Source organism: Cannabis sativa, chromosome 8 (genome assembly GCF_029168945.1).
Source record: "Cannabis sativa cultivar Pink pepper isolate KNU-18-1 chromosome 8, ASM2916894v1, whole genome shotgun sequence".
Taxonomy (NCBI): Eukaryota; Viridiplantae; Streptophyta; class Magnoliopsida; order Rosales; family Cannabaceae; genus Cannabis; species Cannabis sativa.
Window position 1 is genome coordinate 10,259,543 of NC_083608.1, and position 72,089 is coordinate 10,331,631.

Here is a 72,089-nt window from a genome sequence, read left to right on the forward strand (position 1 = left end):
ATAATTATTTATGCTGTTATTTTAGAATTCTGAATGCATTTTATGTCATATAGTGAAATTTCATAATTTTGCATTTTTGGTGCCTGGCAACATGGAACTCGGTGTTTGGCTCGGTAGAATCACAACTTAGCATGTTAGTATAGCGGGGCAATTTATAGACATTGGGAATGTCGGGATTGGTCGGGAATTTAGAATTTCCCAAAATACCCTTAGAATTCTTTAAATTAGTTTTGTGAGGGCAAGGGCATTTTGGTCTTTTTGCCTTCTAGTATTTTGTCTTTATGTGGATTGATTAATTGAATTATATTGATCTTTTAATTCATGGTTTTGGCTGAAATGAGGATTTGAATGTATTTTTTATCATTTTTACAAATTGGAAAAAAATCAAGAAAAACAAAACTCTCTCTCTCTCTCTCTCTCTCTCTCTCTCTCTCTCTCTATTTCGGCCCTTCTTTGAGCAGCAAGAATCTTGGTGATTCTTTGGTTTTTCAAGCAGATTTTGTGTGCAATTCAAGCTCTAGGTATAGCTCTTACTCTTTTCCTCTTTAGTTTCTTGAAAAATCAAGTAAGAATTGGTTGTATTCTTAGTTTTGTTGTTGTACTTGCTGCTGTATGTTGTTGTTGATTTATGAAGTTAGAACATGATTTAAAATGTTGATTCAAGGAAGATTGTGTTGGTGATTAGTTAGTTTTATCAATATATGGAATTTTAACTCAAAACTATAGTTTTCAAAGAAAAATGAAGAATCTTGTTGCTGTGATTGTTGTTGCTATGTAAATGTATTTTCTGGTGTTAAATTATGTTGAAATAGGTTGAGATATGCATGATTTAGTGGTTGTTTGGAGGGTTAGTCAAGTTTTGAGTTTTTGAACTCAATCTTGAACCTCCAATGGTGAAATGTGTTTCTGTGATTGAAGCTTGGTTCTATTGCTTGGGTTTTGTTATTTGGGGTATATAGAACATGTCTGGAAGGTTTGAAAGAGTTTGGGTTTGTTTTGAGTAAGAAACGAATTTTTGAAGTTTCCTGCTCAGTATCGGAATTTTGGTTCAGCAACCGGAATTCCGGATGGTGTTCCAGGATTCTCAGAACCAGAATTCCGGTTGCAGAACCGGTCTGCCGGTTGGGGGATTTTTGGGAACCCTAGTTTTTCCCATTTTTATGTTGTTTAGGGTATTGCCATGCTTTTTATCGATAGGGAAACTTCTAGTTTCTAGTTTAAGTCCTCGGGAAGTGATTTAGCGTATCACTTATCTAGTGTTGTGATTGTTATGGTTTAGGAGCCTGTAAGTCGTCGTGCAGTTCGTTCCACTCAGGTTAACCGGCACACCTGAATTTGAAATCGAGGTAAGATTAGTATAACAGTATGCATATGTATTACATGTTTAGCGTGCATGTTAGGAAGCCTGTTAGATTACATTAGATATGTATGTTGGCTTCGTACCATCCGACTGTATCACATCGGTTAGGCTAGAGTATGACTAGCAGCTGGAGTATGACCAGTGTACCGAGTATAGGGTGATACTGTATCACATCGGTTAGGCTAGAGTATGACTAGCAACTGGAGTATGACCAGTGTACCGAGTATAGGCTGATACTAGGGTTGGTGGTACTATACTGTTTGACCGTATCACATCGGTTAGGCTAGAGTATGACTAGCAGCTGGAGTATGACCAGTGAACCGAGTATAGGCTGACACTGTAACACATCGGTAAGGCTAGAGTATGACTAGCAGCTGGAGTATGACCAGTGTACCGAGTATAGGTTGTTACTTTGTCAAAAGTACCGTCGTACGAACGTTCGGGACTCAGTATCGTGTGGGACATGGCAGTTAGGGTTATGGTCAGGGGTATGGGCGTCTGATCATAACCCGGGATTTATGTATGTTTTATGATTTATGCTTTTCTTACTGAGTCTGTCGACTCACAGTGCTTTGTTTATGTGTAGGTAAGGGCAAGGCCAAAGCTGAGGAACCGTGAGGACGAGCCGATGAAGATTGTACATGTCGGGGCGGTTAGGCCTGGAGCGTACGATCCTCGAGTTAACAGTGCTTTTGTAATTAGTCGCTAGGCGACAAGTATTTTGTATTAGACAGTAAACTTTTGTAAAGTATTTTGTATAAAATATTATATAAGTTTAATTAAAAAGCAAAAATTTTAATTAATCACTATTTTCCATAAACCTCGTTGATTAGCAACGAGCTGCACAGTACGTTTAAAAATCACGTAATACGCCTATGCTAGTTAGGGTGTTACACCAGAAAACCCAAAAAAAATCCAAAACCTAAAAAATCAATTCCAATCCTTAGCAAACCTTCCAGACCTGCATATTATTCCCCAATAAACATATTCCAAGCAACAAAGTAACTACCTAAGCTCAGAATCAAAAATTACCATTAAAGAGCTAAGCTTGAGTTCTAAAACTCAAAGCTTGCTCAAACCTAATAACAGCCCACAAAACAAGTTTAATTCAACACAATACATCATAGCTTAACTACAGAAAACAAAATCAAACAACAACAACCACTATAGAGCACAAAACTCCAATTCATGCAAAAAACCATTTTCTTAAAATTCCACAAAATAAGAGTAGGAGTTTAAAAGACTTTACCTTGGCTTAAGATCACTAACAACTAGCTGAGAATTAGAAGAACTACTGAAGAAAACACCAACCCTAACAGCCCTAGGAATTTCAAGAGAGAGAGAGAGAGAGAGAGAGAGAGAGAGAGAGAGAGAGAGAGAGAGAGTTGAAAGAGAGAGAATGTTCTTGCTTTTTCATGTATTTTCTATTTTTTTTTTTATAAATGAATAGGTTTTGTTTAATAAAATATCAGCTTAAAATATAATTAAAAATCTGATTAATCATTTAATCTAAGTTCACTAAAAGACAAGATAACTTAGGCAAAAAGACCATTTTGCCCTTCCCATTACTAAAAGTCATAATAGGTCACTTAGGGGAATTTTGTCACTTCTTAATTTTTAACTATTCCCGACATTTCCAAGGTCTAACTATACTGCCCTGCTATACTAAAAATACTAGAATGTGATTCTAATAGCCAAACACCTCGTTCCAATGTTGTCAAGCACAAAACATGCAAAATTATAAAACTCTATATATGACATATAAAATGTATTTTGAATTCAAATAAATCATCGTAAATTAATAGTTCACAACTAATATGTAAGTTTCATAATTAAACCCTAATTATCTGCTAATTTCCAAATCAAAGCTAAGCGGTCTTTACATGGGGCCACCCTAGGGTTGAGTCCTCCTGGAACGGGTGGTCCGTCTGGACCGCGGGTTGGTAGACCTTCTGGAGCCCATGGGCTCTTTCCCAGAACGATGATTAGTTTCCTCATGTGGGGTGTTAACATTTTCTAGATTTTAGCCATGAAGGAGGTGGTTTTTCTTCAAAAGAAGGGAGGGTTTTTCTGAGTTTTTTCACAGAGGCTCTCAATGAAAGCACCAAACTGTTAACGTAGATTTTTGTTAGCCAAATCTGAGCCTCACAGTAATGATTTCACACAGAAAAAATAAAAGCTATAAAAGTAAAAGTATGAACACATGGTTTTTTTACGTGGTTTTGCAGTTAAAATTTTGCATAGTCCACGAGTCAATCTTATTCAGATTTCTGATTGTTTTTCAGGGCCTCTTTTGTATGAGTTTTTTCGTCCCTTTTTTGATCTTTTTTCCACTATTTATAATTACATAGTAAGCAGTTAATTACAAAGTTGATCGTAATCTGTTTACAACGATCATTCCGTGAAATCACGGGGTTTGATTACATATCACGTATTGTAAATGCAGTTATGATTTGAAAATCATATAGTTGTGATTTTACCGCTTTTACTAGGTCAAAATGATCGTGTATTAAACACGTCTTTAATTGTTGTATCTGGAGATGTCTCGATAAAAGCTTGGTTCCAGTGGTCTCAATAGCGAGCTGGGGCTATTTTTCCTTCCGAGGTCGATGATGCATGTCTTATGACGATCGCAGTTCTCATTTACAAAGAGTTCTTCAAAGCTCATTTGAATGTTAGCTTCTGACTCGCCAGGGTTGTAAGCCTCACTGACGTTAACTGGATGAAGTTACAAGAAGCCTTCCCATAGCGAGACGGGCACCTCACTTACTTAGTCTCGAGTCAATCCGACTTTTACACTTAGTTTGTACATTATACACTAAGGGCTTTCGCAATTGATATGTGTCGCTTTCGTCTTCCTATGTGTACTGTCCTTGATGCCTCGCTATTCGCATTTAGCGATATATGGTTATCCGCTAATATACTAAGCACTATTTTGTATATTGATTCCTCGCCTAAGACCTTATAGTCAACAGCTTACAAATATATCTGATACTTACGTAATTAATGAGTCATTCCATAAAAAGCGATTGCATCGATCCATATTCCCTTTATCTTGACACGTGTCCTCCACTGAGATGGCAGCCGAATTTCGGGTGTAACACCTATATATAGATTCTTTATGACACATACTCTAAAATCATTTTATTCAATAATTGGTAATTATTTTTTGGGATAATTACATAAGACACCATTTTTTGTAAAAAAAAATTATATTTTTACGTTTAAAGATTTTTTTTTTTTTTTACATTTTTACAGTTTTCTATAAGATTAACATGAAAACAACAAGAAAATTACATAAAAGTAACATGAAAATAATATCTTGATAACATCAAAACAACAACAAAAAATAACATACAGATAACAAAAAATCAAGAATAATTAACAAGAGTATAACATAAACAGACTGTATTTTCTGTAAATAAAATCAAAAAAAATTGTAAAAAATATTTAAAATTCCTTGAAACCGTAATTTTGTAATTTTTTTTTTTGATGTTTTTGTGTATTTGTGAAATAATTCCTAATTATTTGGTATATTTCCTTTATGTGGTGATGACATCTATTTTGAATATAGTGATGACTACAAATTAATAAGATACGATGATGACAACAGTTTTTTTTTTTAAAAAAAATTATATTCAATCATCTTTTTTTATATCTCTATTTTTTTGTGATTATTTATCAATTTTTAATTTTTTTTTTACTATAATATTTGTATAAAAGTGAATTGTATTTAACCAATAATTTAATTAATTTATTTTATATATGTAGAGTAAACTTATCAAAAATGATAGTGACAATACTACGAGTAAGATACAATAATAATATTAAAAATGATAGTGACGATTATAAGTAACATACAGTAATAAAACTTTGACTGTAGTGGCAGCTACATCAAATTTGGTGATAACAATATAGTTTTAAATTTTTTATAAAATTACTAGCTGTTATAATTTACATACTTTTTGAATTTTCATTTAATTTATTCAAACGATATATATTTTTAAAAACTAACTAATATAATAATAGTAAATTAATTAATTAAATATTATAATTTATTAGGTTTAAAATAATTTGTAAAATATATATTTTTTTTATTATTAAGATTAAAAAAATAAAAGTTTACTATATTATTACTTATATTGTAAAAATATTAAATTTTAAAACTTAATATATTTTTATGTTTTAATTATCATCAAATAAAATATAACTGGACATCACTTGTTTATTAATTTAATATAAGAGTGATGTAATTTGATTAATTACTCATGATATTAGGAGGCGTTTGGTTGGGAGGAATGAAAATATAGGAATGGGAATGGGATTGGGAATGAGAATGGGAATGGAATGGAATAAAATTTAAAATGCATAAAAAAAATTGATAAAAAAATCATTAAATTTTTTTTCTTGTTATATTGGAATGGTCATTCATTTCTTTTTAAAATGGAATAGCCATTCCACCAAAATGGTGGAAAAAGCATTCCATTAGAATGCTATTCCAATACTTTAAAATGCAACCAAATAAAGGAATGGAATAAAAATTATTTCCTTTCCATTCTATTCCATTTCATTACCTCTAGCTCCAACCAAACGCCACCTTATATCTTTAATACGTAATGAATTCAACCATCTGGACCGATATCTATATTTATAGTTTTATACATATCCTATATATATATATTAGTACGTAGGAAACCAACTATGCAGACCATTATCAGAAAAACCCAATTAGGGTTAAACAAATTACACATTAAATAATATTTTATTTAAGACATTCCGGTGGAGGAGAATTAGAAAAGACTAAAGTTAGCTTTGAATATTTTCATGTTCTAGTGTACTTTATAATGAGAGAAGTCCGTGGTCGTACCACTAGCAAAGTGTAGACGGTGACTCTCTCTCTCTCTCTCTCTCCATAGTTCTACTAGTAGTGGAGGGTAGGAGAGAATAGGATGGTGGGTATGTTCTTAAAAAGCTCCCATTTGACTCACTTTCAAATTCTATCCTACAAATTAAACCATTCCTTTAATGTTTTTCTATGACATATTAATTAATGTTTGTATAATATAAAAAAAAAAAAAATCTCTTTCCTTTAACATTGATCCCAAATCTCACATAGCTCCACTCTACCTCATGCAATTTGGATTCTCCCGGCAATTTCTTGGAGCCATCACACCAATCAAACGGCCCACAAATTTCCAATATCTTATTAAAAAATTATTAGATATTTATACATAATTATAATTTAATTAAATAAATAGTCTTATCTATCTTCTTCCTCCACCCAGATCATGACTTCAACCCCTGGCCATTTGATAGGTCATGCTCCCAGCTCCGATGGATCTTGTTGCTACACGTGTACAGTAAAAGATTAAAGAATAAGTTCTCTCCTATTATTAATTCAAAACAGAATATTGTATGTTTGTGTAACAGTGAATATTTTCATTTTTTAATTGTAACTTTCACTATAAATATTAAAAGCTTAAAAAAATAAGAGTTACATATCTTAGCAAGTATTAGAAAGCATTGGCAATGTGATGAGAAAGCCTGCTATGCCATAATTAGGAAAGCCAAGGCATCTACATCTTTGCATTTAATATAAAGGTTTCGTTGGTCAAACAAGGCAAAGCATACCGTATATAGTTTTTCTATATTTATATATATATTAATTTACTCTGATTGTTTGCCAACATATATAAAGATCACAAATTATTCATCAGAAATAAATAAATATAAAATTTAATAATTAGATATCTCTAAATATTATATTTGGTGCGATTTTCTAACAAAAAAAATGATGATATAGCCAGCCTTCTATGTCTTTTCCCTCTGATCTGATCTTACACATATAGGTTTTCTTTTTGACAGTTTATATCCTTCCCTTTATTAAACAAACAAATTAAATTCTAAAAATCTATTTGAAAGTTTTATCCAAAATAATAAAGGCATCCTTGTGGAAATTTTATCCCAAAATAAAAATCTTATGTGAAACTCATGACCCAAAAAAAATCTATGTGAAACTAAAGAACCTTACTTTTACATCCTTTTTTTCTCCCTAATCTCTTTGTTATAATTGGGATTCTTCACAATTCATATAAAAGGGATCAATACATATTCTGAGTAGTAAACTTTGTACAGATTTTATGAAAAGGGATCAAAGTCGTTTTCGAAAGTGTCTAGACCATTTTCTCCCTTCACATATGGAGTACTATATATAATACTACTCTACTCCTGTAGTCCTCTGCCACTTTCATTTTTATATTATTTATTTATTTAATTATTTATTTCAATTTTCTCTCTCATCCCAACTCTTTAAATCTCCTACCACCAGTCACAACTCTTGTTCCTCTAATCAAAAGTCGCCCCTCTCTTCTAACTGCTGTGCAGGGATCAAAACCAATTAACCAAAAGTTGAAGTTGAACCAAAGAAGAGAGAGAGAGAAGAGATAGCAAAATGGTGGGTTCTTCTTCATCCTGTTCTTTTCTTTATACCGAGCTGTATAGCTTTTTCTTTCTTTCTTCTACTTTTTGTTCCTTTCTCTCTCAATCATGACTTACTTTTTTTTTTTCCCTTCTTCTTATGTATAATTATACATATATATTCCTAAAATTCTTTCTGGGGTTTTGATATTGTAGGAGTTAGAAGAAAACCAGCAGGAAACAAGATGGGAAGACTATGTAGATTGGAGGAACAGGCCTGCTGTGAAGGGCCGCCATGGGGGCATGTTGGCAGCCTCCTTCGTTTTGGGTCAGTGAAATTTTAATCGCTTCTTAATTATATATATAGATATATGGTTATAATTAAGAAATTTATATCATATAATTATATTGTATTGATCTCAACTGTTTTGAATATATAATCTCAACAGTGACCATTTGGTATATATATATATATAATAATTTCATGCAGTGGTGGAGATCATGGAAAACTTGGCATATCTAGCAAATGCAAGCAATTTGGTGCTTTACTTAAGGGACTATATGCACTTATCTCCATCCAAATCGGCAAACAATGTCACAAATTTCATGGGAACAGCTTTCCTTCTCGCCCTCCTTGGAGGTTTCTTATCGGATGCCCTTTTCACCGCTTATCACATCTACCTGATAAGTGCAGTTGTTGAATTTCTCGTAAGTACCCTCTTCTTGTATATAGATATATAAATCAATTCTCCCTCCCTCTACTTCTCTTCTTCTTTATTCTTAGTTTTCTGATTTGATCTACTCTTTCTACACAGCCATAGATATTGCATATATAGACTGCTAATTTCCATAGACAGATCATCATAGTACTCAACAAATGTTTAGCTATGTATAACGGTTTAAAACCTAAATTTTTTGTTTCAATTTTTGTAAATTTTAGCTATAATTAATTGGATAAAAATGAATAGAAATGTATAAAATAAATGTTTTTTTTTAATTTTATTTCATTATTGATATCTTCAAAGACACGTGGCTTGGAACATGTACATGACCATGATTTGCAGTCTACTTACTTTCAGATAGTCTGCTGAAATCTGGGGTTGCAACTTGCAACTTGCAACAAATTATATAAATGATAAGTAAAGTACCATTCAATTCACCGAAATATAAGTAATTGTCACAGTTTTTTCCTTTTTGGTTTTATTTTAGAGTGTTTTGTACCCCTTTAAGTACTGCATTATTGCAATTGTTATTAGTATAATAATACTATTTTCTCTCACCCTTATCAAGACAATAAATAATGGCCTTGGTCCCTGAGGAAGCATACAAAATTTAAGACGTTAGGAAGCAATCCTAATTAACTTTTGTATGTAGTAAAGCTAACGGACTATATCACTTTATCTAGATTAAAGTTAAATCTAACCTGGCTCTCCTGTCGAGACAAAAACCCCCAATAAATTTTTATTGCGGTCTGTTTGTAGCCCATTGAATATTAATATTAATATATATTTTATATAAATATAATGTTTTTGTGTGTTTTTGTATTTATGTATAGTATGAGTTATGAAAATTCATACACCAGTCTTTACTAGAGTCACACCATTTTTATTTTGTTTTAATGGAGTCATTTTGGACACACAGTTTTTGGCTTTGTCTTTAAGTCAAGTACTCCCATGGCATGCTCATTAACATGTGTACGTTTAATCGAGAAAACGACAACATTTTGTAGTTAATACAAAAAATAATAGAGAAAGTGTGTGTGTCACACGGGTGAGAAAAGTCATAAAAAATAGGGCGATAAACAAAGAACCATTTCCCCACCTTTTTTTTCCTAAATTAAACAAGAAAAAAAAAAGAAAATAGAGAGAGAAAAAAAAAAACAAAGCAATAAATCATTCTCAAATCATGTTCCACACACTGAATTAGGTATATTGGCCATTCGGGTCCATCCACATTGACATTACTCATGCAACGTAGACAGTCTCAAGAGTAAGGGTGCCCTTAGGACCCCATAAATAATGTATATTTTGTTTCTATACATGTTTGGAGAAAGCGAAGCTTCCATAAATCAGTTTCAACTAGCTAGAGGGGTTGAAGAAAATACAAAACATGGTCATCTACATTTGTCTTTTTTCATCAACCTCTACAATCTTGTCTCTGCTTAAAATATGATAAGACCTCAAAAATTGGGCCAATGGTATTCCTCCACGATCCCACTCTGAATTCAATTCTCTTAAATGAACCAAAATTGGTGATGTGGTATACTTATTGTGACATATTGTCTACAGAATAGTCTGTAATGTGGTTTGTGATTAGTCTATTTAGTATTCATTTAGTCTCTCTTTTATCGAAAACTAAATCCAGCTTCCTTTTTTCCTTTTCCGTTTTTGTAGCATATTTGACTTTTGATGTTTATGTATTCTTTTTCTTCTGGAAGAATATTAACCTTATAAGGCAAAAGGTCCATTCATTTTATCATCACTGCTTTTTTTTTTCCAGTATGGTTCACTGTATAGCAGCATATTTAGGTTAATGAACCACGTGTGTGGTTATTATTGTGATAAACCAAATAAATCCTAAAAGGACTATGAAATTAGAAGCATATGCATGTTTATTTCTATTAGTAAATACCAGAAAACAAGGCGTACCTTTCTATATAGTGACAGTTCATAAGGACAAACGACACTATATGAAGTCCCAATCTAGTGCAAAATAGTCCTGGAACTTAAGTGGGTTCGGCACGTGTATTCAGGACCCACCATTTTTCTCTCTTTATCTCCCTCTCTCTCTTTTCTTTCTTTTTTTTTTCTGGGGGGTAGTGCCTTAACCTGATAAGCTTCACCTGTTACCTTTGCTAAATGCCATAATCATAATAGATTGGTCTTTTCTTATATTGTTACATCTGTAGCTATTTGTTGCTTTTATTTACTCACCCCAAAAAGGAAGAAATTATTATGTGATGCGTTCTCTCATTGACAATTCCTCCATTTTTGGATACAGACAAAGGTTACACAATATGTGGGTCCCTTTGAGACTTTCATTAGAAATCTAGCCCCTCCTAATCATATAATAATAGTACATAGTCATAGATACATATTAATATGCAATCTTGTACTTGTGTATCGCATTGAGGTGGAACTAAGACCATATGAGATCATCAATTAATGAATCACCACCACTACCACCACCACCAAGTTAGCTTTTCCTCCCTACCACTTTTTTTTTTTTTTCTGAAAAAAATAATAGAAAACGGAAATTGTGGAACTTAACACTTGCGCACTAACTCTAACAGCAATTAGGTGTATAGGTCATACTTGTTGGTATAACTTACTAACTAGGAATATTAATTATCCAAAATTTTCTCGACCCACTTTCAACATTATAGATATATAATAATATTGGCATAATTACTTACTCACAATGTAAACTTTGTGACAATAGGGTCTAATCATACTCACAGTACAAGCCCGTTCATCATCTCTTAAACCACCACCGTGCACAAAAACTGGTTTGGACATATGTGAAGAAGTTCATGGGGGCAAGGCTGCAATGCTATTTCTGGGCCTATATCTGGTTGCACTTGGTGTTGGGGGCATAAAAGGATCGCTACCGTCACATGGCGCCGAGCAATTCGACGAGAGCACCCCTCAAGGAAGAAAGCAGAGATCAACCTTCTTCAACTACTTTGTGTTTTGTCTCTCATGTGGTGCCCTGATAGCAGTGACATTAGTTGTGTGGATTGAGGACAACAAAGGGTGGGAATGGGGTTTTGGAATCTCAACTCTCAGCATATTGTTATCAATCCCAGTCTTCCTATCAGGATCAGCTCTTTACAGGAACAAAATCCCTTCTGGGAGTCCACTTACGACTATTGTCAAGGTGAAGCAAGAGAATATGTTCTATATAAATAATTACATCCCCTGTTTTCCTTCTGTTCTATTCATTCTCCTCCCTCCCCTGAATATAACATAGTCATAACACTGATCTTATATATCTATGAATGGAATAAGCAGGTTTTGGTTGCGGCTTTTGTAAATACTTGCATGAAGAAGAAGACGCCAAGCAATGCAATTGCAAACATGGGAACATCATCCTCTCCTCCCACCACAACCAACAAGGAAGTAGAAAAAGATACCAAACAAAAGGAGTCCACTGAAACAACCTCAAATAGCTTCAAATTCCTTAACAGTGCAGCTGAGGGTGATCCAATTCATGTGGCTTTACAATGCAGTGTGCAGCAAGTGGAAGATGTCAAAGTTGTGTTGAAAATCCTCCGAATCTTTGCTTGCACAATTATGCTCAATTGCTGCTTGGCTCAGCTATCCACATTTTCTGTCCAACAAGCTGCAACAATGAATACAAAGCTTGGTTCGTTGAAAGTTCCACCAGCTTCCCTCCCCATTTTCCCAGTCGTTTTTATCATGATCTTAGCTCCAATATACGACCATTTCATTGTCCCATTTGCAAGAAAAGTAACCAAATCCGAAATGGGCATAACTCACCTGCAGAGAATTGGAATTGGTTTACTTCTTTCCATCTTAGCAATGGGTGTGGCTGCACTTGTTGAGATTAAGAGAAAGAGAGTTGCAACCAGCTCAGGCCTACTTGACTCAACCGAGCCATTGCCCATAACTTTCTTTTGGATTGCATTGCAGTACTTGTTCCTTGGTTCAGCAGATCTTTTCACCTTGGCAGGGTTGTTAGAATTTTTCTTTACAGAAGCACCTCTAAGCATGAGATCTTTGGCGACATCTCTTTCCTGGGTTTCTTTGGCTATGGGATACTACCTAAGCACAGTGATTGTGTCCATAGTCAATAATGTCACAGGAATCTCCAAACACAAGCCATGGCTGTCTGGAAGTAACATAAATCATCATCACTTAGAACGCTTCTACTGGCTTATGTGTGTGCTCAGTGCACTGAATTTCTTGCACTACCTTTTCTGGGCCTGCAAGTATAAATACAGATCAAACAAATCGCGCCCTTGAAGAAAAAAAGGAAAGAAAGAAAAGTTAACAACAAAAAAAAAAGCAAAGAAATAACAACACAAAAGAAGTTACACATGCAGTGGCATTTGTCAAATTGACATGATAATTTTGATTGCACATCGAATACTCAATTGAGGCATGTTGAAACTGTCTCGGCTGTATACACTTGGGGTTGGGCCAAATTCAAATTTGGATGCAAGGAGATCAAACCAGGAATTGTATCTGCAATACCATATTTGATAACAACTCCCATTGTTATAGTAGCTAGTTGTTATTGGTTTATATTTTCAGAAAAATCAAGCTTCTTTTTTTGTCTAATCAATTAATTAGTTAAGCAATGTCAATTTTTCTTTTTTTTTTCTTTATTATTATTTAAAAATAAACACTCAACGTAAAGTACACATTTTTCAGGCTGTATCAGCTATCTAGCTTAAACATTTTTTAGCAAATACACTAAGTTTAATGTAACGCTCTAATGCTAAGGGACGCTACAGTGTTGTTTCAATTACAGTGCAAACTTTGCTAATCCAAGTATTTTCTTAAAAAACGTGTCAAATTAAAACTTTTATATTAAATACTAAACTTTATATAATATTAAAATATTTACAAGTGCCGGGATCCCGTTTTTAAACTTTTAAACTTGATATTCCAAAATACATATAAACCAGGTCGCACATCGACTACAGAATATAATCCCAGATGTCCCGAGACCGAACACTCCAGATCACGCTGCTTCGACATGTACAACTTCATCCGAGCTCAGGTTCACTCCTGTTCAGCTTTTGCCTTTCCTTTACCTACACATGGAAGCAGAACTGTGAATCCACATACTTAGTAAGAAAAACATATAACATATCATATAATTTCTGACATGTAACTAGGCGCCCATACACCTATTTACAAGGCTTAACAGATGAGTAAGAACGTTCCATACCAGGGTATAGCCACTATACCACATACACTACGTACCTCTCTGTACGAGTGTTGGTAGGGTTTGTTTCATACCCTGAGTACCTTTGAGTGATGTACCACACATACTCAGTACCTCTCCGTACTTATGCTGGTATCACGGTACTCTCAGACAACAATCACTATACCAATACACTCTATACCTTAACCGTATCAGTGTTGGTAGTGCAACTAACAAATCAAGCATGCATATACACGTAACATATACATACACTCAGATATTGATATCACACATTATATTCAGTTCTTACCTTCTTTCCGAATTCAAGTGTGCTGGTCGACCGATCTGAACGGAAAGTCTCGTGCTAGATGGATGCCCTACACACATTATGAAATCGGGTAAGTTACATGAACAAAACCCTAATCTCGAGAATCCCAAAACCATAACCCTAGGTTCCGTTATACTTTCTAGGGATTAATCTAACTCTGGAAATAGGGAAACACCCAACCATGGCACGGAAAGGACGAAAATTGCGAAAACGAAAGCCCTTACACGTACGTGTAAAACTGGTTACCCAGTTTGCACCAGTTCACCCAAGAAATTTCATTTCTTGCTCAATCCTCCACCAAATGCAACCAAACTTTCCAGAGTACCTAATTAGGGTATACACAACATATTCCAGCAAATAAACTGAAGAAAAACTCACTGAATCAAAACATGCCATTAGAGATCAAAGTTAAGGTTTCTATGCTCAAACTTGCACAAAACCTAAATCAAACATCAAAACCAGCTGCTAAGACCTAAAACCAACTCAAACTAAGCCTAGAATTCGAATTGCATCAACTCCTAACCCTAACAGCCCCCAATTCACAATTTCACAGCATAAAACTAAAGTAAAAGCTTAAAAACACACAACCAAAGGTTCTAGGTTTACCTTAGCTCCAAGAATACTTGAATCCTTAGCTTAATTTCTAAAAATTAAGGAGAAAAAGCTGGCCCTTCCCTTGGTTTGCTTCAGCCGAAAGAGAGAAAGAGAGAAAGTTCTCTTGAATTTTTGGTATTTCCTCTTTTGTCTTTTCTTAATTTCTTTTCTTCAAAATACTAAGATTAATCTAGTAATCTTGGCTGAAAATGGCAGCTAGGTGTCACCACCTAAAATAGCCACCCAAAATGAACTTCGGTTAAAACTTAAGTAATTCTAAAGCTAGGGGTAAAATGGTCAAATTTCATAATCCCGCTTAATCCCGATATTTTATTTTCTTTAAAATATTTCTCACTAAAAAATAAAACTTACCCATGTGATCAAACTAGCCATCCATCGCATTTTCCGTTGTCGCCGAGCAAAAATTACAAAAATAACATATTTCACATATAAGTCAAATAATACCCTTACAGTTTAATAAAATCACCGGAATTGAGAAATTATAACTATAATATTCATTCCTAAATATTGGGGTCCACAAATAAATAATTATAAAATTAACAGAAATTAGTGCTAATTGCCTTTACTAATCCAAATTACTAAAGCGGCCATTACAATTATCCCCCCGTTAAAAGGATTTCGTCCTCGAAATCTAACCTGAATAGCTCTGGATGTTGAGTCCTCATATCAGACTCCAACTCCCAGGTGGCTTCTTCCACCTTACTATTCCTCCAGAGCACCTTTACTAGAGCAATAGTCTTGTTTTGAAGAACTTTTTCTTTTCTATCAAGAATCTGTACAGGTTTCTCTTCATAGGATAAGTCTGATTGAAGTTCAAGGGCTTCATAACTCAAGATATGAGTCGGGTCTGACACGTATTTCCTCAACATAGAAATATGAAATACATCATGAACAGCCGACAAGGTTGGTGGTAAGGCTAGCTGATACGCTATCTACCCGACCCTCTCAAGTATCTGAAATGGCCCAATGAACTTGGGGCTCAACTTACCCTTCTTCCCAAAGCGCCTAATACCCTTCATTGGTGAAACTCGCAGGAAAACATGTTCCCCTGCCTGAAATGTGACATCTCTGCGCTTCGGATCAGCATAACTTTTCTGCCTGCTTTGAGAAGCAAGCATCCGAGCCTTGATCTTGTCAATAGCTTCATTGGTCCTCTGAACTAATTCTGGACCCAAGTACTTCCTTTCTCCAGTTTTGTCCCAACGAATAGCGGAACGACATTTCCTACCATATAACATCTCATAGGGAGTCATTGTTGGAAATTATTTTACCAGGATCTTAGATCTACTCACAAGTATGTTTATTAACACCCTAAATATGAACTTTCTAAAACGATAAAATAAACACATATAAAGTTTAAGAAACCTTACATTGGGTGCAACGGAATTAAATGACTCCTTCCGTTCAGATATCTAGCCCTTGATTCCTTTCTGTAGCAGAGCATTATCAATATCTAAACCTGGATCTCTTTCTCTGAATCTTTGATGCTGAAACCTCCTTCTTGCTGAAAGTCTTTCTCACGATCTTCCTCACTATGATTGAGGTATCACTTGCTGTGTGTGGGCACTACTCTTACACTAAGAATTTAGAAATCTCAATGAGGAAGAGAGAGAGAGTGGGTTCAGCCAAAGATAGGGAGAGAGAAGGCTCAGGTTTTTCTCTGAAGAAAAAATAGAAAATTTAAGTGTAATTTTCCTGAAGCCTTCACTATCTATTTATAGCATTCCACTAGGGTTAGGTTTGAATTATTTGGCATTAAAATAATAAAAATATCAGTTTAAATTTCCTACAAAAGTGGCTGGCCCAATACTAGTGGATTTGGGCCTCACTTTTTGCAATTTTGCAGTTTTACCTTTTCTGCATCTGATTTTCTCAAAAACGCCAATTTTCTAATTCAACCATTTAAATGTCAATTATAACTATTTAATAACTATAAATAATTATTAAATAATATTGTCATTTATCATATTTATTAATTGAACCATACAAAGTATCATAATTAACAAATATGCCCCTATAAACTCTTTCTTTACAATTTCGCCCTTACTTAGTGAAAAATTCACAAATAGACATAGTCTAATTTGAGAATTATAATTGATTAATCAAAACCAATTATATGAGTCTTACAAGCAATATTATCTCAACTAGTGCGGGGACCATGGGTCTATATAACCGAGCTTCCAATAAGTAGATCAAGAATTTATTACTAAAATTCACTAACTTATTAATTCTTCGTAGAATCCACGCATAGAACTTAGAATTGCACTCTCAGTTATATAGAATGCTCTATATGTTCCACCCTATAGACGCATCATAAGTTATCCATTGTTATAATCCTAATGTGATCAATGATCCTCTATATGAATGATCTACACTGTAAAGGGATTAGATTACCGTAACACCCTACAATGTATTTTATCCTTAAAACACTTGACCCCGTATAAATGATATTTCAGCTTATGTGAAATGAGTACTCCACCATTTATGTTCGTTTGGTCAAGCTCGAAGGAGATCATCCTTTGCTTACTATTCGCCAGATAGAAGCTATAGATTCCATGTTTATGCTAGCTCTCCCACTCAATTGCACTACCGTGTTCCCAAAATGTACGTATCACCCTGACCTAAAAGTAGGCTTAACTAACAAATCAAAGAACACGAATAGCCTTTCAAGATTGAGCCTAATCATAACAGGATTAAGAACATTTGATCTAGGATCAACTAGGCGATATTGACTTGAATAGATATTACGGTAAGTTTAATAAATCTAAGTCAAAGTTCAATATCGGTCCCTTCCGATGCATACTTCATGCATCCAACCTGAGCTTTACTTTAACCAATGCTCTGGAAAGAACATAGCATTTCTCCAAATGCAAGTAAACTCTGTTGTAGATTATCATATCAGTAAAACCCTATGTCTGATAAATCTAGGAAACTTTATTCACATAGTCATGTTTACTTTCCAATGTGTTGACGGCACAATAAACAGGATCAAGTATGTGAAAAGAGTTTCAGATGAATTTATACATTATGTACATATAATCATGAAATAAATCATGTGAACCATGCAACATTAAATGTTATTTCTGATCTATATTAATAAGTAAATCTGATTATATTGAAAAGAGTTTTATTTAGGGCATAAAACCCAACAAACTCCCACTTGCACTAATATAAAACAAAAAAGTGCGTTTCAAATAATCTCAACACCTCGATATACAAATCAAGTGTAGTAGTAGTAAACTCCTCGTAATAGGATCTGAAAGGTTGAATTAAACACAACCTTTTCTCCACCATTACTCTTCCTTTAATCACAAAATCATTGATAATGTGAAATTTCTCTCTATATGTCTACTCTCTTGGGATACTGGATTCTATATCTTTGGCAACTACTTTTGGTTAATCAGGAAATTAACACTAGTAGTTTAAGGCAATTTGGAATGATGCCAAAAATGTATAGAACTTTCCTTAGACTGAATAAGTACCTTTCCTGCAACTTTAACATTCAGTCCCTTCCTGATAGACCTAGAGACTTCAGATAGGTTTTTACACTTCTCCAAAATCACTATTCCACCCCCAGAGTAATCACCATCTTATCAGAAAGATTTACTAGCACAAAGGCAAATTTCGAAAACTGATGTGGTGTAGTCTAAGAGTTTTAAACACACCCTTATAGACTAACATATAGTTCCTCTTCTTAATCTTAGGATTTACTTGATTGTCTTCCAATGTTCTTCTCCTGGATTAATCTGATACCTACTCAATACTCCAATTCAACAGCAGGTGTCTGGTCTAAGGCATACAAAAGCATATCTATGACCTCTCACTGTTGATTTAAGAAATTCTTTCATGGCTTTATCTTTTTTGAAATAGTTGAAACTTTCCCTTAGATAAATAAAATCTATGTTTAAGAAGTTGTGAAGCTTCTATAAATTGCCATTAGAAAGAAAATGCTTCAACATTTTACTAAAGTAAGTTGCTTGGATTAGAGTAAGTAATTACCAGGTATACCACAAGCCATAGGTTTAGATAAACTCAAACCTATAATACTAGGAACAGGAAGTTTTGTTAAGTCCATTGAATAGACATACACGAAATTTCCTTTTATGTCCTTGTAATAGAAAAATTTAGGTTATTCCATGTGAATGGATTAAACCATAGTTCTATTGGCTTCTCTTCTTAGTTTCTTATCTTGACAATCCATTACTTGTTTAAACTTACAATGGATTTTAATCACTAGTGTCTCCCAAGTCATAAGAAAGTGAGTTCCTAGAAACTCTCCCACTACGACAAGGTACCGTAAATTATGTCTAAGAAAATGGTATTAACCTCTTCGGTTGTGACAAGACAACAGAGGCAGTGGGATTATCATATGTTAAATAAGATGATAGAACACTTTTGGAATCAAGAATTAAATATCTCCTTTATTCGCTACTTGTTTTCAGACCTAGTCATTATCTTAGAAAAGTAGTATTTGTTTGAACAAACACTTTCTTATCTATTGACAATGGGATGGTCCACCCCTTATCACTTAGAATAGCTAACAAACCATGGTTAACAGTTCTAGCTTCTCTTAAGATTTTGATTAGGTCATCCATGAATCTAGTAATGATTTACATTAAGTATACAACCATTACATCATTCTGAAATTGTATTACCATAGAAGGAATTAGGCAACGACTAGTAACTAATCATCAACATGCAACTTGAAATTTCTGGGGAGGTAAGTTTGGATATAATTCAAAAATCAATTTAATGATCTTTGAACTGCATATCTACTAACTATTTCTCCACCCCTATCAGTTCGCAAGATCTTTAATCACTTACCTTAATGGTTTTAACCATTGCTAGAAATTAATGAAATTTTTCAAACATTTCAAATTTCTTGCTAAAAGGTATAATCTAGAGTGATCGTTTTAAGAATACAACGAAAATCTCATGTCCACCCCTAAATGTACATCCATCTGCGAATGAGATGAACTACTTTCAGTGGATATAGGCATATTAACTCTTTGCAGAGATTGATCTTGTCAAATCCACTATGAACAAGATACAAATGCCATAGATTAAAAAAAAATGTGGTAGTGTCTTTTGATGACATAGGTTTATAAAAGAATTCTTAGAATAGTGCAAGTGGATCCTGGTCACAGAATACCTAACTCATATTCCATACAGTTTGAATCCATTAATAAAAGATGGATATTAAACACTAGAGAAAGTGTAACTGTATTGTATCTGGAATTAGAAATATAAGAAAATTTCTGTTTGGATTCTAAAATTAAAGTCAAAGACTTAAATTCAACCAAATATAATGAGTAATTCTTTCTTGGACCACCACTACTAATACAAAATCTAAGTCAGATTTGCCCATACAAGTAGGAGATTTCTAAGATTGAGGATTTATATCAATTGGGAATAGAATTTCGGGATTATAATCATATGCGTCATATAAAATGACATGAAATGATTTATAGACCATTCATCCAATGATATATTTTTAAAGCTAATTCGAAATGAATAAGCTAAGAGGAATTAGGATAATTTCGTTTAAAATAAGAATCCAACGATGCTTCGATTAGCGAAAGTCAAAGTAATCTTATTTATACAATCTTCTTGTTTCATATCGTAAAAATACTAGTCTAAGGTGTCATCAATTGATGAACAGCTAGATGTCGCATATACAATATTTATCTTTCGAGATCTAACACTATTATGTATGTCTAATGGTGAAAATCCACTAGGGATTTATCTCATTAGATAAACAAGCCAAGTTAGACCAACAATGAAGATTCGAAATTAAACTACAACTTAATAACAGAAAATAACATGGTTCAATATAAATTCATATACAATTCAGAAATTATAAGCATATAGCAAGTATGAATGACAAGTGAAAATACTAAAACATACAATCCTAAATAATTTCCAAGGTTTTCAACAAACTGATATCAGTGTCCCGTTTAGGCGAGAGTCAAAGCTACCATTCATTGAATAGAGTTGTCAGCTCGTCTAAAATGTTAAACATTCTAGCAACCTTTTATTCGATCAAGATTGGAATTCAGCGTTGTCCCGTTTAGGCGAGAGTCAAGGCAATTCTATCTTATGAGCTTCCACCATTGTTTCATAATTTGCAAGTCAAGTATGGTCGCCACCATTAGGGTGATCCATACCATACAAAACACTTACAAACTACTTATCATGCGAGGTTTAACGGTGCGAAATTGCTAATGAACGTTCCTCCATTAGGGAGGATTACTCACTAAAACAAACGCGGTGTAAAACCCACAATGGAGATCGAATGTCTTAATAATAAAGCTCATTATTTAAAGAGAGTTGTATTTTCTTTGATTCTCTTTATTTATTCTATTTATTTTAAATATATATTTATTTAAATAAAATTTCCAATTTAGAATGAAAAATTCTAAATATAAATTTTAATTTAATATTTATAAATTTTACTTAGATGGTTATGAAAATAACATGAATTATTTCCATCTTAGTAATAATTTCCAATAAATATTTAGAAAAATAATCAATTTAAGTTGTTACAAAATTAATTTAAATTAATTTACAACTCAAATTTAATTTTCTATAAATATATATTGCATTTCGAAAAATTAAAGTATTCAAGGATACAATTTTCAAAAATGCAAGTTAAATTAAAAAATCAATAATGGAAAAATTATTCTAATTTAATGTTGGCCCAAAATTAATTAATAAAATTAATTTACAACAAAAAATATAATTTTCCTATTTAATTAAATATATAAGAAAAATTTCAAATATTTAAGTATGATGATGAAAATCAACTTAAATATTAATTTTCTATTTAATTAAATACACTAGAAAAATACTTCAAGCAAAAATATCATCTATCTAGATTTTCCTTTGACTAATTAATTCAATTTCTAATAATATATTTTAATTCATTTATTTTTAAATTAATCAATAAATGAAAAAATCATTGATTTAAGTTGGTCCAAAATTAAAATAAATAATTTACAACTTTAATCTATTTTTCAAATAAAATTCGAAATTCCAGCATTTAAGAGATGCAATTTCGAAATTTGATTAATAAAATAAAGAAAAAATATATTTTGAAAATTACAAAAAATAAATTTCAACTAAAAATAATTTTCTATTTAATTAAGTGTCATGAAAAAGAAATATTTAAGTATGATGATGAGAATCAACTTAGATATTTAATTTTCAAGTTAATTAAATTCAAAAAATAAATAATTAAGTGTAGAGAAGGCTTAATTATTATCTCTAGTTTAATACTAGGAAAAATATACTTAAAATAAATTGTACCAAAATTAATTATATAAATAATTAATTTCACAATGTATAATATTTTCCTATTTAATATTAGAAATAATAAGTAGTCTAGAAATAACTATCTAGAAAATATCTTATTTGACTAAGTATCTTTTCCACAAAATTTGAAAAAATATCTAATTTAGGTTGTATTAGAAAAAATCTAGAACCTAAATATTTTTCAAATTTAAATTTAATTAAATATCAAAAATTAAGTTGTAACCACTTAATTTGAAAATATTCCATTTTAAGTTAATATTCGAAAAGATATTAACTTAAAAAATATCTAAAATATTCCATTTTAAGTTAATATTCGAAAAGATATTAACTTAAAAAATATCTAAAGAATCTTAATAACCAATGTCTAAAATTCCTCAACTTAATTTTGAAATTTTAAATCCAAAAGATATACAGATTTAAGTTGGTTAGTTGAAGATAACTAAATATCAACTTAAATAGGAATATTTAATAAAAAATTTAAATTAAGCTCCAGAAAGAATCTAGATGGTTATAATTCTATATTTAATTAAATACAAGAAAATACATATAGTTTAGCTTAGAATAAAAAATTCTTTAAACTATAATTTTCTTAAATTAATTTCAAAATAAATGAAATTAATTATGTTGCTAATCAATTTTATTAGGTTAAACTAGTTTAATTAACCTAGTACAGTTATTCAAATCAGGCAAATGGGCCTTCACAATTGGGGTGGTTCATGTGAGGGGGTGCTGTGTTCAGTATGTCGTACCCACTTCTATGGCTCCCAACTCTCACACAAGGCCCAAAAGAGAGGAATTTAACCTTAAAATGAACAACTGTTATTAATTGAATAGGCCCAAAAACTAAATAGGCCTAAATAAATTCTATCAAGAACTATGATAATTTATTTTAGCAACATTAACCTATATGCATCTATAATAAAATTAAACACATAGGCTCACACAGGCACACTTTGGATGGGTCCTATCATGTTGCTAGGTCATACACAGATGAAAGAAGATTGTGAAAATTACCTGTTACAAATTATTTACTTGACCAAGGGAGCCATCAGATCAATAGATCTGGCAAAAAGTAACCATGGCTAATTGCAATCAAGTAATAATAGGTTTTGAAAACTTACAAACAAGCTAAAACACATACTCCTGCAACAAGGTTAGCTGGATAGTTGGATGTAGGATTTATTTAATTTTAAATTAAATAATTAATTTCGAAATTAAATAATTAATTTAAAAAAAAAATCAAAAATTTAAAAAAAAAATTGAAATAAAAAAAAAATCGAAATTAAATTAAAATTTAAATTTAAAATTAAACCTACAATTTTGAAAAATTAGGTTTCAACCAACCTAAATATCATTCCAAAATTTGCTAACTACTTTTAAAATTTAAATGTTATTTTATAAATAAAAATTAGAAAAGATAAGTTAAATATCTTTTTCAGATTTTAAATTTAATTTAAATAAATAAAATAACAAAATTTAAAAGTTAGCAAAATATCTTACATCTATTTAAAATTACATGATTGTAATTATCTTATTTTAAATTTAAATAAGGTCAAAATATCTAAAAAAGATTTAATTTAAAAATATATATAAAATCTGACCTTAAATTTAAAAATAAGATAAGTTATAATCAAATTTAAAAATAAGATAGATTATTAAGCAAATAAGATAATACTAACTATTTTAAATTCAAATTACACTAATATCTTGAATTAAATTAAAAAAATATTAAATTAATTCATAATGATAATTAGAATTGAATTAGGAATAGTAATAGTATAAATATAGAACTACACAAAAAATCGGAAGTTAATTCCATGAAAAAGAATGAAAAATCGAAGATTGTGAGTTGTACGGACAGTTTTCGCGATCGCAGGAAAATTTCAGCACAGCCCCGATTTTTCCGAATCTTCAAAAAATCATAACTAATTCAAATTAAATCGAAATTGAGTTCTGTAAAAAAGTAACTTGCTTAATTTTTTCCATACTATCCAATAAAAATAATTCCAGAAACAGAATCACAATTATTTTTCACGAAAATTTACAAACATCAATCAATCATCAAATAACACTCAATACAACATGATACCATCCAAAAAACATACAAACAATCGTTTTAAAGTCCAAATTTCTTGCAAGTAAATCAATTACCATGGCTCTGACGCCAGTTGTTAGAAATTATTTTACCAGGATCTTAGATCTACTCACAAGTATGTTTATTAACACCCTAAATATGAACTTTCTAAAACGATAAAATAAACACATATAAAGTTTAAGAAACCTTACATTGGGTGCAGCGGAATTAAATGACTCCTTCCGTTCAGATATCTAGCCCTTGATTCCTTTCTGTAGCAGAGCATTATCAATATCTGAACCTGGATCTCTTTCTCTGAATCTTTGATGCTGAAACCTCCTTCTTGCTGAAAGTCTTTCTCACGATCTTCCTCACTATGATTGAGGTATCACTTGCTGTGTGTGGGCACTACTCTTACACTAAGAATTTAGAAATCTCAATGAGGAAGAGAGAGAGAGTGGGTTCAGCCAAAGATAGGGAGAGAGAAGGCTCAGGTTTTTCTCTGAAGAAAAAATAGAAAATTTAAGTGTAATTTTCCTGAAGCCTTCACTATCTATTTATTGCATTCCACTAGGGTTAGGTTTGAATTATTTGGCATTAAAATAATGAAAATATCAGTTTAAATTTCCTACAAAAGTGGCTGGCCCTATACTAGTGGATTTGGGCCTCACTTTTTGCAATTTTGCAGTTTTACCTTTTCTGCATCTGATTTTCTCAAAAATGCCAATTTTCTAATTCAACCATTTAAATGCCAATTCTAACTATTTAATAACTATAAATAATTATTAAATAATATTGTCATTTATCATATTTATTAATTGAACCATACAAAGTATCATAATTAACAAATATGCCCCTATAAACTCTTTCTTTACAATTTCACCCTTACTTAGTGAAAAATTCACAAATAGACATAGTCTAATTTGAGAATTATAATTGATTAATCAAAACCAATTATATGAGTCTTACAAGCAATATTATCTCAACTAGTGCGGGGACCATGGGTCTATATAACCGAGCTTCCAATAAGTAGATCAAGAATTTATTACTAAAATTCACTAAATTATTAATTCTTCGTTGAATCCATGCATAGAACTTAGAATTGCACTCTCAGTTTTATAGAATGCTCTATATGTTCCACCATATAGACGCATCATAAGTTATCCATTGTTATAATCCTAATGTGATCAATGATCCTCTATATGAATAATCTACACTGTAAAGGGATTAGATTACCGTAACACCCTACAATGTATTTTATCCTTAAAACACTTGACGCCGTATAAATGATATTTCAGCTTATGTGAAATGAGTACTCCACCAATTATGTTCGTTTGGTCAAGCTCGAAGGAGATCATCCTTTGCTTACTATTCGCCAGATAGAAGCTATAGATTCCATGTTTATGCTAGCGCTCCCACTCAATTGCACTACCGTGTTCCCAAAATGTACGTATCACCCTGACCTAAAAGTAGGCTTAACTAACAAATCAAGGAACATGAATAGCCTTTCAAGATTGAGCCTAATCATAACAGGATTAAGAACATTTGATCTAGGATCAACTAGGCGATATTGACTTGAATAGATATTACGGTAAGTTTAATAAATCTAAGTCAAAGTTCAATATCGGTCCCTTCCGATGCATACTCCATGCATCCAACCTGAGCTTTACTTTAACCAATGCTCTGGAAAGAACATAGCATGTCTCCAAATGCAAGTAAACTCTGTTGTAGATTATCATATCAGTAAAACCCTATGTCTGATAAATCTAGGAAACTTTATTCACATAGTCATGTTTACTTTCCAATGTGTTGACGGCACAATAAACAGGATCAAGTATGTGAAAAGAGTTTTAGATGAATTTATACATTATGTACATATAATCATGAAATAAATCATGTGAACCATGCAACATTAAATGTTATTTCTGATCTATATTAATAAGTAAATCTGATTATATTGAAAAGAGTTTTATTTAGGGCATAAAACCCAACAGTCATCCCTATTGTACTCTGGTAGCTATTATTGTAGGAGAACTCAATCAACGTCAAGTACTTACTCCATGAACCCTCAAAGTCCATGACACAAGCTCCCAGTAAATCTTCCAATATCTGAATCGTTCTTTCTAACTGACCAACAGTCTGAGGGTGAAAGGTTGTGCTAAACTTCAACTTGGTACCCATAGCCTTCTGAAGACTCACCTAAAACTTCGATGTAAACTTTGGATCCCTGTCTGAAACAATAGATTTTTGGCTCCATGGAGACAAACTATCTCCTTTACATACAGTTTAGCGTACTGATCTACTGAATATGTAACTTTCATTGGCAGAAAGTGAGCTGATTTTGTGAATCTGTCCACTATGACCCATACCGAATCATACATTCCTTTGGTTTTAGGCAATCCAGTTACAAAGTCCATTGCAATGTCCTCCCACTTCCACTCAGGAAGGACGAAAGGTTGCAACAACCCTAACGACCTTTGATGTTCAGCCTTGATTTGCTGTCAAGTTAAGCATTTGGACACGTAGTCCACCACATCTCTTTTCATCCCATACCACCAGAAGTAGGGTTTTAGATCCTGATACATTTTGGTGGTTCCCGAATGTAGTGAATAAGGTGTGGTGTGAGCTTTATCAAGTATCTCTTTCTTAAGCTCATTAACACCAGGAACACAAACTCGAGTCTTGTATAACAACATTCCACTATTTGAGACTGAAAAGTCTCTAGGCCGACCAGCCACTACTTCATCTCGAACCTTAACTAGCTCGGGATCTTTTAATTGTGCCTTTCTAATTCTCTCTAACAGATCATATTGAAGTGTCGAGTTGTGCAACCTTCCAACTAAAAACTCAATCCCTGCACGAACCATATCAGAGGCTAGTTGAGGGGCTATCAAAACCGTAGTACAAACCTGCCCGGGACCTTTTCTACTCAAAGCATCAGCCACAACATTGGCTTTCCTGGGGTGATACAGAATCTCACAGTCGTAGTCTGTAACTAATTCCAGCCACCTCCTCTGCCTCATGTTCAAATCTTTCTGGGTGAAAAAGTACTTGAGACTCTTATGATCAGTATAAATCTCGCATTTCTCACCATAAAGATAATGCCGCCATATCTTTAGGGCAAAAACCATAGCAGCAAGCTCTAGGTCATGAGTTGGGTAGCGCTGCTCATTTCAAATGACGAGAGGCATAAGCTATAACGCTGTCAGCTTGCATCAGAACACATCCCAGACCCTATCTGGATGCATCACAATAAACAACGAATTTCTCTTGATCTGATGGCAATGCTAACACCGGAGCTGTTATCAAACGTTGCTTCAACTCCTGAAAGCTTGCTTCACATTTGTCTGACCACACAAATCTCTGATTTTTCTTAGTCAATTCGGTCAGGGGTATAGAGATTTTAGAGAATCCCTCGACAAAACGTCAATAATACCCTGCTAAACCGAGGAAACTTCGAACCTCCGTCACAGATTTTGGTCTCGACCAATTCTTCACTGACTCAATCTTACTTGGATCAACCATAATTCCATTCTTTCCAACAATATGTCCCAGAAAAGATACCTTAAACAACCAGAATTCATACTTTTTAAACTTTGCATACAAATTTTGATCCCTAAGTCGCTGCAATACCATTCGAAGATGATGCTCGTGCTCCTCTTCTGACTGAGAGTATACAAGGATGTCATCGATAAACACTATAACGCAGTTATCAAGGAAATCCTTGAATACCCTATTCATGAGATCCATAAAGGCCGCAGGAGCATTAGTCAATCCGAATGACATTACCAGAAACTCATAGTGCCCATATCTAGTTCGAAAAGCAGTTTTTGGTATGTCTTCTTCCCGGATTCTGAGTTGATGATAACCAGATCGTAGATCAATCTTCGAAAACACTGTCTTTCCCTAAAGCTGATCGAATAAATCATCAATTCTAGGTAACAGGTACTTATTCTTAATTGTCAACTTGTTTAGCTCCCGATAATCAATACACATTCTGAGGGAACCATCTTTCTTTTTCACAAACAGAACCGGAGCTCCCCAGAGCGATACAGTGGGTCGAATAAACCCAATATCAAGCATCCCCTGAAGCTGTAACTTAAGCTCCTTGAGTTCTGCTGGAGCCATTCAAGAAGACTCAAGACACAGGCAGTGCTAGTTATCTAGGGTGAATGTCGGCAGGACTCAGGTACTAAGATAACACCATGACAATGTTGGCCTAAGGTGCTAAAGCAACATAGAAATGTCAAGGGGCAAAGAGTCAGAATGACTGGGGCATTAGTTCAACACCTTTATCAAATTGACATTTGTAATGGAGGGACCATATGTAAATATGCGGTTAGCTTGCGAGCTATACCTTGAGAGGTATTCTTCTAAGAGAGAAGTTCTTGCCAAGTTGAAGTAGGGGAGCCTACTTATTCATATGTTTGAAGAATCAGGGTACTTTTTTCAGTTTTTGTGTGTGAATACAGAGGGAAACATTACAGCAGATGTGTTGTTTAGTGTAAAAACTGGCATGATTGTTGTAAGTTATAGATAGGTATTATGCATGGGTGTAGGCTGAGATCAAGACTAAGCTAGTTTGTGGCATGTTATGTGTGTCCTTTGTGTTAATGGAAACATTGGTGTTGTGTGGGACACTGTAAGTTGTATGGTTCGAAGAACATATGCTGATGGGAGATAGCGGATTGAGATGACTTCAAATCCTAAGAGTAAGACATTGTGTTATCAAGTTTGTAAGAATTTAGCTAGTCATCAGTGGATGCAGGGTTGATTTTAGGAGATGGACTTGTGACACAGTGTCGGAGAGCCGACACGAGCAGAAGCTAAAGGGAAAATTTGTGGTTTTGGGTGATTGATAGATCATTGACCACATTAAAGAAGGTCAGATGAGCACTTATGTATTGGGTCAGATGGGCCTTTTGCATGAATTCGTGGGTGTGCGGTAGCACTAGAGGGCCAATATTGAGTACTTTGCAAAGAGATTATGTGCAGGAGTACACTTGGTGCTGCATTGGCACCCAGGAGGGACACAACAAATTTTATCATGCGATAAGAGGATGGTACACCATGGAGTTGGCATGTGAATTTTTCGGAGGGACTTGGCTCCAGTGGAAGTGTGTTCTATTGGTGCCCTTAGGTATGGTTGGTTTGCAAATAGCAAAAGTGGCACAGGTTCTTTGATCAAGTCCAAGAGTGGGCAAGTGAGATCGTCACCAACAGGGTGGTTCTACGGAGATAGAGGGACAAGTGAAGACTTAGGATTCAGATGAAGCTTGGAGTAAGCTTAGGAGTCAAGATCAGGAAGATTTGCCTGCAGTCTGTCGATGTGGGCATCGATATGTTGAAGTGGGGGAGAATGGATGGCACGTTACAAGCTAGGTGTTGCCCACAAGTTGGCCAAGTGGTGGTCTAATGGTGACGCATGCTGGTGTGCATGTTGGTGGCATGTCAGTGCTTGGTTTGTACGATAGTGACATTTTCATAATATCTTCAATATTGTTCGAATTGGGACGAGACCTTGTGTTCACCATTTATTTGGGTCTATAAATACAGTAGCACAATCAAATTTGAGAAACTCTATGATTTGGTATATGGTGATGACCATATATTTATAGAGAAACAATCATATACGTTTCTGGTAGAATGCTAAAATCTTAGAATGCTCTTAAAGGGGGGAGTACCTGGTGTCAGCTCTCCACCGCCCCCTGGCAACTTGGTGCTAAGTGAACTACTACTGATCAGTGGGACTACTAGGGCAGACATATGAGGACCACGAGGGGACTCATATGTCACCATGAGTTGGAGTACTCATGGACACTATTGGGTCGGCCTGGTAGTGCATCTAAGAATGCTGCCAGAGGTTAGCAAGTATGTTTTCATTAGTTTGCCAGTATGTCGCTTGCACGGGAGGTTGCCTAAACCTCCAAGAGATGTTGTGGTGTGCCTTGGCCACGAGTCTCATTACGAGATAACACGAGTAGTCATTCATGGGCAAAGTTTACATCGTGCATAAAATGGATTCACCATGCTAGAAAGAGACAGAGGTCTAACGTATGCTACTAGTTTGGTGGCTTATCTCGAGGGCCTGCCAACATGCGTGGAGGCATGGTGCTTTGAGGATTGGACCATGGACGTATGAGATTCCTTAGGCGATGAAGAGGACTGTTTAGACTCGAATGGGGCATGATTAGACGCGTTGGCACGTCAGCTTGGTGTTGGCATCTTGCCACACATGCAACCTTGGTCATGAGTGACTAGGTGAGCGACAGTGTTGGGATTTGGCTTATCCTAGTGGAAATTTATGGACAGTACGAGTATCTTAGCTAGAGAGCCTCGATGCATGAATGCACTCATGCATGCTTGCGAGCATGACTCGACGGGAGTTGTTCGAGAGACAGAAGTGTGCACAAGGCACATAGTCGCGCAAAAAATGAGGTTGTTGTTACTCAGATAGTTAGAGGCTTAGAGAAGTCAAGGTGTCGCACAGGTGTTCCGCTGCCTAAAAAGGTGAGCCCGTGACACAGGGCTAGGATCCCCTCCTAGGTTGACCGCTATGACTCGGGTCTACTCAACTCCGTGATGTCATCCTTTATGCCACGCGTCAAACATTGATGTCCACGTCACCAAAGAAAATTTTTGAATTAACAATAATATATCATTTAGTTAAGTTAATTTTTAATTTCTATTTTATTATATATAATACTTATAGCATGATATATATATATTCATGGTAGTATCTATAATTTTACTAGTATTTTATATACTTTTTTAGTATTAATATACTAATTTTATTTTTATTAAATTTTTTTTATAGTATATAATTTTATTACTACAATATAATATATTAATTTTATTTGTTAGGATATATCAAATTCAACACCAAATTTATATAGGTGTCGTTTAGTAACACTTTTGTTTTTTAATTTTTTAATCAAAAAATGAAAGTAAAATTTTCATTTATAAAAATTTTGTTTTTGAAAAACAAAAATACGTTCTGTAACCACTTTTATTTTTCAATTTTAAAAACAGAAAACAAAAGTGTGTTCTGTAAAGTTTATTTTCATTTTTATTTTTCGATTTTATTTACGTCGGGTCTAGGTCCGGGGTCGAATTCGTGTTAAGGTCAGAGGACGGGTTCAGCGCTAGGGTCGTGGGAGGATTTGAGTCCGAGTGTAATCGAAGTCCAAAAAGAAAAAAAAAAACTCTTAAAAAAATATTGAAAGTGATATTTTTTTGTTTTTAAAACTTTGATTCTTAATTAAAAAATTGAAAAGTAAAAACAGTTTTATAGAACATGGTTTTGAAAAATATTTTTATTTTTTTAATTTGAAAAACAAAAAATTAAATAAAAAAATATCACCAAACGCCACCATAATATTATTTTATTAATTATATAATTTTCTTTAAAAAAAATGGACATAAAGTAAAGATAATTTTATAATTAATTTTCTTAATTAATCTATCTATTTAAGATTATTTTCAACAATAGCCTAATTTTTATTTGCTAAAAAGTAATTTCAGTGGTGGGGAGCATTTTGTAACCCTCACCGTGGAATTGTCATGTATATGTAAAATTTTGAAATGCAATTGTTAGTGTTTTCCTTTTCTAAATATAGATTATAGAATAGAAGGGGGGCATTCAATAAATTTGGTGGAGCTAATAATATAAGCCAAGCTAAGCTAAGAGATGGGAGTGAAGTGTGATTAGTAAATAGTAATAGATAGGTAGGGTTTACTAAAGAAGGAATAAGGCAAAGGGGGGTGGGGTAAAGGGGTTCTTTGGGGGTTATGACTCATCATCATCTCTCTCTGTCACTCCCCAAATTCTGAGCTTCTATCGGATTGTGATTGATTGGACATGTTGCTTTTGTTTTCTTTCTCCTCTCCTCGTTGTCATCTACAGCTACTCTTTCTTTCTCCTTCTGTTGTGTTACCATATTACCCTTCTATGTATCAACTCTCTATACTTTCCTACTCACTCCTTTGTTTTATAGACTTTTGAAACTCTTATCACATAATCTTCATTTTGTAATTTTCTTGTTTTCATCTCTTAACATGTAATTTGTAATTTATTCAAACAAAACCTTTTATTTGTAATGATTGTCGTTTTTCTATTATGATTGAATTTATTGTCACCGTGTAAATTATGTCAAATTATACGAAATTTTCTAGGAAACTTTGCCTCTCTATTTTTTCTTTTAGGTGAAAAACAAAATCCTCTTCAAATTTCTGAAAGCACGATCACTTTGTCTCCCAACTTGTTTTTAAAGTAATTTGGGTACAACTACATCCATTTTTCTTTTATTTTAATTGTGACAAAAAAATCCAAATTAAGTGTCATTTTCATTGAACTATTGAAGCAAGGGTAATGTGGTAATTTGGGGAACTCTATAGATGATAACCAAGGTCTCTGTCTCTTCAACAAGCTCATCCGCTTTATAACCCAATTAAACACTCCACCCCATAGAGGAATCTCTGCTCACTTTCAATGCCACTTTCTTTCAGTCAGAGAACAAAAATAATTCTCTCTCTATCTCTCTTTCAGACTAAGAAGAGCTATCTCAACTAAAGCTGAAAGAATTCATCGAAAACTAGCACTGGTTGTGTGAGCGATTTCAAGTCCAAGTAAAAAAGCAACTTCACAGCAGTACATACACACGCTTCTGAGGGATGGGTATGAGCTCAATCTCTTAGTGTTTCCAGATTACAGTGATTAACACCACCAGCTTCTTTCGTCACAAGCCTTTCACGTCCATTTAAGAGCAAGACCCACCTTGAGAATTCTTATACGTACTTGTTAAAACTAAGAACAAAAGAAAAACATTAAACAAAAGCTATGGCCAGTGGAAAAGTCTATGGCGGTTCAAACATCACCATTCTACTACCAGACGAAAGGCATCCCTGTAATTCTGATCTTCTCAAGTCTCTTTGGATTCCCGGCTCTTCCTCATCTTTTCAAGGTAACTAGCCAAACTCTTTTTTATTTTTCTTTCTTTTCTTTTTAAAAGCAACTTTCGCTCTGTTCTAGGCCTTAATTATGTTTTTGGGATTGCTATTTTTTTTTCTCTTTTTTGATACCCTTTTCCTTAAGCTATTTTCCCACTTGAGCAAGCGTACTTTGTCTTTCTTTGTTGACTTTTATGGTATGAAATGTTGCATCTAGATTTGCAAACTCTGATGCTTTCTAATTCATGGAGGCTCTCTGTTGTTTTCCTCTCTTTTGTGTTCCTTATATTAAACAATCGTGAAATCAAATACAATATGTGCGTCAGTCTAGATGTGGCCTAGTTTAGTTAAAAAGACTAAATTTGCTGCTAAATAAAGTTTGATGTTCTGGACTTAACTAGTGTCTTTATCCTCTGTTTTGGACATCTAATCCTGTGTTTGGTCTCATTTTAGGTTCAAAATCAATGTTTAGTTTTGAAAATGTATGCGGAGGAGATTCCACAGATGGGTCCTTCTTCCAACCACTTGACAAAGATGATGATAATGGGGATGATGATTACGATGGATGTTTCCATCAACCCGAAAAGAAAAGGCGGCTCTCAGCTAATCAAGTTCGGTTTCTCGAGAAAAACTTTGAGTTAGAGAATAAGCTTGAACCCGAAAGAAAAGTGCAACTTGCTAAAGAACTGGGATTGCAGCCCCGCCAAGTAGCTATCTGGTTTCAAAACAGGCGGGCTCGATACAAAACCAAACAGTTGGAGAAGGAGTACTACTCACTGAAAGCCAGTTACGATAGACTAAAGTTTGACTACGACGTTCTTCTCAAAGAGAGTGAAACTTTGAAAAATGAGGTATAAACACAAACACTACTTCAAAATGGGTTGTGTTAAGAACATAACGGTTTTTAAATTTATTACCTTTTTGTTCATCTATACAGGTCGATTCTCTGAATGAAAAGTTTCTTTGCGAAGAGAATGGCAACAAGGGTCATTTGGAAAACCCAACTGTCAAAACAACAGATTCTGAAACTGTTGCGAATATGGCAACGATGGTGGTATGCAAACATGAAAATGCAAGCATCAGCTAAAAGTGATGTTTTTGACTCTGATAGTCCAAATTATACACACAATTATTGCTCCATACTGGAGCCAGCAGATTCTTCTCATGTGTTTGAACCAACAGACCACTCAGACTTTTCTCAAGACGAAGATGATAATAACAACAAAAGCAATAATAATAATAATCTTATGAGCCAGAGCTTATTTGCACCATCATTTCCATTGCCATGTATCCCCAAGTTTGAAGCTTGCTTTTATGATGACCCACCTGCGAATTCTTGTAACTTTGGATTTCAAGTTGAAGACCAGTCTCTTAATTTCTGGTCTTAGTGAAGTGGGCTCACATTTGGCTTAGATAACTATAATTATATGCAAAATGCTTTAAGTTATTAGTAGTAGTTGTAATTAAGGTTATTAAAAAGAAATAAAATCATTATTATGTGATGGTAAGACTATTGTGCATGATTACTTTGCTCTAGTTTTAGTTCTGTTTCATCGATATATATTTTTGTTTTTTTCTTTTGTTTGGTTTTTTTTTTCTTTTTGCAAGAAAGTAAAATTCGATATTTACTTTAGTTTTAATGTTTCTTTTACTAAACATAAGACGAGGGGTATGGAATTTTGTAAAACTGTGTAAAAAAAAATGAAAATTGAAGTGTGTAACTGATTGGAGTCCCACATGGGATAGAAACACTATATTTGAAGTTTATATATAGTGTAAATTTGAAAATTGGGTATAGGTCCAAAGAGTTACTAGTTTTGTGCACATGGGTGAGGACTCTCACGTTGGACCACACACGCGCTTGCAGAGGACTCACATGGGTGAGGACTCACACATTGGACCACATGTTGGACCACACACGCGCGATGTCTCCTTGTTGTCTGACCAAGTCGGGAGGGTAATGTGTCACTTATTTTTTAAAAGAAAAATTATTTAATAAATATTAATTTTTTATTATTTACTAAGTATTTATTTTTAACGTTAAATGAAGTAGTAAAAAGCGATCAGTCAATGATCCGCTTTTCACTGCCATGATCCAACTATATAAGTCGTATCATAACAACAGAAGAACACATCCTTTTAACTACAAAAAAAAATTCTTCTCCCTTACGATTTTTCTCGGAGAAATAATTTAGGGTGTAACCGAACGATATCGTTTGGTGTTAAACATATCGTATACAGAGGACTCACACATTGGACCACACACGCGCGCTGTCTGACCGAGTTGGAAGGGTGAGGTGTCACTTATATTTTTAGAAGAAAAATTAATTAATAAATATTTAATTTTTTATTTATTAATCAATTATTTTTAACGTTAAATGAAATAGTAAAAAGCGATCAGTCAATGATCTACTTTTCATTTCCATGATCCAACTATATAAGTCGTATCAGAACAACAGAAGAACACATCCTTTTAACTACAAAAAAATTTCTTCTCCCTTACGATTTTTCTCAGAGCAATAATTTAAGGTGTAATCGAACGATATCGTTCAGTGTAAAACATATCGTATACAGAGGGCTCACACATTGGACCACACATGCACGCTGTCTGACCGAGCGGGGAGGGTGAGGTGTCACTTATTTTTTCAAAAGAAAAATTATTTAATTAATATTTATTATTTATTTATTTATTAATTAATTATTTTTAATGTTAAATGAAGTAGTAAAAAGCGATCAGTTAATGATCCGCTTTTCACTGTCATGATCTAACTATATAAGTCGTATCATAACAACGGAGGAACACATCCTTTTAACTACAAAAAAATTTCTTCTCCCTTACGATTTTTCTCAGAGCAATAATTTAGGGTGTAATCGAACGATATCGTTCGATGCAGACCATATCGTATACAGAGGACTCACACATTGGACCACCACATGCGCGCCACTGTCTGATCGAGCCGGGAGGGTGAGGTGTCACTTATATTTTTAAAAGAAAAATTATTTAATAAATATTTATTTATTTTTAACGTTAAATGAATTAGAAAAAAGTGATCAGTCAATGATCCTCTTTTCACTGCCATGATCCAACTCGTATCAAAACAACAAAAGAACACATCCTTTTAACTACAAAAAAAAAAAATTCTTCTTCCTTACGATTTTCCTCACAACAACAATTCATGGTGTAATCGAACAATATCATTCGGTGTAGAATATATCGTACACAGAGGATGTTTTATCCTGGGGACACCGTGGTTGCTAGACTACCCAGTTTTGTGGGCACGAGTGAGGACTCACACATTGGACCACCACACGTATGCTGCTCTCTGACCGGTTCGTAAGGGTGAGGTGTCACTTATTGTTTTTAATTGAAAAATTATTTAATAAATATTTATTTTTTATTTATTTATTCATAAATTATTTTTAACATTAAATGAAGTAGTAAAGAGCGATCAGTCAATGATCCGTTTTTCACAGCCATGATCCAAGTATAGAAGTCGTGTAAGTCGTTTCAAGACAACGGAAGAACACATTGTTTATATTACAAAAAAAAAAAAATCTTCTTCCGTACGATTTTTCTCGGTGCAATAATTTAGGGTGTAATAGAACGATATTGTTTGGTGCAGAACATATCGTATACAGAGGACTCACACATTGGACCACCACACGCACATCGCTGTCTGACCGTGCCGGGAGGGTGAGGTGTCACTTATTTTTTTAAAAGAAAAATTATTTAATAAATATTTATTATTTATTTATTTATTAATTAATTATTTTTTACGTTAACTGAAGTAGTTAAAATTGATTAGAAAATGATCCACTTTTCACTGCCATGATCCAACAATATAAGTCGTATAATTCGTATCAGAACAACGGAAGAACACATCCTTTCAACTAAAAAAAAATTATTCCTTACAATTTTTCTCAGAGTAATAATTTAGGGTGTAATCGAACGATATCGTTTGGTGCAGAACATATCGTATACAGAGGTTGTTTTATCCTGGGGACGCCGTGGCTGCTTGACTGTCGTGCACACTTCGGGCAGAGCCGCGAAACGTCTTAAAGAAAGCAACATTGTTCACGAGAAAATAAGACTAGAAAGATGAAGTGCTTGTTGTTTTAAACAACAACACTAAGAAGTCAACACCAGCGTTTCTAAAGCCTAATGGCAAAAATTTCAAGAATCAGAATCGCAACTCGATTTCTAATTCTAACCGCAATCACCCTCCTCGTGACAATAATCAGAGTTAAAACCATAATAGGAACCGACATGGAAGGCAGCCACCTCCACATAAACAGAATGACCCCACACAAATTTTGTGTTACAACTGTAAGAAGTCGAGTCATATGACACGAAAGTGTCGGAACAAGCCTAGCACTGCTCCGCATGCTAACTTTACTGAAGAAGCTTTTACAGCTATGATTTCCGAGGTCAACATAATTGTTGGATCAGAAGGGTGGTGGGTAGAAACTGGCGCCTTTTTCCATGTCTGTTATGATCGTGCTATGTTTAAGACATACTGTAATGACCACTTTAGTAATTTAGATTAGTAAAGGCAATTAGTACTAGTTTCTCATATTTTTATAATTATTTATGAATTTAATTATTTGTGGGCCCCATTGTTAGAAATGGGTATTAGAGTTATAATTTCTCAATTCCAAAGATTTTATTAGACTCTAGGGGTATTATTTGACATATATGTGAAGTATGCTATTTTTGTAATTTTTGCTCGGCGACAACGAAAAATGCGATTGATGGCTAGTGTAACGACCGCCTTAATAAATTGGATTAGAAAAGGCAATTAGCACTAATTTCTATTATTTTATTATTATTTATGAATTTAATTATTTTGGACCCCAATATTTAAAAATAAATATTAGAGTTGTAATTTCTCAATTTCGGAGATTTTATTAAACTCTAGGGGTATTGTTTGATTAATATGTGAAATATGCAATTTTTGTAATTTTTGCTCGGCAACAACGAAAAATGCGATGGATGGCTAGATTGATCACATAGGTAAGTTTAGAACTTTATTTCTTAGCGGGAAATATTTTAGAGAAAATAAATTATCGGGATTGATCAGGGTTATGGGATTTGACCATTTTACCCCTAGTTTTAGAAATACCGTAGTTTTAAGTTAAGGAGCATTTTAGGAATTTGTTATTAAGTTGATTGGTGGCTGCCTAATTTGATGGCACATGGCATTAGTTTTCAGCAAAGGATTACTACAATTAACTATTTTTCATATTGAATTAATTTAGAAAAGAAAACAAAGGAAAATAAAGATAGAACTCTCTCCCTCTCTCTCTTTCTTTCGGCTGGGGCAAGCAAGGGCAAAGATCAAACTTTTACCTTCCATTTTTCTGAGATTTAGCTAGAATTCAAGGAGGATTTATCAAGAGGTAAAACCCTAGAACTTTTGAATATGTGTTTTTAAGGTTTTTCTTGAGTTTGAGATTGTGGAATTGTGATTTAGTGGCTATTAAGATTTAAAGCTTATGTAATTTGATTTCTAGGTTAGTTTTGAGTTTTTGTAAGCTCTGGTTAATAGTTTTGAAAGGTGGAAATGGAATTGGGTAAGCTTGAGCTTTGAAACTCAAGTTTAGGTCATTAATGGCAAGTTGGAATTTATTGCTTTGTTCTGTGATTTTCTGGTTGGTTTAGGTTGTAAATGCACTGTACAGGTATACTGGAAAGTTTGGTGAAGTTTGGTTGAGTTTTGAGGTCATGGGGGAATTTTTTCGGGTTCCCAGCACAGAAGCGGAATTCCAGTTCTGGGGGACCTATGGCAACCGGTCGACCGGTTGGTGACCCAGAACCGGACTTCCGGTTGGGAACCGGTCTGCCGGTTGGGGGGATTTTTGGAACCCTAGTTTTTCTAAATTTTGAGATATTTAAGGTATTGCCATGTGGTTTATTGATAGGGAAACTTTTAGTTTCAAGTTTAAGTCCCCGAGTAGTGATTTAGCGAGTCACTCATCTGTGTTACAATTAATGTGATTAGGGCATCCATCTAGCACGAGAATTTCCGTTCAGGTCGGCCAGCACATTTGAATTCGGAAAAACAGGTAAGAACTGTATATAGCGTGTTATATGAGATATATGCATGATGTATGTATGATTGTATATGTTTTGGGTGATATCATAGCGGCACAAAAATTGTGTCGGTTCGACAGTACAGGCATCCTACTGGTTAAGAGTGATATTCACCCCAGAGAGTATTAATTGGCGCTATCATAGCGGCACAACAATTGTGTCGGTTCAGCAGTACGGGCACAGTACTGGTTAATAGTGATATCATGGCCAATTGTACTCTTGGGTGCTATTGATGCTATCATGGCGGCACGAACATAGTGTCGGTCCCGCAGTGCGATCATAGTGCTGGTAGTGGGTGATATCATGGTCAATAGCACCAACCATTAAGAACGTTCTTAATCAGTTGATAAGCCTTGTAAATAGGTGTATGGGCGCCTAGTTACAAGTCGAAAGTTGTATGATATGTTATATGCTTTTCTTACTGAGTCTGTTGACTCACAGTTCTACTTTCATGTGTAAGTAAAGGAAAGGCGATAACTGAACTAGAGTGAACCTGAGCTCGGATGGGATTGTACATGTCAAAGCAGCGCGACCTGGATTGTTCGGTCTCGAGACATCTGGGAATTGTAATTTGATAGTCGCTGTGCGACCTGAAAAATGTGTATTTTGAAATATTACTTTTAAAAGTTTGGAAACGGGATCCCGTCACTTGTAAATATTTAAATATATTATAAAGTTTATTAATTGAAATAAAAGTTTTAATTTGACACGTTTTTTGAGAAAACTCTTCGATTAGCGAAGATTGCACTGTAGTTGAAAAAACACTATAGCGTGCCTTAGCATTAGGGCGTTACAATTTTGGTATCAGAGCCGCCGGGTTTGTCTACCGAATCTTGCTAAGAGATGTACAATCTTCATCAGAGAAAGCTCGGTTCACGGTTCAGTAAGCCTGTACTTGTTTAGTATTTTAAATAATTGTGAATGTGAAAGCATGTTAGGAAGCATAATAGATTTTAACTAATTAATTATTTTAAAGTGCATTGCCTTAAAATCCGTAAGTGCGGTAGTAAGTATGTAAATAGGTCGTTGCCTGACCAGGCTGACTTACTAACTGACAGGTTAGTCTTATAGAATGGACACCTGGTGCATTATGGAGAGTCAGAATAAAGTGGCCAGGGCCAGTAACGGTTGGAGAGAATGGAGTCCAAGTTGTCCCCGTAACCAAGGTGAAAGTCCTTGGAGGGCTTCCGACGGGAGTGATGGTTATCTGTCACAGGCTCCGTTGGATTTGGAGCAAAGGTTTGCAAAAATGGAAGCTGTGATTCAACGACATGAAGAAGAGATTCAGAGGTTGAAGCAACAAAGGTCTCCTGTAGTATCTTTACCGCAAATGCCAATTATTTTTGATTCGGTATTACCAGCGAAACATGGAATGGCTGGTAATCAAGTGGAATCATTGTATGAAAAGATTGGGATCCATGAATCTTCAGTCTTTCAGGGGGATTCAAATATGAAGAACGCTTCTTGGGCTGAAAGCCCTGAGGAAATTATTGTGAGACCTCAGGAGATTATGGCAGAGGGTCAAGATGTCACCTGCCTGATTCCAGATTATGGTGGAAGTGGTAGGAGCTCCATGATTGAGCGGAAGAGGAAACCTACGTCATCAGTGGTGGGTTTAAGACAGAACAAGCGGTTCCGAAGGTTTCAAGGCAAAAGAGGACGCCAGGGTTATTCTTACCCTGAGTGCCCACGTTGCATGAAACACCATCCCGGAGAATGTAACCGAAAAGTATGTTTTCAATGTGGTATGGTTGGGCATTTTAAGAGAAATTGCCCACAGGTGGAGAAAGTAGAGCAAGAGCAGGAAGCGATGTTTGTTCCTACTCCGGTGTATGCTAATGTTCAAGCTGATGACGTAGTGAGCTCTTCTGTGGTGGCAGGTCAGCTCCCTGTAAACGACTTCTTTTATTTTGTGTTGTTTGATTCGGGAGCTACACGTTCATACATAGTTATGTGAATAATTAATCTTTTAGGGTAAGGCCTTGTGATATTTTGGAAAGAGGGTTTGGAACCCTAATGCCTAGTGGGGAGTTGGTTGTCTCTAATAGGCGTATTAGGTCTATGCTGGTTAGGATCGAAGATAGGAAGTTGAGCATTGACCTTATAAAATTGGAATTAATTGAGTTTGACATTATACTGGGAATGGATTTTCTGTCCAAGTGTTCGGCCAATATAGATTGTAAACAGAAAATGGTGACTTTTCAGCCGAAGGTGAAGATCCATTTGTTTAGGATGGATCAGTTCAGGGGTCTTGGATCTCGGTTGTTTTTGTATAAAGGACTAGAGATTTATTATGCAATGACTGTGTAGAACTTCTAGCAGTAGTAATTAATATCAGCAGACCCGAAACATTTGGGCCTGAGGCAGTCAGGGCGGTGAAAGATTTTCTCGATGTATTTTCCGAGAAGTTACCGGGGTTGCCGCGCCGCCACAACGAGAAATTGATTTCGTAATTGATATGGCATCTAAAGTCGAACCTGTTTCTAAAGCTCCATATAGAATGGCTCCAACGAGACTCAAGGAGTTTAAGTTACAATTTCAGGGGATGCTTGACTTTGGGTTTATTCGACCCAGTGTATCGCCCTGGGGAGCTCCGATTCTGTTTGTGAAAAAAGAAAGATGGTTCCCTCAGAATGTGTATTGATTATCAGGAACTAAACAAGCTGACGATTAAGAACAAGTACCCGTTGCCCAGAATCGATGGTCTGTTCGATTAGCTTCAGGGAAAGACAATGTTTTCAAGGATTGATTTGCAATCTGATTTTCATCAACTCAGAGTTCGAGAAGAAGACATACCGAAGACTGCTTTGAGAACCAAATATGGGCACTATGAGTTTCTGGTAATATCATTTGGATTGACTAATGTGTTGGGTTTTATGCCCTAAATAAAACTCATTTCAATATAATCAGATTTACTTATTAATATAGATCAGAAATAACATTTAATGTTGCATGGTTCACATGATTTATTTCATGATTATATGTACATAATGTATAAATTCATCTGAAACCCTTTTCACATACTTGATCCTGTTTATTGTGCCGTCAACACATTGGAAAGTAAACATGACTGTGTGAATAAAGTTTCCTAGATTTATCAGACACAGGGTTTTACTGATATGATAATCTACAACAAGAGTTTACTTGTATTTGGAGAAATACTATGTTCTTTCCAGAACATTGGTTAAAGTAAAGCTCAGGTTGGATGCATGGAGTATGCATCGGAAGGGACAGATATTGAACTTTGACTTAGATTTAATTAAACTTACCGTAGAATCTATTCAAGTTAATATCGCCAAGTTGATCCTAGATCAAATGATCTTAATCCTGTTATGTTTAGGCTCAATCTTGAAAGGCTATTCGTGTTCTTTGATTTGTTAGTTAAGCCTACTTTTAGGTCAGGGTGATACGTACATTTTGGGAACACGGTAGTGCAATTGAGTGGGAGCGCTAGCATAAACATGGAATCTATAGCTTCTATCTGGCGAATAGTAAGCAAAGGATGATCTCCTTCGAGCTTGACCAAACGAAAATAAATGGTGGAGATCTCATTTCACATAAGCTGAAATATCATTTATACGGGGTCAAGTGTTTTAAGGATAAAATACATAGTAGGGTGTTACGGTAATTTAATCCCTTTACTGTGTAGATCATTCATATAGAGGATCATTGATCACATTAGGATTATAACAATGGATAACTAATGATGTGTCTATATGGTGGAACATATAGAGCATTCTATATACTGAGAGTGCAATTATAAGTTCTATGCGTGGATTCAACGAAGAATTAATAAGTTAAAACTGCAAAATTGCAAAAAGTGAGGCCCAAATCCACTAGTATAGGGCCAGCCACTTTTGTAGGAAATTTAAACTGATATTTTCATTATTTTAATGCCAAATAATTCAAACCTAACCCTAGTGGAATGCTATAAATAGATAGTGAAGGCTTCAGGAAAATTACACTTAAATTTTCTATTTTTCCTTCAGAGAAAAACTGAGCCTTCTCTCTCCCTATCTTTAGCTACCACTTCTTCTTTCTTCTTCCTTTGAATTTCGAAATCCTTAGTGATTAGAGTAGTGCCCACACACATCAAGTGATACCTCAATCATAGTGAGGAAGATCGTGAAGAAAGATCATCAGCAAGGGAGTTTCAGCATCAAAGATTCAGAGAAAGAGATCCAGGTTCAGATATTGATAATGCTCTGCTACAGAAAGGAATCAAGGGCTAGATATCTGAACGGAAGGAGTCATATTATTCCGCTGCACCCAATGTAAGGTTTCCCAAACTTTATATGTGTTTAATTTATCGTTTTAGAAAGTTCTTATTTAGGATGTTAATAAACATACTTGTGAGTAGATCTAAGATCCTGGTAAAATAATTTCCATCATAATGCTCCTGCGGCCTTTATGGATCTTTTGAATAGAGTATTCAAGAATTTCCTCGATAACTGCGTTATAGTGTTTATCGATGACATTTTTGTATACTCCCAATCAGAAGAGGAGCACGAGCATCGTCTTCGAATGATATTTCAGCGACTTAGGGATCATAAGTTGTATGCAAAGTTCCAAAAGTGCGTTGTTTGAGGTGTCCTTTTTGGGTCATATTGTTGGGAAGAATGGAATTAGGGTTGATCCAAACAAGGTGAAGAATTGGCTGAGGCCAAGTCTGTGACAGAAGTTCGAAGTTTTCTCGGTTTAGCAGGATATTATCGACGATTTTTCGAAGGATTCTCTGAAATTTCTATGCCCCTAACCGAATTGACCAAGAAAAATCAGAGATTTGTGTGGTCAGATAAATGTGAATCAAGTTTTCAGGAGTTAAAGCAACATTTGATAACAGCTTTGGTGTTAGCTTTGCCATCAGATCAAGAGAAATTTATGGTTTATTATGATGCATCCAGACAAGGTCTGGGATGTGTTCTGATGCAAGCTAACAGAGTCATAGCTTATGCTTCTCGTCAACTAAAAGATTATGAGCAGCGCTACCCAACTTATGATTTAGAACATGCTGCGGTGGGTTTTGGCTTTAAAGATATGACGACATTATCTTTATGGTGAAAAATGTGATATTTATACCGATCTTAAGAGTCTCAAGTACTTTTTCACCTAGAAAGATTTGAACATGAGGCAGAGAAGATGGCTGTAATTGTTTAAGGGCTACGATTGTGAAATTTTATACCACCCCGGAAAGGCCAATGTTGTGGCTGATGCTTTGAGTAGAAAGGGTTATGGACAAGTTTGTACTACTGTTCTGTTAGCCCCTTAACTAGCCTTTGAAATGGTTAACGCAGAGATTGAATTCGTAGTTGGACAGTTACACAGTTTAACACTTCAATCTGATCGATTAGAAAGAATCAGGAAAGCGCAATTGGAATATTCTGAATTAATTGAGGTTCGAGACGATATAATGGCCGGTCGGCCTAAAGATTTTTAGTCTCGAGCAGTGGAATGTTGTTATTTAAAACTCGAGTTTGTGCTTCTAATGTTGAAGAGATCAAGAAAGAGATACTTGATTGAGCTCATACCACACCTTATTTGCTGCATCCGGGAATCACCAAAATGTATCAGGATTTAAAACCCTATTTTTGGTGGTATGGGATGAAAAGAGAAGTGGTGGATTATATGTCCAAGTGTTTAACCTGCCAGCGAATTAAAGCTGAACACCAGAGGCCGGCAGGGTTACTGCAATCTTTAGTCCTTCCTGAGTGGAAGTGGGAGGACATTGCAATGGATTTTATAATTGAAATATCTAGAACTACGGGAATGTATGATTTAATAAGGGACATAGTGGACGGATTCACAAAATCAGCTCACTTTCTACCAGTGAAAGCTACAAATTCAGTGGATCAATACGCTGAACTGTACGAAAAGTTGATAGTTCGTCTCCAAGGAGCCCCTAAATCTATTGTGTTAGACAGGAATCCAAAGTTCACATCGAAGTTTTGGGTGAGTCTTCAGAAGGCTATGGATACCAAGTTAAAGTTTAATATAGCCTTTCACTCTTAGACTGATGGTCAGTCACAAAGAACAATGGAAGTATTTGAAGACTTACTGCGAGCCTGTGTCATGGACTTTGAAGGTTCATGGAGTAAGCACTTGCCTTTAATTAAATTCTCCTACAATAATAACTACCAGAGTACTATAGGGATGGCTTCCTATGAGATGTTATATGATAGAAAATGTCGTTTCCGTATTCATTGGGACGAGATTGGAGAAAGAAAGTACTTGGGTCCAGAATTAATACAGAGGACCACTGAGGCTATTGATAAAATTAAAGATTTGGATGCTTGCTTCTCAAAGCAGGCAGAAAGTTATGATAACCTGAAGTGCAGAGATGTTACATTTTAGACAGGGGAACATGTTTTATGCGGGTTTCACTAATGAAGGGTATTAGGTGCTTCGGAACGAAGGGTAAGTTAAGCCCTAGGTTCATTGGGCCAGTTCAGATACTTGAGAAGGTCGAGCAGGTAGCGTATCGGCTAGCCTTACCACCAGCATTGTTGGCTGTTCATGACATATTTCATATTTCCATGTTAAGGAAATACGTGTCAGACCCGACTCATATCTTGAGTTATGAAGCCCTTGAACTGCAATCAGACTTATCCTATAAAGAACAACCTATTCAAATTCGAAACAAGACTATTGTTCTGATTAAGTGCTCTGGAAGAACAGTAAGGTGGAGGAAGCCACCTAGGAATTGGAGTCTAATGTGAGGACTCAACATATCCAGAGCTATTCAAGTTAGATTTCGAGGACGGAATCCTTTTAACGGGGGGATAATTGTAACGACCGCCTTAATAAATTGGATTAGAAAAGGCAAGTAGCACTAATTTCTATTATTTTATTATTATTTATGAATTTAATTATTTTGGACCCCAATATTTAGAAATAAATATTAGAGTTGTAATTTCTCAATTTCGGAGATTTTATTAAACTCTAGGGGTATTGTTTGATTAATATGTGAAATATGCAATTTTTGTAATTTTTGCTCGGCAACAACGGAAAATGCGATGGATGGCTAGATTGATCACATGGGTAAATTTAGAACTTTATTTCTTAGCGGGGAATATTTTAGAGAAAATAAATTATCGAGATTGATCGGGGTTATGGGATTTGACCATTTTACCCCTAGTTTTAGAAATACCCTAGTTCTAAGTTAAGGGGCATTTTAGTCATTTGTTATTAAGTTGGTTGGTGGCTGCCTAATTTGATGGCACATGGCATTAGTTTTCAGCAAAGGACTACTACAATTAACTATTTTTCATATTGAATTAATTTAGAAAAGAAAACAATGGAAAATCAAGATAGAACTCTCTCCCTCTCTCTCTTTCTTTCGGCTGGGGCAAGCAAGGGCAAAGATCAAACTTTTCCCTTCCATTTTTCTGAGATTTAGCTAGAATTCAAGGAGGAATTATCAAGAGGTAAAACCCTAGAACTTTTGAATATGTGTTTTTTAAGGTTTTTCTTGAGTTTGAGATCGTGGAATTGTGATTTAGTGGCTGTTAAGATTTAAAACTTATGTAATCTGATTTCTAGGTTAGTTTTGAGTTGTTGTAAGCTCTGGTTAATAGTTTTGAAAGGTGGAAATGGAATTGGGTAAGCTTGAGCTTTGAAACTCAAGTTTAGGTCATTAATGACAAGTTAGAATTTATTGGTTTGTTCTGTGATTTTCAGGTTGGTTTAGGTTGTAAATGCACTGTACAGGTATACTGGAAAGTTTGGTGAAGTTTGGTTGAGTTTTGACGTCATGGGGGAATTTTTTTGGGTTCCCAGCACAGAACTGGAATTCCGGTTCTGGGAGACCTGTGGCAACCGGTCGACCGGTTGGTGACCCAGAACTGGACTTCCGGTTGGGAACCGGTCTGCCGGTTGGGGGGATTTTTGGAACCCTAGTTTTTCCCAATTTTGAGATATTTAGGGTATTGCCATGTGGTTTATTGATAGGGAAACTTTTAGTTTCAAGTTTAAGTCCCCGAGTAGTGATTTAGCGAGTCACTCATCTGTGTTACAATTAATGTGATTAGGGCATCCATCTAGCACGAGAATTTCCGTTCAGGTCGGCCAGCACATTTGAATTCGGAAAAACAGGTAAGAACTTTATATAGCGTGTTATATGAGATATATGCATGATGTATGTATGATTGTATATGTTTTGGGTGATATCATAGCGGCACAAAAATTGTGTCGGTTCGACAGTAGAGGCATCCTACTGGTTAAGAGTGATATTCACCCCAGAGAGTATTAATTGGCGCTATCATAGCGACACAACAATTGTGTCGGTTCAGCAGTACGGGCAAAGTACTGGCTAAGAGTGATATCATGGCCAATTGCTCTTGGGTGCTATTGATGCTATCATGGCGGCACGAACATAGTGCCGGTCCCGCAGTGCGATCATAGTGCTGGTAGTGGGTGATATCATGGTCAATAGCACCAACCATTAAGAACGTTCTTAATCAGTTGATAAGCCTTGTAAATAGGTGTATGGGCACCTAGTTACAAGTCGAAAGTTGTATGATATGTTATATGCTTTTCTTACTGAGTCTGTTGACTCACAGTTCTACTTTCATGTGTAGGTAAAGGAAAGGCGATAACTGAACTGGAGTGAACCTGAGCTCGGATGGGATTGTACATGTCAAAGCAGCGCGACCTGGAGTGTTCGATCTCGGGACATCTAGGAATTGTAATTTGATAGTCGCTGTGCGACCTGAAAAATGTGTATTTTGAAATATTACTTTTAAAAGTTTGGAAACGGGATCCCGTCACTTGTAAATATTTAAATATATTATAAAGTTTATTAATTGAAATAAAAGTTTTAATTTGACACGTTTTTCGAGAAAACTCTTCGATTAGCGAAGATTGCACTGTAATTGAAAAAGCACTGTAGCGTGCCTTAGCATTAGGGCGTTACAGCTAGTTTAATCACATGGGTAAGTTTAGAACCTTATTTCTTAGTGGGAAATATTTTAGAGAAAATAAAATATCGAGGTTAAGCGGGGTTATGGAAGTTGACCATTTTACCCCTATTTTTATGAAATGCTTAAGTTTTAACCTAAATGGTATTTTAGTAATTTTAAGGGTGGGTTAGGTGGCTTCCTAGGTTAGTGACACCTAGCAACTTCTAGTGTAGCCAAGGATTAATTAGAATCCTTTTCAAATGAGGAAAATCAAGAAAATTAAAAGAAAATAGGAGAAAAGCCCAAAATTAGAGAGTTCTTCTCTCTCTCTCTCTCTCTCTCTCTCTCTCTCTCTCTCTCTCTCTCTCTCTCTCTCTCTCTCTCTCTCTCTCTCTCTCTCTCTCTCTCTCTCTCTCTCTCTGTTTGGCCAAACCAAAAACTAGGGTGGTTCACTGCTAATCTTTGGTATTTTCTGCAAGGAATTCAAGGGAAATCAAGCCAAGGTAAGCCCTAGCATCTCTACCTCTTAGTTCTTGAAGTTTTTACTTGGTTTGAATATGTGATTTTGAGAATTAGTGGTTGTTAGGGTTACGTTGAGTCGTAGTTCGAATTATAGGGTTCATTTGAGTTGGTTTCAAGTTCTTTCAACTTGTTTTAGTGTATAATGTTGGATTTATGCAAGTTTGGGTTTAAAAACCTAAACTTTGATCTTTAATGGCATATTATGAGTTAGTGAGATTTTCTGTGAATTACTGGTTGGAAAATATTGTGTATACCCTCATTAAGTGCTTTGGAAGGTTTGGTTGCATTTGGTGGAGGATTGAGCAAGAAATGGAAATTTTGGGGTGAACGGGAGTGAGCCTGGCTAGGATGGGATTGTACATGTCGTGGCAGCATGACCTGGAGTGTTCGGTGTTAGGACATCTGGGGTTACATTTTGTAGTCGTTGTGTGACCTGGATATTGTATTTTGGCATATTTTGTATAAAAGTTTAGAATCGGGATCCCGATATTTGTAAATTATTATGTAAATTATAAAGTTTAATATTTATTATAAAATTTTTAACTTGGCACGTTTTCCGAGAAGAAAAAATATTTGATTAGTAAAGATAACACTTTAGTTGAAAAATCACTGTAGCGTGCCTTAGCATTAGGGCGTTAAATATACACTACTGTTGATGATAAGAAAGTGTTGTTGGGAGACTCCCACACCACTATTGTTGCTGGAACTAGAAATGTGGAGCTGAAGTTTATCTCGGGAAAGACCTTATTGCTGAAAGATGTAATGCATACTCCCGAGATGAGAAAGAATCTGGTTTCTGGTATTCTGCTTAACAAGGTTGGGTTTACTCAAATAATTAGGGTTGATTTGTACACCATCACTAAGAATGGTACCTTTGTGGGGAAGGGTTATGCTACTGATGTAATGTTTAAATTAAATGTTGAATTTTATATAGTATCTTCTTCAGCTTACATGTTGTGTGATTTTAATGTTTGGCATTCTAGACTTTGTCATGTTAATAAACGTATCATTAACATGAGTAATATTCGCTTAATCCCAAAATGTCAGAAAAAGATTTTGAATTAATGGAACACTTACGAGAAATAGTAAACGTTATTTTATTAAAATCATAAATGATTGTTCTGATTTTACTTACATGTACTTGATGAAAAATAAAAATGATGCACTTGACATGTTCAAATTATTTGTGGCTGAAATTGAGAATCAATTCAATAAGAAAATAAAAATGTTTCATAGTGATAGAGGAACTGAATATGAATTGAACTTGTTTATTGAATTTTATAATTCACATGGTATGATACACGAAAGGACTGCACCATATTCACCTGAAATGAACGGTAAAGCAGAAAGAAAAAATAGAACCTTTACTGAATTAGTTCTGGCTATTTTGTTTAATTCTTATGTTGTATCTCATTGGTGGAGTGAAATTTTAACTGTTTGTTATATTGTGAATAGATTTCCTAAATCTAAGAGAAAAATTTCACCTTATGAGATCTTGAAAAATAGGCAACCAAATGTGTCTTATTTTAGAACCTAGGGATGTTTAGCTTATGTTAGGATTCCTGATCCTAAAAGAATAAAACTAGCTAGTATAGGCTATGATTGTATATTTATTGGATATGCAGTTAATAGCAAAGCATATAGATTCTATGATCTGAATGCACATGTTATAGTAGAATCTAATGATGCTGATTTTTATGAACATAGATTTCCCTTTAAATTAAGAAATAGTAGGGGCGCATCTACTAGAAATGTTCCTACAATTAGGAATAATGAGCACATTGAGAGTCGTGAAATAGAACCCAGAAGAAGCAAGAGAGCTAGAATAGATAAACACTTTGGTTCAAACTTTTATGCTTACACCTTAGAGGAGGATCGTGCCAACCTCCAAGAAGCCTTGTCTTCCCTAGATGCTAACCTGTGGCAAGATGTCGTTGATGATAAAATGGACTCACTTATTACGAACAAAACCTAGCATTATACAAATCTACCTCCTGGTTGCAAAACTATAGGGTGTAAGTGGATTTTGAAAAAGAAATTGAAACCTGATGGATCTGTTGACAAACACAAAGCTCATTTAGTAGCAAAGAGTTTTAGACAAAGAGAGAATGTAGATTTCTTTGATGCTTTTTCACCTGTCATTAGAATAACATCTATTAGAGTTTTAATTTCACTTGCTGCCATGCACAATTTAGTTGTGCACCAAATGGATGCTAGGACAACATTCCTTAATGGTGAATTAGAAGAAGAAATATACATGGATCAAACTTAAGGGTTCGTGATCCCAGGCCAGGAACATAATGTTTGCAAGTTAGATAAATCTCTATATGGTCTTAAGTAGACACCTAAGCAATGGCATGAGAAATTTGACAATTTAGTTATCTCACATGGCTTTAAAGTGCATGAAAGTGACAAATGCATTTACAATAAATCTGAGAATGACATTTGCACTATTATGTGTCTATATGTGGATGATCTGCTTATATTTAGTTCAAATATCCATGATGTGGATGTTGTGAAATCATTATTATGTGCTAACTTTGATATGAAGGACCTTAGAGAAGCTGATGTAATCCTTGGTATTAAGATTGCTAGGTCTGAAAATAGAATTTCTTTCGATCAATCTCATTATATTGAGAAGATCTTTAAGAAATATATTTACTTTGACTGTAAACCGGTCTGCACACCATATGATCCAACTGTAAAGTTATTTAAGAGCACTAGTGATGGTGTGAGACAATCTGAATATGCGAGTATCATTGGCAGCTTTAATATGCCACTGATTGTACGAGACCCAACATTACCTATGTCGTGGGATTATTATGCAGGTTTACCAGTAGGCCTAGTATAAAGCATTGGCATGTTATTGAGAGGGTAATGAGATACCTCAAGAGAACCATGAACCTTGGATTACATTATCAAAGGTTCCAATTGTCCTTGAAGGATACAATGATGCAAACTTGAACATTTTGTCTAATGACTCCAAAGCAACAAGTGGTTATACTTTTAGCATAACTGGTTACCCTGTTTCTTAGAAGTCAAAGAAACAGACTATTTTAGCACAATCCCCCATGGAGTCTAAAATGATAGCACTAGCCTCTGCTAGTGCTATCATTGGTTGTCTAAGAAGCCTGCTAGCTGAAATCCCTTATGGGAAAAATCGATACTAGCTGTGTTGATCTACAGCGATAGTACGACGACTATTGCAAAAATCAAGCACCGTTATTACAACAGTAAGACACAACAAATTTGTTGTAAGCACAACATTGTTAGAGAGTTCGTGTCAACAGGAGCTGTTAGAGTGGATCATGTACGCACTGATGACAATTTAGCAGATCCTTTGACGAAAGGACTAGCTAGAGAGAAAGTCCATAAAACTTCAAAAGGAATGAGACTATTGCCCTTAGAAAGATGAGTCACTCATAATGGTAACCCAACCTAATGATTGGAGATCCCAAGAATTAGGTTCAATGGGTAATAACAAGTTATGAAGTGATATGTGTTGATCATGCTATTGTTATATGAGAAGCTTGAAGTCCTGAAGCGGTAAGAGGATGAGTTAATAGAAACTCTTAATGAGATCTATACTCTATGTGGAGTGGAGTACCAAGCTACAGGAGTACTCTTGATAGACTCACCTATGTGAATGTGGGAGTGGAGCCGCTTCCTATAAAATTTGGGGCAAAATTTCTAGAGCGTTCACTATAGTGGGATAGACGTGCATGTCCATTGACGCACGGGCTTGTTTGAATAAATTCTTAAAAGATTGGTGCATGGTACAATGTTAGAGATAGAGTTCAAGACTTCTGGTCATTCTAGTAAAATCTAAATCGTATTCACTACACAAGATTCAAATCGAAAGATATCTTTATTTAAGCATTGTCTTATAGTTGTCTGATATTGCTCGAGAAAATATTTTTAAAAATTTCAAGTTGGGGATTGTTGGAATTGTGAAATTGTGTAAAAAAAGATAAAAAGTGAAGTGTGTGAGTGATTGGAGTCCCACATGGGATAGAAACATTTTATTAGAAGTGTATGTATAGTGGAAGTTTGAGATTTGGGTATAGGCCCCAAGGGGTACCTAGTTTTGTGCGCATGGGTGAGGACTCACATACACCACACGCGCATCCCCGTCCGACCGACCCGAGTCGGCCGGCGGGTGAGGTGTCACTTGTTTTTTAAAATAAAAAATTATTCAATAAATATTTATTTATTAATTAATTATTTTATACGTTGAATGAAGTAGTAAAAAGCAATTAGTCAATCCACTTTTCACTACCATGATCCAACTCCTCCACAATTATATTACCGTTTTCTTACCGTTTAATTTTGGATCGACTTCTCTATATAAGTCGTATCAGAACAATGAAAGAACACATCCTTTCAACTAAAAAAATAAATTTCTTCTTCCTTATGGTTTTTCTTAGAGCAATAATTTTGGGTATAATCGAACGATATTGTAACGCCCTAATCTATAAGGACGCCACGTGTGTGATTTTATAAACTAGTTTAATACTAATAGAATAATTAATTATTAAAAACCGTGATAATATTAAAAACTTGACTAAAATAAAACACTAAAAATGGACATTATAACGGCATAAAAAGTGTGTTCCGGGAATCCCTGTTGTAAAAAGTTTTGCTAAAGAAATATGTACGACAACCATTTAAACATAAAATCAAAATACACAGCAGATACAACCAGTCTAAAACAACTCCTGGCAACTCGGCACGCAGGCCGGCGAGGTCAATATGTACATTGCTGGAGAAGACTGCCACCTCATGGTTGATCTAGCTTTTCTTTGCCTTTACCTGCACCACATAGCACCCGTGAGTCACAAGGACTCAGCAAGAAAAGTAATAATAACAATCATATAGCTTATTATTCGAATATTGTCATTTATACACAATAAAAATCAAACCATCACACTTTGTTCATAAGATGAAATCCAAATCACTACTGGCATCTGCCACGAATAAACATTAGTATACAGATATTTGGTAATACAAAACCATTATACCAATAATGGAATTCATATTCATTTAATCATATAAATAATATATATGTTACCTCATAAAGCAACCCTCTTCATGACATCATGTTGCCTAATTAGGCAAGTCGATGCTTTAATCTGATGATCTTGTATTGTATCGCCTAATCAGGCAAGCCCATGCCATAGCCTGGCACCCATATGTCGCATAACTGCATCACCTAATCAGGTGAGCCTATGCCCAAAAACCTGCACCCATATATCATACAATTGCATCACCTAATCAGGTGAGCCCGTGCCACAATCTGGCACCAATATATCGCATCGTCTAACTAGACGAGCTCGTACCTACGCCCGGTACTTATCATGTCACTGACGCCTGTACTTACGCCCAGTACGTTGCCGGGGAAAATCGCATCACCTAATCAGGTGAGCCCGTACCTACACTCGGTACTCATCATATATCACTAACGCCCGTACTTACGCCCAGTACGTTACCAGGAAAATTGCATCACCTAATCAGGTGAGCCAACATATCACATGCATAATATTATCACATTATCAATACTCAACCAATCAATCTTTTCAATATATAACAATATTAACTATATCTCAATATTAATCAATTCATAACAATACTAATTGTATTACATACAATGTACTATGCAGTACAATATACTTTTCAATATATAACAATATTAACTATATCTCAATATTGATCAATTCATAACAATACTAACGGTATTACATACAACGTACTATGCAGTACAATATACTTTTCTATATATAACAATATTAACTATATCTCAATATTGATCAATTCATAACAATACTAACGGTATTACATACAACGTACTATGCAGTACAATATACTTTTCTATATATAACAATATTAACTATATCTCAATATTGATCAATTCATAACAATACTAACGGTATTACATACAACGTACTATGCAGTACAATATACTTTTCTATATATAACAATATTAACTATATCTCAATATTGATCAATTCATAACAATACTAACGGTATTACATACAACGTACTATGCAGTACAATATACTTTTCTTACCTTTAATCCAGGTTCATACATTTCAATCAATCCAAGTGGAGAACTATCCTCGATGATCCCGGCCCTTAAGCTTCCCTCTTCAAAGATTTGCTATCCTGCTACTACCAGAGCTTAGATCGCTAAGTTTTGGATTGAAAATTGAAGAAAATAGATATAAGGGGAGAAGGTTTTATCGAAGGAGGGAGAACGAGGGTTTCGTTCGTCGTTCGTTCTGTTCTGTTTCACTGATAACTTAATATATATATATATAAAAGTTAACTTACGTTAACTTATATATAAATAATATTATAATAATATAATAATAATAATAATAATAATATAATATAATATATTAATAATAATAATATAATAATATTAATAAAAACTTTATTATTAATAATTATCTTATTATTTCTTAGCCACTAAGAAATCTCTATTTTTAGGGTATTTGGTCAACTTCGAGTACCCTAAAATACCCCAATATTTCTAAAATCAACTTATCCCAATAATCTCATCAATATTTCTAACTAAAACTGTTGTGACATTTTTGGCCTCCAATCGGGTCTCCAGGGTCGCCAAACTTGAAAATATTTTTATTCCACATATAGCTCATATTACATTCACACATGCTATATAAATCTCCGTAATTAACAAATTACGATTATTTACTCACTTATAGCAAAATTTAAATTTTATGCTGAAATAAATTAGTAGGATCATAATCCCACTTATTACCTGATTAATTCATAATATCAATATAAACCCTAATTATTTACCATTTAACTTATCGGGATATTACAACCATCCCCTCCTTATAGAAATTTCGTCCTCGAAATTTATTTAAACAATTCGGGATATTACCCCAATATTTATGATTCTAATTCTCAAATTGCTGCTTCTATCTTACTGTTTTTTTTATAGCACTTTCTTAACTAGTAGAATTGTCTCATTTCATCTTTCTAGTCCAAAACCTGGACAAGATATTTTTCTCATATAATAAATTTGTCTGAAGTTTAACATCGTCACAACTCAGAACATGGGTCGAGTCTGATTCATATTTTCTCAACATGGAGACATGAAACACATTATATACTCCGGACAACGCAGGAGTTAAGGCTAGCTAATAGGCTACCTAGCCTATTTAATCCAGTGAACATGTATATAATAGTTCTCTTGTACCACACTTATTAAGGTACCTAACCAGTGGTACATTTAATTATCACTTTTTAAATAAACACCTCATAAGGGAAGATATTATTCTAAGATATTCTAACCTTTATCAAATATGCTCACAGTATATTTCTAATATTCTATTGATCTTCGCAGGTTACCCACCTTTCAAGAATAAAGCATTATACTATTTTCGCTTTAACTTCCATGGTTCTCAATAACCTTCTTTAATTCTTAACATCATAGCCAAAAATATCAACCTTGGAATTTTACAAGATTAGACTATTCCTTTGTATGAATTTTGTATTCTCATTTATAGTATAAATTGTCTACACTGATAGACAACATATTAACTCTGTATGTCCAATCGTTACTACTCGGTCAAAATCATAAGATCCCATAGTACATAATTCATAATTATGTCTTTCTATTCCTTCTATGAGATCTCCTAAGCTGATCTCTTGACTTAACTTAGTAACAAGTTAAGTATTCATTTCGATAGATATTCAATTAGAGCACTTCTTATTTCCACTCAACTTACTTGTCTCAATACCTTGTAAATTTCTCGCTTATTAACACATCACTTCCTCTTAATAATTTCGGAACGACTACCGATTTTGCATCCTAATATGAATCTTTCTAGCGTACTTTGTCCTCACTCATACACTTCCCGGGGTGACTCCCTGAAGGATTTCCCATCTTGAGATTACCCCAACTTAAATATGCTTAACTCCAAAGTATACTCATGGTGGGTTATCAGAAAGTAGATGCTTCTTTGTCGTTCTTAATTGTATTTCTTGCTTTCATTCTTTCATTAATAAAATTCAATTGCTATCACTCCCTTCATAAACCTCTTGCAATTCCTCATCGGTTTTTGTTCACTTAAACTCGAGGAATTCCCATCTTATTGTCAACTTAAATCTTGTTCATCTCCATTTATTTTGACTTGTATCAATTTCCCTTGAATTGACAGAACTTTTAATTAATTTTTTTTTTCCAATCATTTACGATTAACCACCATTATAAAGTAATTTGATTAAACCTATACAGTAGAGGCAACACTGCTCATACTAGGTACCCACAACTAAACTGGAAATACCCATTTCCCGAATTCTCAACTAATAACAATTAATTAAAGATCATTCCTTGATCCTGAAGTTTCTTTTCATCATCACCACTAAGGTTTCACTCCCTGATTCATATGATACCATTGCTTCTCTGCAATCATCACTATCTTCATACTTCGTTAACCACTTTAAAACTTATTCTACACTCAATTATATAACTCGTTGTTTAATAAACAACCTACTTTGTGATCCAACATCCACCAATCACTCAATTACGTGTCTATTAAATTGCATCTCAATTCATAAGCTTTTCTCCATTCGGTGAGTATGCCTTTCCATAATTGCACAATAAAGTAATCTTTTTCCAAAATGTCAATGGTCTCCTTATATACCATATTGACTATCCAGTCAATTATAAAGTACTCTCCATCATTACCGTATTACCTTAAGTAATTTAGGTAATCTTCTTTACTTCAGTGATACCACTACTCTTCCTGACGTTCTTTTATACGTTACACACTTTATGCCTCCATTGGGCCCTTACGCCCATAGAATGATGGCTCTTATACATGACTTCATCACTCTAGTTGTTTCTTGGACTGACGACTGGTCCCACGAACCAATCCAAGTGTTTCTAACGTGCTTTGCTCTGACTCGCACGCTTCATGGGAAAATTTCCTAAATGAAACCACCCCAAGTCAAGGACACTCAACCATGGAGTTCCTTCATGCCGAGCTACCAAAACAAGATGCTTCTTGCTAACATAGGTAGTCCAACGACTACATAATCTCAAAATTACTACACAATCATCACCTTCAATTCATCTGGGATTCCAGACAATACTCATAAATTGTCCCACCTTTGGTAACGCTAGATCACTTCTAAACAAAAGATTTTGTTATTTGAATCAATTAGATCGATGCCTCCATTAACTACTCATTTTCTATATTCCACTAGGGAATATCAACAATTTAACTCATATTGTCATCTTTCTAATCTGTCTATCCTGTTAAATGGATTACCATTAAATAACATACATGCACAGTCCATTCAGATTTCTTGATGTCTCTAACTAAATGTACAATGTTTAATATCAATAGTAATTATAATATTGCCCATAAATTCTAACTTGAGTTGGCCGAAGGACCGATATCCCTGTCCCCTTGAGTCATAACCAGCACTTGGGCAAGACCCGTACACTTTTCTCCTTTAACATAAGTCTTTCTTAACTACGTGTAGGTTCTTTTCAGATGACCCGCTACCCCATAAAAAAAAACAAGATATGGCTCTAAATTGGCTCAAATGGCGCCTTTTTGCATCTTGAACACTCAGGATAAGGTCACCATCTCTTATACTCACTTTGACCGCTATCATGGTCACCCTAGAACCTTTCGTTTTATCCCATAATTTGTGGTTCATTTAGTTTTTGCTTCTTGATCTATTAGTAAGGTGGCTTCATATATTCCACCACATCTAGTGGTACAACAGGAAGTCTCGGTAGTATAAGAACAGACACAAGATGAGCCTGCTATCTTTTCAAATCTTAGATTTATTTTTTTCTCCTTGTCGTCTAACCATGTCCTGTATAACAGAATTTACATGTTCCCAGCATTATGGTCATAAATAATTCTCTTCCATATTGTTTGCCCTGAGCCCAAATAGCTCGCTAATCAGACTATTTGATTGCCCTTACTGTATAACTTATCACATATTTAGTCCACGTCTTCTAACTATTTAAAACTCAGACGGATATTAATATCAATATGCATATACCATACACATATTCTTATCAAAATTATCAGTATGTTACTTTTCCCAACATACTTTATAATTGCCTAGGCAGGTAATCCAATAGCAAATAATATAAATACTTACTATATACCATGAGTCGACCTGTCCTCGCAGCAAATGTACATATTCGACCAGTCTTCAGGACCTTTAAAACCATGGCTGCTCTGATACCAAGTTGTAACGCCCTAATCTATAAGGACGCCACGTGTGTGATTTTATAAACTAGTTTAATACTAATAGAATAATTAATTATTAAAAACCGTGATAATATTAAAAACTTGACTAAAATAAAACACTAAAAATGGACATTATAACGGCATAAAAAGTGTGTTCCGGGAATCCATTTTGTTGTAAAAAGTTTAGCTAAAGAAATATGTACGACAACCATTTAAACATAAAATCAAAATACACAGCAGATACAACCAGTCTAAAACAACTCCTGGCAACTCCCCAAGACGCAGGCCGCGAGGTCAATATGTACATTCTTTGGAGAAGACTGCCACCTCATGGTTGATCTAGCTTTTCTTTGCCTTTACCTGCACCACATAGCACCCGTGAGTCACAAGGACTCAGCAAGAAAAGTAATAATAACAATCATATAGCTTATTATTCGAATATTGTCATTTATACACAATAAAAATCAAACCATCACACTTTGTTCATAAGATGAAATCCAAATCACTACGGCATACGCACGAATAAACATTAGTATACAGATATTTGGTAATACAAAACCATTATACCAATAATGGAATTCATATTCATTTAATCATATAAATAATATATATGTTACCTCATAAAGCAACCCTCTTCATGACATCATGTTGCCTAATTAGGCAAGTCGATGCTTTAATCTGATGATCTTGTATTGTATCGCCTAATCAGGCAAGCCCATGCCATAGCATGGCACCCATATGTCGCATAACTGCATCACCTAATCAGGTGAGCCTATGCCCAAAAACCTGCACCCATATATCATACAATTGCATCACCTAATCAGGTGAGCCCGTGCCACAATCTGGCACCAATATATCGCATCGTCTAACTAGACGAGCTCGTACCTACGCCCGGTACTTATCATGTCACTGACGCCTGTACTTACGCCCAGTACGTTGCCAGGAAAATCGCATCACCTAATCAGGTGAGCCCGTACCTACACTCGGTACTCATCATATATCACTAACGCCCGTACTTACGCCCAGTACGTTACCAGGAAAATTGCATCACCTAATCAGGTGAGCCAACATATCACATGCATAATATTATCACATTATCAATACTCAACCAATCAATCTTTTCAATATATAACAATATTAACTATATCTCAATATTAATCAATTCATAACAATACTAATTGTATTACATACAATGTACTATGCAGTACAATATACTTTTCAATATATAACAATATTAACTATATCTCAATATTGATCAATTCATAACAATACTAACGGTATTACATACAACGTACTATGCAGTACAATATACTTTTCTATATATAACAATATTAACTATATCTCAATATTGATCAATTCATAACAATACTAACGGTATTACATACAACGTACTATGCAGTACAATATACTTTTCTATATATAACAATATTAACTATATCTCAATATTGATCAATTCATAACAATACTAACGGTATTACATACAACGTACTATGCGATTACAATATACTTTTCTATATATAACAATATTAACTATATCTCAATATTGATCAATTCATAACAATACTAACGGTATTACATACAACGTACTATGCAGTACAATATACTTTTCTTACCTTTAATCCAGGTTCATACATTTCAATCAATCCAAGTGGAGAACTATCCTCGATGATCCCGGCCCTTAAGCTTCCCTCTTCAAAGATTTGCTATCCTGCTACTACCAGAGCTTAGATCGCTAAGTTTTGGATTGAAAATTGAAGAAAATAGATATAAGGGGAGAAGGTTTTATCGAAGGAGGGAGAACGAGGGTTTCGTTCGTCGTTCGTTACGTTACATTTCAACGATAACTTAATATATATATATATAAAAGTTAACTTACGTTAACTTATATATAAATAATATTATAATAATATAATAATAATAATAATAATAATATAATATAATATATTAATAATAATAATATAATAATATTAATAAAAACTTTATTATTAATAATTATCTTATTATTTCTTAGCCACTAAGAAATCTCTATTTTTAGGGTATTTGGTCAACTTCGAGTACCCTAAAATACCCCAATATTTCTAAAATCAACTTATCCCAATAATCTCATCAATATTTCTAACTAAAACTGTTGTGACATTTTTGGCCTCCAATCGGGTCTCCAGGGTCGCCAAACTTGAAAATATTTTTATTCCACATATAGCTCATATTACATTCACACATGCTATATAAATCTCCGTAATTAACAAATTACGATTATTTACTCACTTATAGCAAAATTTAAATTTTATGCTGAAATAAATTAGTAGGATCATAATCCCACTTATTACCTGATTAATTCATAATATCAATATAAACCCTAATTATTTACCATTTAACTTATCGGGATATTACAGATATTGTTCGGTGCAGAACATATCGTATACGAGAGGCTGTTTTATCCTGAAAATACCGTGGTTGTTAGTCTGTCGTGCACACTTCGAGCAGAGCCGCGAAACGTCTTAAAGAAAGCGATATTGTTCGCGACTCAGCCAGAATTTTCTATCGGCAATTCGTTCTAGTTTTATTATTTTAAATTCGATATAACAATTTTAAATCTACACATGGATCGTCTTCAATCATTCATTTGAACCTTTATATAGTTAACTGTAAAATCTCGTTGAGAAAAACGCTAAAGAAACAACCAAAGGATGGTTGGTTATGGTTATGACATTGACTTATTAAGTGTCAAAACACCTGCAAGCAAGTAAAAACATGCTCAGTGAGTTTTTTTATATATATAAACAAAAATTTGAATAGAGATTAATAATAAGCTTTTGTAAAAACAAATAAATTTATTCTATTATATTTGGTAAAAGATGGGAACAATAGTGTTTAAAAAAGTCAAGAATTAGGTAGAGTTGGTCTATTTTTTGAAAATGATCTTCAATAACTTATGACAGCGGCATAGGACTTTTGCGACACCCTATATATCCTTCCTGGAGGATTTTTTATTTTTTAATTGAATCCCCTTGAGGATGTTGACAACGTACGTACTATTGGTCTCTTCCAACAATGTGAATGGTTTAGTTTTGAAATAACAATTATATACACATTAATCAATTATTCCAATATTTTATATTATTTGCTACGAGATTGTGTCTGTTATTGGAAGTCTTGCTGATGAAAATTGGAATTGGCCATGCCCTTGTGTCACTACTGCTGGAAATATATATCTATATTTATTGGAACAAGAAATCGGGATTAGGGTTTACCCTAGTGATTTTTAATGTGTAAATGCTATGCCAGTATGTATTGAGATTAAGGATTATGCGTTCAAGGCATAATCGGGTTGGACTCGGTAACTAGAACCAAGATGAACCGTTGTAAAGCCTTATTGTATTTAAACATGTTAGTATAACACGTGGGTCTATGCCACATAGAAATAAATAGACGTGTAAGCGTAACACGCGGGTCTATATTAAATAGACAAATATGAATGGCATTATTGTATATGTGATATGTTGGTTATGATTATTGATATTTTACTGTCTTGCTGGGCTTGGCTCACGGGTGCTCTACTGTCCAGGAAAGGGTAAATCTGTCTCTGATGAGCCATCAGTGTGAGAGCTTGGCGGTGCTTGTACATGTTCGGGCCACACTAGACCAAGCGGGTTGGGGTCTACCAGTGATGCACTTTTGTAACTCTGATTTCGCCGCTTACATCAGCTAGTGAAAAGAACTTGTAATAATTTGTAAAATAGTTTTGGGATCCCAAAATATATCACTTTTGATTGTAAAGTTTAAAGTTATTACAAGTTTAATTTTTATTCTGTTTTAGATAAAAGTTTAAATTTTCCCTTGCTTATCCATCTAGTAATCTTGGATTAGGGGAATAGGGTTTATTTATTGGTTAGCGTAGCTTGCCTTATTGTTAGGGCTTTACAGTTTGGTATCAGAGCACCAAAGTTTTTAAACTTCCTGTAGACCGACCGAACATGTACAATCATCGTCAGAGACAAGCTCAGCTTGTGGAGCAGTAAGTGTTGAGAGTAAACATTTTACTGCTGATATGATTATTTATTTACCGCTTTCCATTTTAGGCAGTAGGTGAGCATCTAGCGTATTTATGTGATATATGATGCCATGCTTAGAATGTTATAAGATAAATGTTTATTTAATTAAAATGAAATAGTTGAGTTAGGGTTTAAGGCAATAAGTGCATAAGTGTGGTATTGGTGCTTAACTCGCTGGGGTTGTTGATTACAGGGGTACTTGTAAAAATAGACCCTTCACAATCATATAGACCATAGGGGGAGCAAGTGGATCTTGGTACAGACCAAACCAATCCATCGACACCGCTTGCGCCTCCGCAAAATCCAGGGGATAATGCGGGCGTTAGCAATGCTAATTCGCCTACTGACTGGCAGCAGATGTTTTAAGAAATGTGAGGTATCATACTTTGTTAAGAGGAAGAATTGTGTCGGTTAAGACAACCCGCACTGGCTGCCCCTGTAGAGCAAGTGTTACCACCAGCTTTCGTGTCAGTGGTGGGTAACTAGGGGTTCATGTTGTTGCATAGTGATTTAGTGTTTGAGCGATTTGTGAAGCTGCAACCTCCAACTTTTCTGAGAGGTGCTGATATAATTAAAAATAAGCAGTGGATGAGTACAATCACCCGTATCCTTGATAATATGGGGGTGACGAGAACAGAGAGAGTAAATTGTGCATCTTTAATGTTACAAGATCATGCCCGCGTTTGGTGGGATATTGTGGGGTAGACTCGCGATGTCAGTGTGATGACTTGGAATGAGTTGAAGAGTTTGTCTAAGGAAAAATTTTATAACATCGATGTGAGGACCTCACATATGGAGGACTTTGTGAAATTGACTCAAGGGAAAATGATTGTGGCCGAATACACTGGAATTTAATCGGTTGTCCAAATTTGCTGGTGATCTGGTGCCTATAGATTTCACCAGGAAACAAAAATATGTGACAGGACTGAATGCCACAATCAGTCGGAACTTGAGAATTACCACTACTCATGAAAATTTGTAAGAAAGTGGTTGAGCTAGCCTTAATTGCTGAGGAGGGTGAGCAACATGTAATAAAGGAGCAAACTACAAAGGATGTTGTCACAACATCGAATCCTCCTATAAGTGGTAATATCAGTAAGGGGACCGACGGTGGTAACCCTGATCCCAAACGAAAAGATGATGCTTGCGAAATATCAAGGGGCAATAGGAAGTTTCGAAGAAACAGAGGTGGTTGTCAGGGCCGCAGATCTTCATTTCGATCTTATCCTTGGTGTCCGAAATGTAAGAAACACCATTAGGGTGAATGTGTTGGATTATATTTTACCAGGATCTAGATTTACTACCATGTATATTATTTAATATCCTAAATATGAATTTCTAAAATAATGTAATTTAAACACATCTAAAGTTTAAGAAACCTTACAGTGGTTGCAGTGGAATTAAATGACTTCTTTCGCTCAGATCTCTAACAATTGTATCCTTTCTGTAGCAGAGTATCATCAAGATCTGAGCTCGAAACTCCTTTTTTGTGTTTGGATTCTTCACAGTCTTACACACAATGATTGAGGACTTACTTGATATGTATGGGCATGCACTCAATCACTAAGGCTTGAAATTGTTTGTGAAGAGAGGCTATAGTGTTTCGAAAATCGAAGAGAAAGAAGAAGGAAGAGGTCTCATCAAACCCAGAGAGAAAACTAGGTTTTTAGCTTTGGAGGTATTAGTTGGATAATGAGACGATAGCCTTCCTTTTATACTATTGTCCAATAGGGTTATGGTTGAATTATTAAGAATAAAAAATTGATAAAAATAGAGTGAAAATTAGCACATATGGCCGGCCACTTAATGGGCCCCATACAAATTTGGTTTTTTTCCATTTTTTCAACTATTTTATCTATTTTTCACAAATACCAATTTTTTCAACTTCAGCCCTATAAATGCCAAAACTATTTATTTAATAATTAAAATAACTATCAAATAAAATTGTCATTTATAATACTTATTAATTAGACTCCATAAAGTCTCTTAATTAACAAATAAACCCCAAAACACTATTTCTTCACAATCAAGCCATACCTTAGTAAAAAATTCATCAACTAGACATAGTCTAATTTTAGAATTATAATTGATTAAGTAAAATCAATTAACTGAGTCTTACAAGCAGTTTGACTCAACTAGTATGGGGACCATGGGCTTATATAACCGATCTTCTAATAAGTAGATCTAGAATTTACCAAGTAAATTCACTAACTTATTAATTCCTCATTGGATCCACCATAGAACTTGGAATTGCACTCTCAGTTACATAGAACGCTCTGTATGTTCCATGATATAGATACGCTATTGATTATCCATTGTTATAATCCCAATAATCAATGATCCTCTATAGATGATCTACATTGCATAGGGACAAAATTACCGTTACACCCTTTCAATGTATTTTATCCTTAAAACACTTGGCCACCTATAAATTATATTTTAGTGAACTAATATAATCACTAAAATGAACGCTCTATCATTTATCTCTATTTAGCCTAGCTCGAAGGAAATCATCATTTCACTTCTATGTCCGGATTAATTGAGATGTACTGATTAGTTTTATATTAGTGCAAGTGGGAGTTTGTTGGGTTTTATGCCCTAAATAAAACTACATTTCAATATAATCTCTATTATTCAATATCAATAAAGAAACAGAAGTATTTTTCATTCATTTGTGTCTTATTTGGCTCACATTGTCAATTACTTGTCTATTTGATTTATAAATTCATCCAAACCCTTTTCACATTTATGTTCTTGTTTATTGTGTCGTCAACACAGTGGAAAGTAATTAAGACTATGTGATTAAAGATTCCTAGATTTATCAGAACACTGGGTTTTACTGATATGACAATCTACAACATAGTTTACTTGCATCTTGGATATATGTTATGCTCTTTCCAGAGCATTCGTTAAAGTAAAGCTTGGGTTGGATGCATGGAGTATAGCCAACAGTAAGGAGCCTCGAAGCCACAAGAGAAGCAAGCATATAGAAAGGAAATATCACATCATCAGAGAATATGTGGCAAGAGGGGATTTACTGGTGGAAAAAGTGGACACAGAGGACAACTTAGTTGATCCATTCACCAAAGTCTTGGCAGGAACTGCATTCGAAAAGCACCGTCAGAATTTAGGATTAATTGAGATGTACTGATTAGTTTTATATTAGTGCAAGTGGGAGTTTGTTGGGTTTTATGCCCTAAATAAAACTCTATTTCAATGTAATCTCTATTATTCAATATCAATAAAGAAACAAAAGTATTTTTCATTCATTTGTGTATTATTTGGTTCACATTGTCAATTACTTGTCTATTTGATTTATAAATTCATCCAAACCCTTTTCACATTTATGTTCTTGTTTATTATGTCGTCAGCACAGTGGAAAGTAATCAAGACTATGTGATTAAAGATTCCTAGATTTATTAGAACACTGAGTTTTACTGATATGACAATCTACAACAGAGTTTACTTGCATCTTGGAAAACTGCTATGTTCTTTCCAGAGCATTGGTTAAAGTAAAGCTTGGGTTGGATGCATGGAGTATGCATCGGAAGGGATCGATATTGAACTTTGATATAGATTTATTAAACTTACCGTAATATGTATTCAATTCAATATTACCTAGTTGATCCTAGATCAAATGATCTTAATCCTGATATGATTAGGTTCAATCTCAAGAGTGTTATTCGTATTCTTTAATTTGTTAGTTAAGCCTACTTTCAAGTCAGGGTGATACGTACATTTTGGGAACACGATAGTGCAATTGAGTGGGAGCGCTATAAATATGGAATCTATAGCTTCTATCTGGCAAATAGAAAGTAAATGATGATTTCCTTCGAGCTTGGCTAAACAGAGATAAATGGTTGAGTACTCATTTCACTTCGTTGAAATATCATTTAGATGGGGCTAAGTGTTTTAAGGATAAAATACATTGTAGGGTGTTACGGTAATTTAATCCCTATACAATGTAGATCATCTATATAGAGGATCATTGATCAAATTAGGATTATAACAATGGATAATTAATAGCGTGTCTATATGGTGGAACATATAGAGCGTTCTATTTAGCTGAGAGTGAAATTCTAAGTTCTATGCGTGGATTCAACAAAGAATTAATAAGTCAGTAAATTTACTTGGTAAGTTCTTGGTCTGCTTATTAGAAGCTCGGATATATAGGCCCATGGTCCCCACACTAGTTGAGACAATACAACTTGTAAGACTTAGTTAATCGATTTTGATTAATCAATTATAATTCTAAAATTAGACTATGTCTAGTTCATGAATTCTTCACTAAGCAAGGGTAAAACTGTAAATAAAGAGTTTCTAGGGTATATTTGTTAATTAAGAGATTTTGATTAGTCTAATTAATAAATATATTAAATGACAATATTATTTAATAATTAATTTTAGTTATTAAATAGTTGAAATTGGCATTTAAATGGTTGGATTTGAAAATTGGCGTTTTTGAGAAAATGAGATATAGAAATGATAAAACAACAAATTGCAAAAGTGGGGCCCATATCCATAAGCCTTGGCCGGCCACTTATGTAGGATTTATCATTTAATATTTTTATTATTTTAATGCCAAATAATTCAAACCTAACCCTAGCTGGCATACTATAAATAGGTAGTGATGGCTTCAGGAAAAGATGATTCATCTTATTCCTTTCTGAGAAAAACCTGAGCCTTCTACCTAACCTAGCCGCCCCCTCTCTTTCCCTCTTCTTCATAGTTGATTCGAACCCCTTGAGTGATAGAGTAGTGCCCACACACATCAAGTGGTACCTCAATCATAGTGTGGAAGATCGTGAAGAATCTAGATTCAACAGAAGGACATTCAGACTCAGATCCTGGTGATACTCTGCGACATAAAGGATACAAGGGTTAGAGATCTGAGTGGAAGGAGACATATTATTCCGCTGCACCCAATGTAAGGTTTCTCGTACTTTATATGTGTTTATTTATAATCGTTTTAGAAGTTCATATTTAGGATGCTAAACAGCATACTTGTGAGTAGATCTAAGATATTGGTAAAATAATTCCAACAGTTGCTCCTTTAGCCCCATGGATCATAATTGGAGACATTAACGATTATTTAGGTCTTAATGACAAGTCTACTTGTACTAAACGTTCTCCATATGCCATGTCCAATTTTCAATCATTCATTAATAAATTTAATCTCTCTCCACTACCTTTCATTGGTAATCGTTCTACTTGGAAGCATGGTTATGTTTTCGAAAGGCTTGATTGGAGTATTGTCAATAAAGCTTGGTTGGCCTTTTTTCCTAAGGCTACCCTTAGACATCTTTCTTATTTTGGTTCTGACCATAGAGCTTTGAAAATAATCCTTAACGATCCTAAAAATAAAAGTTCCCACACCAATAGGTTTTGTTTTGAAAATCATTGGCTTTCCGAGCCTGACTTCTTTAGCATTCTCCAAAATAATTGGTCTTTTGAGAACCGTGATGATCATAGTAATCCTCTATCTTATTTTCTAAATTGTCAACACAAGTGTGTTAATAAAATAAAGAGTGGGATGGTCAAAAATTCAATTTCAGGCATACCATTAAGAGCCTTCAAACTATTGGAATTATTTTACCAGGATCTTAGATTTACTAACAAGTATGTTATTTAACATCCTAAATATGAACTTCTAAGACGATATGAAATAAACACATACAAAGTATAAGAAACCTTATAGTGGTTGCAGCGGAATATAATGTCTCCTTCCACTCAGATCTCTAACCCTTGTATCCTTTCTGTAGCAGAGTATCACCAAGATCTGAGTCCGAATCTCCTTCTCTTGAATTTGGATTCTTCACAGCCTTACACACTATGATTGAGTACTACTTGATGTGTGTGGGCACTCACTCTTTCACTATAGACTCGGTTTAGAAGAGAGGAAGAGAGGAAGAGAGAGAGAGAGGTTTCAGCTAGGGTTAGTGAAGGAGGCTCAAATTTTATCTAAAGGAATGAGATGCATCATCTTTTCCTTAAAGCCATCACTACCTATTTATAGGAAACCACCTAGGGTTAGGTTAGATTTATTTGGCATTAAAATATTGAAAAAATTAAATGGTAAAATCCATACAAAGTGGCCGGCCAAGGAATGGATAATGGGCCCCACTTTGCAATTTTGCCATTTTGTCATTTTTCCATCTTATTTTCTCAAAAATGTCAATTTTCCAATTTAACCACTTAAATGCCAATTCTAATTATTTAATAACTAAAAATTAATTATTAAATAATATTGTCATTTAATATATTTATTAATTAGACTAATCAAAGTCTCTTAATTAACAAATTAAACCCTACAAACTCTTTCTTCACAATTAAGCCCTTGCTTAGTGAAAATTCATAAACTAGACATAGTCTAATTTTAGAATTATAATTGATTAATCAAAATCAATTCATTGAGTCTTACAAGTAGTATTGTCTCAACTAGTATGGGGACCATGGGCCTATATATCTGAGCTTCCAATAAGCAGAGCCAGAACTTACCAAGTAAATTCACTAACTTATTAATTCCTTGTTGCATCCACCATAGAACTTGGAATTGCACTCTCAGTTATATATAACGCTCTATATGTTCCACGATATAGATACGCTATTTGTTATCCATTGTTATAATCCCTATAATCAATGACCCTCTATAGATGATTTACATTGTATAGGGATTAAATTACCGTTACACCCTTCAATGTATTTTATCCTTAAAACACTTAGCCACCTATAAATGATATTTCAATGAACTAAACATAATCTCTTAAATGACAACTCAACCATTTATCTCTATTTAGCCAAGCTCGAAAGAAACCATCATTTCACTTCTATGTGCTAGATAGAAGCTATAGATTCCATATCTATGTTTAGCGCTCCTACTCAATTGCACTACCATGTTTCCAAAATGTACGTATTACCCTGACCAAAAAGTAGGCTTAACTAACAAATCAAAGAACATGTATAATACTCTTGAGATCGAACCTAACCATGTTAGGATTAAGATCATTTGATCTAGGATCAACTAGGTGATATTGAATTGAATTGATATTACGGTAAGTTTAACATATCTGATTCAAAGTTCAATATCGGTCCATTCCGATGCATACTCCATGCATCCAACCCAAGCTTTACTTTAACCAATGCCTTGGAAAGGATATAACACTTATCCAAGGTGCAAGTAAACTATGTTGTAGATTATCATATCAGTTAAACCCTGTGTACTGATCAATATAAGAATATATATTTAATCACATAATCTTAATTACTTTCCACTGTGCTAACGACACAATAAACATGAATATAAATGTGATAAGGATTTGGATGAATTTATAAATCAAATAAACATATAAATGATAGCATGAACTAAATGACACACAACGTGATGAAAATACTTCTGTTTCTTTATTGATATTTAAAAAATAAAGATTACATTGAAATAGAGTTTTATTTAGGGCATAAAACCCAACACAAACTACTTTGGAGAATATCCACTCTTCCTCGACAGTTAGTGATGCTGATCTTCAGTATGCAAAAAAAATTCAATCTTCTCTGGATGCTGCCCTTTATAAAGAAGAAGTCTACTGGAAACAACGTTCTAGAACTTCTTGGCTTAAGGCTGGCAATAAAAATACCAAATACTTTCATAATAAAGCCTCTTCTAGAAGAAGGACAAACTCCATTACTCACATTACCCTTGATGATGGTACGGTTGTCCATGATTTACAACTTATTTGTGATAATTTTTGTGCTTTCCACACAAATATTTTTACCTCTCAAGGCTCTAATTCTCACTCAATTAATTCTATTCTTTAGGGTGTTAATAATTTCCTTTCTACTAACCAATTTCAGTTCCTCAGCCTTCCTTTCACTCCTGATGAAGTCAAATCGGCTCTGTTTCAATTGGCTGGTGATAAAGCACCAGGATTTGATGGTTTGATTACCTATTTTTATCAGAAGAATTGGTCAAGTGTGGGCAGTAGTTTATGTTCTGCGGTTCTTGATGTGTTGAATAATCAAACTTACATCTCTCCTATTAATGAAACCATTTTAATTCTAATTCCTAAAAAGAATAAGGCTTCTTCCATTAGAGACTTTAGGCCAATTAGTCTTTGTTCTACTATTTATAAATTAATTTCCAAAGCTATTGCCAACAAGCTCAAGTTGGTTTTAAGCGATCTGATTTCCAATAACCAAAGCGCTTTCCTTAGTGATTTAATCATTTTTGATAACGTCCTTATTGCTAATGAAGTTATTAATGCAATAAACAATAGGAAAGGAGGTAAAGTTTGTTGGGTGGCTCTAAAACTTGATATGGAAAAAGCTTTCGATAGGGTGGAATGGAATTTTATTGAAGGCATCCTTACCAAGTTTGGCTTTCCTTCCAGTTTAGTCTCCCTGATTCTTAAGTGTGTCTCCTTGGTATCCTTTATATTATCCATTAATAATGTTCTCCTAACTTTCTTTTCTCCCTCTAGGGAAATTAGGGAGGGTGATCCTTTATCACCCTATCTTTTTCTCCTTGTTGCTGAAGGTCTTTCAGTTGCTATTCGCATTAGAACCAGAACTAGTGGTTTTAGTGGCATTTCCAATGGTAGATCTGCTCCTCCAATTTCTCATCTTCTTTTTGCTGATGACAGCCTTTTATTTACTGCAGTTACACCTAGTAATTGCAGGGCCATTCAAGACATCCTTTTCCTTTGCAATAAATCAACTGTCAATCTGTAAATTTTCCAAATCTTCCGTCCTTTTTTCTCTCAATACTAATACTCATGATAGGAATCTGTTTTATAATACTCTCGGTCTTGATAATAAACCTTTTGTGTCTAAATACCTAGGTGTTCTGGAATGCTTTGGCCGATCCAAGAAGTCTTCCTTCAATTACCTTCTTCAGAAAGCAAGTGAAAAATTAAATATTTGGAATAATAAATTTTTCTCTAAGGCTGGGAAAGAGACTCTTATTAAAGCAGTTCTCCAAGCAATCCCTTCTTATGCAATGTCTTGCTTCAGAATTCATGTGTCCATTTGTAAAGAGCTCGATAAACTAATTGCTCAATTTTGGTGGGGTTCTATAGGTAATGAGGCTAAAATCCATTGGAAAAATTAGAACTCCCTTTGTGTTTCTAAGTTTTTTGGGGGGTTAGGTTTCCGATCTTTTGTCTTCCACAATCAAGCTCTTCTTGCAAAACAAGCCTGGAGGATCTTCACTAATCAAAATTCACTACTCTCCAGAATTCTTAAAGCAAAATATTTTAAGAATAATGACTTTCTTGCTGCTTCTAAGGGCCATAATCCTTCATATTCTTGGAGTAGTATCTTGTGG

At 34.5% G+C, this 72,089-nt stretch overlaps 2 protein-coding genes across 2 annotated transcripts; both read left to right on the forward strand.

The window, feature by feature from the left end:
- Positions 1-7,471: 7,471 nt before the first annotated feature.
- LOC115700941 (protein NRT1/ PTR FAMILY 4.6) lies at positions 7,472-13,180 on the forward strand. Its single transcript, XM_030628620.2, has 5 exons — positions 7,472-7,814; positions 7,994-8,105; positions 8,268-8,485; positions 11,219-11,656; positions 11,791-13,180. Exons 1-5 carry the CDS (start codon positions 7,812-7,814, stop codon positions 12,763-12,765), a joined length of 1,746 nt encoding a protein of 581 aa, XP_030484480.2. The 5' UTR covers positions 7,472-7,811; the 3' UTR covers positions 12,766-13,180.
- Positions 13,181-32,457: 19,277 nt separating this feature from the next.
- Positions 32,458-34,535, forward strand: LOC115701102 (homeobox-leucine zipper protein ATHB-54). Its single transcript, XM_030628797.2, is given in 4 exon segments — positions 32,458-32,969; positions 33,409-33,806; positions 33,893-34,033; positions 34,035-34,535. Coding segments are annotated over 4 exon segments (972 nt in total). The 5' UTR covers positions 32,458-32,845; the 3' UTR covers positions 34,344-34,535.
- Positions 34,536-72,089: the final 37,554 nt, after the last annotated feature.

Bases quoted from the DNA above. Each gene is read 5' to 3' on its own strand.
- LOC115700941 (XM_030628620.2), top strand. The intron at 8,106-8,267 runs GTCAGTGAAATT...AATTTCATGCAG, and splicing joins GGCAGCCTCCTTCGTTTTGG to TGGTGGAGATCATGGAAAAC. The intron at 8,486-11,218 runs GTAAGTACCCTC...TTGTGACAATAG, and splicing joins GTGCAGTTGTTGAATTTCTC to GGTCTAATCATACTCACAGT.